This window comes from Heteronotia binoei, chromosome 1 (genome assembly GCF_032191835.1).
Source record: "Heteronotia binoei isolate CCM8104 ecotype False Entrance Well chromosome 1, APGP_CSIRO_Hbin_v1, whole genome shotgun sequence".
In the NCBI taxonomy this organism is placed as follows: domain Eukaryota; kingdom Metazoa; phylum Chordata; class Lepidosauria; order Squamata; family Gekkonidae; genus Heteronotia; species Heteronotia binoei.
The window spans coordinates 25,899,320-25,970,543 of NC_083223.1; the positions used below are offsets into that span (position 1 = coordinate 25,899,320).

The 71,224-nt window shown below is 45.5% G+C and overlaps 2 protein-coding genes across 4 annotated transcripts; one reads left to right on the forward strand and one right to left on the reverse strand.

Annotated features, from left to right (window-relative positions):
* Positions 1–538: 538 nt before the first annotated feature.
* NAPB (NSF attachment protein beta) lies at positions 539–37,439 on the forward strand. Of its 2 annotated transcripts, XM_060257940.1 has the most exons (11): positions 539–710; positions 9,389–9,468; positions 14,518–14,634; positions 15,318–15,364; positions 15,509–15,586; positions 24,064–24,119; positions 24,747–24,831; positions 27,646–27,750; positions 29,791–29,859; positions 30,815–30,865; positions 36,915–37,439. In XM_060257940.1, the coding sequence occupies exons 1-11, from the start codon at positions 604–606 to the stop codon at positions 37,017–37,019; spliced, it is 900 nt and encodes a 299-aa protein (XP_060113923.1). In that variant the 5' UTR covers positions 539–603; the 3' UTR covers positions 37,020–37,439. The 2 variants fall into 2 exon arrangements, with proteins under 2 accessions (XP_060113923.1, XP_060113931.1); XM_060257948.1 differs by lacking the exons at positions 539–710; positions 15,318–15,364 and having other exon boundaries at positions 9,461–9,468.
* A 5,521-nt stretch (positions 37,440–42,960) lies between these two features.
* On the reverse strand, positions 42,961–58,062 carry GZF1 (GDNF inducible zinc finger protein 1). Of its 2 annotated transcripts, XM_060232752.1 has the most exons (7): positions 57,923–58,062; positions 56,955–57,025; positions 54,172–55,545; positions 50,775–50,869; positions 48,962–49,129; positions 47,377–47,534; positions 42,961–46,289 (listed from the first exon to the last, which is right to left on the reverse strand). In XM_060232752.1, the coding sequence occupies exons 3-7, from the start codon at positions 55,521–55,523 to the stop codon at positions 45,942–45,944; spliced, it is 2,121 nt and encodes a 706-aa protein (XP_060088735.1). In that variant the 5' UTR covers positions 55,524–55,545; positions 56,955–57,025; positions 57,923–58,062; the 3' UTR covers positions 42,961–45,941. The 2 variants fall into 2 exon arrangements, with proteins under 2 accessions (XP_060088735.1, XP_060088727.1); XM_060232744.1 differs by lacking the exon at positions 56,955–57,025.
* Between the last annotated feature and the right edge of the window lie 13,162 nt (positions 58,063–71,224).

Consider the following 71,224-nt stretch of genomic DNA (forward strand, 5'->3'; position numbering starts at 1 on the left):
GCTTGGACTTTTATGTGCTGCTTGTCACTCCCCCCCATTCTCTTTTTAATTAAGCTTTTTATAAAAACAACAAGGATATACAAGTGCAGTCATATATTCACAAAATCCCTATCCCTTTAAATTCCCCCTCCACCCGGACAAAAACCTATAATAACACATCTATACCATTATCCTAGCATCGATTCAGACAGGCAAAGTTCAAGAAGTAGATACAATATCAACATAAAAAGCTGCAAAATAAACTCCCTACAAAGAGAATACATGCTGACACGTTCAAAAGGGTCACTTTTTAAAGGAAATCTGAGTAAAACAACCTTCCCGTGCTGTCAGAAGCCATTGCAAGCCGGGAGAAGGGGCTGCCAAAAATCCTAAATACCCCCATAAATCCTGAATGTCCTCTGACATTTGTTGTCTCTCTCCCCCGTTTAAGAATCATTGGCCTGTTTTGTGCCATAATTTCCTAGGGCTGGAGACCAGCCGGTCCCACTAGAAGCAGGAGGAAAAGGAAGAAGAGGCGGAGCTATGAAGGACAGCCTCCTCCTTCCAGCCTCCTCATACCGCCCCCTCACAGCAGACAGAGCACGGCCCGCTGCCACCGCCGCGATGGATGCCGCCACTGCGGGCAACAAGGAGCGGGAGGCTGTGCAACTCCTGGCCGAGGCCGAGAAGAGGGTGAAGTCCTCCCATTCGTTCCTCAGGGGGCTCTTCGGGTGAGCGAGCGGGAAGCGGGGTTGGGATAGACATGTAGGCGCTACCGCTGGAGAGCCGCCGCCAGTCCCAATAGGCGAGCCTGACCTCGATAGAGCAAGATGGGCTGACTGGGGAAAAGGCAGCTCCATGTGCATGCGTGCGTTTGCTTGTCTCCCCTCGTTACCGACACAGTCGCAGGCCCAGGCTGGCTGGGCAAGCGCCGCTCCGACGGGAGAGGCGTCGAAGAAGCGGGGTCTGCGCGGGCTGAGGAAGGATGCTGCGAACAGGCGTCTTTCCGGGGGTTGCTGCTTTTCATGTGGCCTTTGGGGACCGGTTTGTTGTAGCCTCCAGCTTCGTGGACTAGAAGACAAGCCATCAGATCAAGAGACACGAATATCTCCAGACCCGTTAGTCTTTTGCAGAAAAAAATAAACAGGACTTTCAAGGCTGACATTTTATTCCACATTATGCTGGAAAAAAATATTCTTTACCGAGCCCGTAGGCTGTTTTTATAGGGTTTTAAAAAGAAAAGCTAGGTTGGGGGAGAAAAGGAGGTGGACTGTTCTTGGAGGAAAGGGGATTTTGCTTGACTGACACGTTAAGTACATGGTTTATGTAATGGAGGGACATCACATTTTAATCCATGTTCTAGGATCTTCCGGTGCTGTTACTTGAAACGTGGGGCATAGAGTATTTGGGGAGGGAGGCATCCCTGTGTCAGATACCTGAAGTGGGTTTGGGCAATTAAGTTTCCACTAACAGAGACTGCTCAGTTGGGAGCAAGGTAGTGGTGGGAGGTCTACATGTGTGGATTTGAACTCTTTTACTTCCTCTCTGTTTGTACAATTTTAGACCAGCCCTTGACAAATTTTCTTTAGCTCTAGGATCTGTTCCCAAATAGTCTCTTTAGAGGCTTCAGGGTTTTGGATTTTGATTTTCTAATTCTAGGTGCCACAATGAAATTTTTAGACATCACAGCGAGCTGGCACCAGAGATTTGTTGAGCATTTGTTTTAGACCTACCGGCAGTTCTCACAGACAGCAGAGAAGGGCTGTACCACTGCAAACTGTAGGCGGAGGCGTATGTGATCTTGAAAAGTGGGATGCAAATATTTTAATAAAAATCAGATTTTTAAAAATCCTGCCCATAGACAACCAGAAGTCCAGGAGATAGGTTTATAGTCTAGATTTTTGTATGAAAACATTCACTTGTGACCACCCTTCAGCAGGGAAATTTACATTGATACACTCCTGACATAGTTTACTGTATTATTTCGGTTTGTGAAAATTAGGCCATAATGGATGAGAACTTTTTAATTACCTGTAAAATCTCTCTGGCCTGATCCACACATGCAGCAAAATGAGATGTCAGAATTCTGAGGCAATAGAATTCTCTATTCCATTTCAGACTGCCGGTGGAGAAATCACATTTATATGACCTCCCTCCCCTGGTAATAATTACCTACAAATACATCTGGGAGAAACCTGGATCTGGGAGAAAGGTTCTGTCATAGGCTAATTTTCCATTATTTAGTTATTTATTTATTTAGATTTATATCTTGCCCTTTCCTGCAAAGCAGGCTCAGGGTGGGTTCATAAGATGTAACAAGGAATTATTGATAGATTTACAGGGAATTATTGATAGGATTGAATTATTGATAGAATTATTGATAGGAAGGCCGAGCACAGAAGAATAGATGCTTCTGAGCTGTGGTGCTGGAGAAGAATCTTGAGAGTCCCTTGGACTGCAAGAAGATCAAATCAGTTAGTCCTAAGGGAAATCAACCCTGACTGTTCACTGGAAGGTCAGATGATGAAGCTCAAATACTTTGGTCACCAAATGAGAAGGGAGCACTCCCTGGAGAAGATCCTGATGCTGGGAAAGACAATAGGCAAAGGAAGAAGGGGATGGCAAAAAAGATGAGATGGCTGGACAGCGTTACTGATGTAACTAACACAAATTTGAGTAGACTTCGGAGGATGGTGGAAGACAGGAGGGCCTGGCGTGACTTGGTCCATGGGGTCATGAAGAATCAGACTCGACTGTGCGACTGAACAACAACAACAAAAATTGATAGGAACTTTTAAACATGTAATCCTTCTCTGTGCAGCCTGAATTGGTACACTCGATTCTGTCATCTCCACCTACTTCCACCTGGTTGTCACCTCACTGATGCATGTCAAACTCATGCATCAAACACAGGGTTCTGTCACTGGGATGTGCTGTGAAAATGAGACTTTTTCAGTGTTACTTGCAAATGTTACTGAGATGCTAATCTGATTATTAGTTAATGGCCTTTTCGGGATCTAATTCCACTAATCTGTTAATACCAATGAGCATTTGGTTTGGATCTTATAGAGATTACTGCTAACTCCATGACAGGTTTGTTAATATTATTCAGTTGTTGAGAGCAAGCTCGCAGGACTGCAGGTGTAGACTGCTAAGTTCTCCGGCATTCATTGAGTACACTTTAAAACCTGTAGCAGGAAGATGGGTTTGTGCTTGAATAGTGGTACTTTTAATAGGAGGGCTCCTCAAGAGTCTATATTAAAACAAATATTTTAAGATTGATGGGGTGTCACTTCTGAATCAGTAAATATGAAATATTTGCATGCTGACATTTTCTGGCTCTTCCATTGGCTGAGGTGTGTACCACATCTGCCATTGGCAGATCAGCTGCCAATGAACTAACCTCCCATTGGTTGAGTCTGCTCCTGTCTACTGGGCCGCAGGGGAAGATGTTAGACAGTGGCTGCTGCTATGCAACCAAGCATGCTTTGTCAGTAAAAACCAATCAAACTTGGTTTTGTCAGTAACAGGAGGAAGGAGGAGCTGCTTTCTAGGCCTGTTTTGGACTTTGAGGGAAAACTCATTGGGCCAGTCCTGACTACAGTTCCCAGCTCAAGGTTGGTGGGAAATTCCTGGAGATTTTTTGGTGGAGTCTAAGGAAACCAGAGTTTGAGGAGGGGAGAGCCCTCAGCTGAATATAATGCCTTGGAGTCCGCCCTCCAAGGCAGTTATTTCTCCAGGGGGAAAGAGATCTGTTGTCTGGAGTTCAGTTGTGATAACAGGAGATACTCAGGCTCCATCTGGAAGTTGGTTACCCTAGGCCTGGCAGCACCCTCTGGGTGACTTGATTCTTCTGACTGGCATGACTTAACTAGACCTGGCTGCTTGCTGCTAGTGTGACTTAGCAATTACCAACTACAGGTTGGAAAATTCCTTGAGATTTGAGGGGTGGAGCCTAGAGAGGGTGCAGTTTGAAGAGGGGTGGAACCTCAGACTACAGTGCCATAGACTCCACCCTCCAAACCAGCCATTTCTGCCTGAAGAACCACTGTTGCCAGTCTTCTGGTGAGGGCTGGAGGTCATGCAGAATGACAGCTGTTTTCCAGGTGGCAGAGATCATCTCCCTTGGCTGCTTTGCAGGGTGGACTCTGTGTCATTATACCACGTGGAGGACGCTTCCCTCTTGTTTTGGTCCACACTGTGGAGAAAGACTGTACTTTTCCTAGGTAGAGGCTGCAGGGAGGGGGGAGGAGATGGAAAGGTGATCAGTTCCCCTACAGAAAATGGCCATCTTGAGGCACATACTCTATGGTATACCATAATATAACTATGGCAGGCCAAAAAAAACCACAAACAGATCACACCACAAACACACATTGATACTAAATACTGCGAGGCTGAATAGGAAAGGAAAAGGTGGCAACAATGCACTGCAAACAAAAGGAATGCTCAGTTTCAGCATCTGTGTGACCATCGTCATGCCCCCCTGCACCCCCCATAATTATTTTTCCTCCTCTTCACTGTGGGCCTGTTTCAGGGCTTTGAGCCACCACAAATGTGAGGACATGCACACACACACTCATGCAGGGTGGGTGGGAAGACAGCAGGGGGTATGAGCGAAGGTGGGGGGGGGGGAAGACAGCAAGGGTGGAGAGTGAGTGAATGTAATGGGTGGGGAAAATAGTGGCGTGCCAGTAGTGCAGGGGTAGTTGAGAGGAAGAGGTGGTTGGGGGGTTAGTTGGAGAGCGGTGAGAAGTTGGGGGTGGGTGGATGGGAAACCAAGGGTGGGGGGAATGAATGCCTTTACTTGGGTGGGTGAGAAGACAGCACCCACTCCTCCACTTGCAGCTGCTGGAAAGGCCTCGGGTCAGTCATAGCTCTTGCATAGTTGTCCTTGAAAGAGCAGATTCTGGGAGAGCTTTCTCAGCCCCACCTATCTCACAAAGTGGGAGGGGATAGGTAAAGGAGATTGTGAGCTGCTCTGAGATTCGGAGACAGGGTATAAATCCAATATCTTCTTCAAGGGTGGGGCACTTGCCCAGACCCTCTTTCTAGAGCCCGTTGTATTTTTCCTCACAACGGGCCTTATTCCTAGTTGATTTATAATGGGCTTACAACAAGCCTTTCAAGTCCAGTAGCACCTTACAGGCCAACAAGATTTTTGGGGGGATATGAGCTTTCAAGAGTCAAAGCTCCCTTTGTCCACGTATCTGATGAAGAGAGCTTTGTTTCTTGAATGCTCATACCCCCCAAAATCCTGTTGGTCTGTAAGGTGTTGCTGGACTCAAATGTAGTTGTTCTGTTGTAGACTAACATGTATACCCTTTGAAACAATCTGCATAGGATTGCATTGTTAGGGCCAAACAAGGTTGCATTTTTAAATATATTTCACGCAAGGTTAATCATAATTTCATAAGCCATACAAAGACTTTTGCTTAGCAAGTGCTTCATGAATTTTTTAAAGCTAATTTTTGTGTGTTTGAATTTCTCACTGCTGGATTGGAAACTGTGATTGCTTTCTGTTAAATATAGCTTGTATTAACTTTTATGATTAGATTGGTCTATATTAATTCCTGCTGCCTTTAGGAGGTTCCCAGCCGGTTTCCAATGTCTGTGTGTGAAGCTACTTCTCAGAAAGTAACTGGGCAACAAAAGCAACATACTGATTAAGTAACCTTTTTGGCTGGAGTGGCAAAAAATCTGACCCCCTGTGAAGATGCCAGTGTGCTAACAAGCAAAAGTGGTTCCAAAATACTATATTGGTACTTAGCCAGACACAGTGGGAGCAAATTGAACTTCAGCAGTGCAACCAGTATGTCTAGGGGCTTGTCACAATCCTTTGAGAAGAGATCTGGTCCATCATTCATTGTGTTTGCTGGATGTTGCCTACTTCTGGGCTGAAGTTAAGACTATTTTCCCATTTATTGCAATAAACGTTGGCTCAAATAGTATATGGGGCTGGATCCCATGACTCCTTTCCATCTTCCTTCACAGTGGGAATTCCTTCCACAAAGAAAGCATTCTCTCCATCTTTTCTCTATCAAAAATGTTAGAGGAAGTCTTTGTCAGAACTGGAACGAACTTCAGACGATTCCAATACTTGTTACAAAGTTAGGATCTTTATTGAAGAACTACAGTGCTAGAGCAACGAGATAACAGTAATGCCGGTCCCTGGCATTTGGTTACATTTTATGCCATCAGTAAAGTACAATAAAGCTATCATTCACACGGTTACAGACAAGTGTCTCTATTCCCAGGCTTCGTTATCAGAAGGGAGGATGCCTCCCTGTGGTGAAGGCCAAACGGCCTGGCTTCAAAAGGGCACCTGTGGATGTTGAACAGAGACTATCTGTCGCCTGTCTCGGAGCCCTAAATATTTGGAATAGCTATAAGGGCAGGGTTAATTGCTCAGGCTGTGGACTCTGTGTTAGTGTTAGGTTACAGCATGGAGTCGGTTTGGCCAAAGCAGGCAGAGAGAAAGTTACAAGTTCTGACAGTCTTTCTCTATTGAAAAGACTGAGGCCAAACTAGATGTGATATGGGGCCAACTCATGGCCACTGATGCCATTTGAAGGGAGAATTCAGAATGGCAGAATGTGCCAGGCCCTGTTTTGCCTTGCCATCCTCTTGGGGTTCCAACTGTCAAGCATGCAGTTTTCAATGACGAGTCAAGTGGATAAAAAACTACGTTTATTGATAGACTGATATGCTCTGTTGGTACAGGTTCTTTAGAGTGATACCAAAAATACATTGATACAATACTTTTAAGACATACTTCAAAGGATTCACAAAGGTGGGGGCGAGGGATACGCTCTAATACATAAACGATCATAAATGTCTACATTCTCACAATGTTATCAATATCTTGTCCTTGCTTTCCCCAGACGTCTCACACTCCCAGACAGGAATGTATGGGAAGGTGTTGATTGTTCTTTCTCAAGTTAGTTTTGTTTCTTTCTACTCTACTTGGCAAGCAATAAAGCAAGAAGGGGGAAGGGGAAAGAATAACAGAGTTAACATACTTTGGTCCTCCATGATATTTCACAGACCAGCTTTATGGAGGACCCTAAAACGATTAATTACCAGTGGAATTCTACCATGCTTGACACCAACCTCTTTTGCTTTTCCTTCTCTCTAGGGTAGCACATCACCACCACCTGATCAGTACAGGGGTTTTCCACTGAAGAGATCCCAATAGAACACTGAGTCAAATGCAAGATTTTGATATTTACCTATAATGCCTTGAGTGGTCAGGGACCAACATATCTGTGGGACCATCTCCTCCATTATGTCCCCATAAGGCATTACATTTTTCCAGGGGCAGCCCTAGGGCGTCTGGCACCCTAGGCACCCCCCACCCCCACAGGCAAAGCTGAAGGGAGGGGAGGGCACCCACGGCAAAGAGGCTGTGTGCCCCCACTCACCATCGCTCCGCTTCTGGAAGCGGAGTAACGGCAGCCAGGCAGCACACAGCCTCCCTGTGCTTTGCCACACCAGCATGCATGCCCTTCCCACCCTCTGCCTTTGCCTGCAAGGGCAGTGGAAGGGGGCGGGAGGTGGGGTAGGGTGTGTGCCACAGAGGAGGCCATGTGGCGTATGGCCTCTTCTGGGCTCCCAGGAGCCTCTCTTCCCGGGTGATATCAATTGCCTTGGAGGCAGGGATGGGAGGGAGGGCAGCTTTTACCAGCCCGCACCCTAGGCAGCCTCTGCACTCTTCAGACAGTAATTTGTTGTTGGTCTCTGGCCCTAAAGTCATCCAACTGTCCTCAGTTAGGGCTAGGGCATTTTCAGTCCTGCCCCCAACCTTGTAGAACTTTCTGCCAAATTCCATCAGGACCTTGTGGGACCTTATGCAATTCTGCCGGGCCTGCAAGGCAGAGATGTTCCACCAGGCCTTTAGTTGAGGACAGCAATGGTACCATCCTCTGTTCTTCATGCTTTCTTTACCCATTCACCCTGTCTGCAGAGTGGCCAGTAGTCTGCAAATCTGGATAATTAATGTATTAGTATCCACCATCTGTTTTTATACTGTATTTCTATTTTGTTCTTTGTTTTATTTGGCAAATGTTTTTAATTCTTCTGTACATTGCCCAGAGCCCTGCAGTAGCAGGGATTGGGTGATTTATAAATCAAATCAATGATGATGATAACTACTACTACTACTACCACTACTATTAAAAAGGTAAAGCTGGTCGCCTGCGCATGCACCAGTCATTTCTGACTCTGGGGTGATCTCACATCATGACAGTTTCACTGCAGACTTTTTACGGGGTGGTTTGCCATTGCCTTTCCCAGTCATCTACACTTTACCCCCAGCAAGCTGGGGACTCATTTTACCAACCTCGGAAGGATGGAAGGCTGAGTCAACCTTGAGCCGGCTACCTGAACCCAGCTTCCGATGGGATTGAACTCAGGTTGTGAGCAGAGAGCTCGGACTGCAGTACTGCAGCTTTACCGCTCTGTGCCACAGGGCTCTTTCTACTACTACTTCTATCACCACCACCATTATTTTATTTTCTGCTCATCTATAGGATTCAATGCATGGAGCAGGGAGTTGGACTAGATGGTTTGTATGGCCCCTTCCAACTCTATGATTCTATGTAAGATGCCACTCAAGAACGGGGTGGTCTTTGATAGAAACCAGACCCCCACTCCCTTACTTGAGGGCATGACCTTCTAGCTCAACTATGAACTTTTGCCCAGATACGTTTTTTTAAAAATGTTGAAAAGCCCAAGATATTATGGTGCCTCACATACTAATCTCAAATGTTTAGGCTTGGAGCCTGGTACATGGAAGCCCTGAAAGACGTATGATTTTTGGCAAAGGTACATTTGAAGGGCAAGCCTGTGGCTTGCATGCACAGGCATTTAGTTTAGAGAGCAAAGGCTGATGGAACTTCAGAACCAAGAAACCAAAGTCAGTTATAGCATAAAATAAGAAAAGGCCCAGACTTAACCCCCAATTCTGCCACACAAATAAAAGGAGACATAAGGCTTTGCTATTTATGATTGCAGGAGCCAATAATTTGTTTAGAGTTCACATCATTAGACATGAAAGATTTTAAATTAAACTATATTGGTCGTTCCTCTCGTGGCTGCATTAATAACAAGGCACAAATTGGTAAAATGCTTGTGTGAATCAACAAGGGCTTCCAGTGATAACACAGCTGTATACTGGATGCTTTTTAAAAATTCTTGCTACTTTGGTAGGGCTTCATTCAGAGTATAGCAGAGTAAAGATTTCTTGGTCAAATGAAATTGTGAGGATAAAACAGGGGAAGGAGAGAACTGTGTTCATCAATTTTTGCTTATTAGAGGAACAGTGTAATAAAAATGCCTATATAATCATTAAGGATGAACATGGAACTTGACTCTCTCTAATCCCTTTGCTTTCATTCTCTTTTTCTAGAGGAAATACAAAGTTGGAAGAAGCATGTGAAATGTATACCAGAGCTGCAAATATGTTTAAGATTGCCAAAAACTGGAGTGGTATGTATGCAAATGTCTATTGTTCTTTGTAGTAGGAGTGGGGGGACAGGTACTTTGATTTATTTGATTATTTATAGCCTGCTTTTCTTCCCCTGAAACCAAAGTGGCTTACAATACAAAACCCCCCACAAAAGCAGAAACAAACAGAAGGTTTCTCTGCTTTTCCTTGTGCCAGATATTTCCATAATCTCTTGGCTACAACTCTTTGGCTCATGCTGCTGGGTCTGCCCTAGCCTTAATTACTTTTGAACAGAGGAGAAACAGACTCAGCCAGATCTCATTTAGTTGCTGCTAGCCAGCAGTGATGCTCTTCCCCCTTCTTCTGCTGCTAGAAATGCCTCTGAACATGCTCAGGTCTTAACTACAGAGAAGAAACAAACTCAGCCAGATCTTAGCTGTTGCTAGCCAGGCAGCAGGTTGTTCCCTACTTCATTCCTTCCCAGATCCCACAAAGCTTTCTGAAACCCTCTTTGATGCCTGCGGTTATTAATCCAAGGCCATTATCTTGAATCAACAGTCCTAAATTGCACTTGCAACAAGATGAGCAATGTGTAGCTGCCATTCTCATCTGTCTTACGGCCGAAGTCATGGTTTGCATTGAATTTTAAAATCCACTCATCTCTGCAGACTCTAGATCATGACTGTGCTGCAGATGATACAGCCTCTTCTCCCAGAATGAAATGGAAGTCAATCAGGAGCCTTTACTATAGAATCAGTTTTGCAGTTTCAGCTCACCTCTTGGATTTCTGGAAGTCAGTGGGGTGATAATTTCAGCACAACTTAAAAATTTAACTGGACTCTTAGAGGGAGGTAATTTGCAGATGTGCACAGCAGCAGAATAAAACAGGAGTCCAGTGGCACTTTAAAGACTAACACATTTTAATGCAGCCTAAGCTTTTGCAAGCCAGAGCTCAGTTCCTGAAGTGTATGAAGCGTGTGTGTATTGAGTAAGGGTGTGCAAAAAAAAAAATTCTGAATTAATCGGATTCGGAAATATACGGGGCCAAAATATTTGGAATACCGTATATTTCCAAATACCGGTACTCGGAATAGCTGTATATACGGGAGATATACGGCTATTTCCAAATATATGGCCCAATTATACCCTATGGGCTTTTGAAATCAGTGGCAAAATAGGGTATATTGGAAGCCGTCTGTAGGGGAGGGGTTTGAGGGAGAGCCCCCAAATTTGCAGGGGACCTGCAGGGGACTCTCCCCTTTGAACCCCCCAAGTCCCAACAAGATTGGGCCAGGGGTTCCCATTCCAGGGGCACCCAAAGAGGGTGTCCCTATCCCACCATTATACCCTATGGGCCATTGAAATCAATGGCAAAATAGGGTATATTGGAAGCTGCCTGGAAGGGAGGGAGTTTGAGGGAGAGCCCCCACATCTGCAGGGGACTCTCCCCTACGGACCCCCCAAGTCCCAAAAAGATTGGGCCAGGGGTTCCCATTCCACGGGAACCCAAAGAGAGTGCCCCTATCCCACCATTATACCCTATGGGCCATTGAACTCTATAGCAAAATAAGGTATAATCAGAGGCTACTGGGGGGCAGGGGATTTTAGAGAGAGCACCCAAAACTGCATGGAACCCTCAGACTCCAAAAATAGCTCTATAAAAACATGAAAGTGACCCACCCGACACAGCCCACACACCAACCCCCTCACACCAACCAGAGGTAATTAAAAAAACCCAAAATGTGACAGAAAGAAACTTAACTTTTAACACACGCCCTCCCCCCCCCCCAAAAAAAAGCACCAGGAAAAGGGACAACAGGACAGAATGCAAAACCAACAGCAACAGACCCAAACAAATCTGAGAAAAAGCCAACAAACTCAACAGTTAAAAAAACTGAACTTTTTAATAATAAAAATTAGGCCAAACAGCCGTCTCCCAAGAACCAGAACCAGAAGAGAAAAGGAACAACAGCAGCACAACATAGCAGCAACAAATCAAACACAGAATCCTTTTAAAACAGGAAAAAACATGACTTTTAACAATACAGGAACTTAACCAACCCCTCCCCCCCCCCCAAAAAAACTTCACCCTAACCCCAAGAAATCCAAGACACCCAAATCAGAAAAAGTAAAAGGACACTGCACTTTTAAAAGTCCTCTCAGTAAAGTAAGATATAGGCAAATTGGCAACCCCTGTCGGTGCGGGTGTTTGCAGAGAGAGCGGTGTGATGTGCTCAACGAAGAGCCCCAGTAAAGAAGTGAGCCAGACACCTGCAGCTAGTGCTAAAACAGTGTATTTACAATATATATACAGCGTGCTCACTAGTGCAGTAAAATACATTAAACACAGGACCAAAGTGCTCCGCCAGCATGTGAACTCTCGAAGAGAGACCTGTGCATTGCAAGCACAGTCCATATATAGTTCTATCAGCCAATCCTGGCAGTCCACAGTCAAGCTGACTCAGCAGGTCCTTTCCACCTGTCTTCTGCCGGCTAGAACCGGCTTGTAGATAAGGTCACTGTGACCTAGCATGCCAGCTAGATCACCTGCTGTCATAATAGAGCTGTCAAACTGCGTAAAGATAGATTCAACACTGACAACCCCGCCACCCCAGGTCTCCACCCCCAGCAGAACCTCCTAACCCTAACCCCAAATAAGCTACCCACGCACCCAAGACTGGATAAGTAAAGGGACTCTGAGTCTTAAAAAGTCCTTTTAGTTTTATCCTAACTAAAATAAAAACAAGAACCCAAAGACTGTCTTACCTTATATCTCTAGGCAGGTCAGGCAAGGCTGAGAGAGAGCAGCAGCAGCTGAGGCCAAGGGCCAGCGCAGCACAATCACTGTCTCACACCAACACAGCAGCAATGGAATGGAGTCCAGCGAGGCAGACTCCTTAAAAAGGTTCTCTGGCCCTACACAGAGCAGTTTCAAAAAATAGCACTGCTCTGTGATTGGCCAGAGAACACTGTTTACTTGGATAACCAAGTAAACAAAAGAACAATGTTGCTGATGGCTGGGGGATTAGCCCAGCCATCAGCTACACAACAGCCCTGCAAAGCATACATTTGCAATGCATTTTGCAAATGCATGCTTTGGATTGGCTGCTGGGGCTTCTCTCCCCCTCCCCCTCCTTCCCTGATCCCAGGGAGGCTATGGGAGAGGTGGGGAAAGGTTTCCAAAGGTGAGAAAGGAGGCAAGCAGCTTCCCTGATGCCGCAGAAGCTCTTTTCCCACCTTTTCTATGGATTTCCATATACTTCCGAATATTGATTCGGGAATATAGTATATGGGGATCCATATACAGCTCCCGTATAATGGCTTCTGATTGGATTTGGAAGTATACAACGCCGTATACTTCCGAACCAGGGAGTATTCGGCGGTCTATTTGGTTCAGCTGAACCAAATGCACACCCCTAGTATTGAGCTGATGTAGTGGTAGTGAAACGTGCATATAACACAAGAGCATGTGTGGGAGATGTTAGGAAGGCAGACCAATTTAAGTGAAGATCCAATCAAAAGAGTAATCAATCCCCATTCAAAGTAGGTGAAGTCCAGCACCTAACTGTTGATAGATGGGCAAAGTAAGATTAAAATAAAATCTGATCTATGAAAGTGCAGGATGAAATATGAAAAGTGGTTCCAATTAGAAAGTTATAGAGAGAAGTGATTAACGTCTGTCAAGATATTAGCACCTTTAGTTGGTGAGAAATCTGAAGTCCTTGTTAAGACATGGGGGCGGGAGATGGTGTTAAACTTCTTGATGAGTTATAAATCAACGGTTTCACATTGGATTATCTCACTGATGCTTGTATATAGGAGAGCAGAGAAGCTTTTAGAGGAGCAACAGAATGCCTTGGAGGATTAAAATGTTCATCCAAGGTTATTGAGTGCTGCAATTTTTCATGTCATGCTTTCCTTCCATTTTTTTTGCATAAATTTTGATGAATGTACTTAGTTCTGGATTGCCTCCATGTCTGGCAAACCTCTGGGCCCATTTCTAGTGAATCTAGCTAATCGTTCTACTTTCAGTGAGGGTCTGATGCAAGGAGTAGGAGAAATGTGTGCTAGGAGTGTTGAGAGACTGGAGGAGAAAAGGGATAGAGAAGGAGAAGGTGGAAAGCCACCTGGGAGAAGGGGTCCCAATCAGATTGGGATACCTGTGTACTCATACATGCTCTATAGATGCTTTGTGTCTGTCTCTGTGTGTAAAAAGAAAGGGAGAATGCAAGGGAGAGAAATGTTAATGTGCAATCAAGGTAACTGAGGAAATGCTGGTAAGCCCTAGTTGTGGGGAGGGTGGTAGCAGGAAAAATGATGAGAGGCTGAAAGAATCAGATATAATAAATATTTCTTAGAACAGTGGCCTCACCTTGAATGATTACTGAGTCATGATTTAAAGCTTTCCAAGTGTAATTTGTGAGAACCTCCTTAAATTTAGTTGGTGAGATCCACAATCTGCATATCCATCGTAAGGTCTACTTTAGGAATACTGTCCTCTTAAGAATTAGAATGAACTATAGGAGGGGCTGTGGCTCCATAACAAGAACATGTGCTTTTGCTGGTGGAAGATTACAGGTTCAATCCCTGGCATCCCCAGTTAAGGGCTCTCAGATGTTAGGAAATCCCTTTCTCTGTTAGACAAGGCCAACATTCGTACTTCGTTCCCAGTTCCTTATTTGCTAATCCAGCAATAAATAATATTTCAAAAGCTGTGCAGCACCAAATTATGCATTCTTTCACAGAGGGGTCCTTGCCATTCAAGGGGAACTATGCTGTTTTGCCTTCCAAAACCCAGCTAACTGCTCCAGAATGGAGTGCCCAGAGGAGAAATTAAGATTAAGGAACTTGGCAATGGTAGAGGGTTTCCACCACAGAGCAGGAAGTATTGAGGTCAATGGACCAGTGCTCTGACTTGCTTTAAATCAGCTTCACATGCTCATAGGTATATTAATAACTCTCTATTTTGCAGTGTGTGAAAACCATAAAGCAAAACATTTGTGTGTGAGAACTTGCTGTGCTTTTGTAATTCTTGCAATATTGTACTAACAATGATGAAATGTTGGGGCTGTTTCCCTCACCCCCTCCAGCTGCAGGAAATGCATTTTGCCAGGCAGCCAAGCTTCACATGCAGTTGCAGAGTAAACATGATTCGGCGACCTGTTTTGTGGATGCAGGAAATGCTTACAAAAAGGCAGATCCGCAAGGTGAGAGGCATTGCTGTTTAATTTTGTTAGGGAAGACACTTGGATGAGTATCTTTCTGCATGTGCTGATATGCGGAATGTTCTGTGTGGGGGAAAGAGGATGCATGAACCTGAGGCTTCTCTCACGCTGCATCTAGTGTATACCTTCCACACCAGGGTTGTGTGTAAACAAGCCCTAAGCCTCTACAATGCATGTGCTGCAGATGGGGAACTGCTGCATGTGTCTCCATTTGCATTGGTTGAAATGGCAGCTCTGTGTGTACCAAGCAGTCTCCTCCAGTAAAGTATATGGAGAAGCTTTTGCAAATGGAAGAGTTCCATTCACTCATTCATTTGCTGTATTTATAAAAGACTGTCACTCGACCATAATAGCTCACAAGGCAGTTTACAATCAAATCAATTTTAATTGAAAACAATACAGTATTTCATTTCATGTGTGTGTTGGAGCATTTTCTGGGTAAGGGAAATGGTATTTTCTGTGCATTTGTACTGAGGGGCCAAGAAGTTTTGTCTTGAATTCAGTGGCCAAAAAGTTGGCTGTTTAATCTGGAATCGGGTGCCATGTAATAAGAACCTCAGTTCTTTTTACTAGAGAGAGAAAATTCAAAGGGGGAAAAATAACCATCTTTGCATGACCAAGCTGATTTTATTCATTATTTCCTCCCCCAAATGCATACGATACAGAGGCTATCAACTGCTTAAATGCTGCCATCGATATTTACACAGATATGGTAAGAACCACTCAGTGCAAGGGTTGGGATCCTGGTGTGTGGCCTTGCTGATGTGTGTGTTAACTGCCTGATGAAATTGTCTTTTGGGTCAGATGTTTGCACTGTGTTCAGAAGAGTACTCACATCCAGTTCTTCTCTTCCTAGGGTCGATTTACTATTGCTGCCAAGCATCATATTACCATTGCAGAGGTCTATGAGTCTGAGCTGGTAGATATTGAAAAGGTAAGCTAATTTAATGACTGGAGAGCTTTCATCCTTCCTGTATGTGTTAATACAGTGGATTAAAGTCTTTTAATCTGCTGAGCTCAGGTGATTTCCTGATAATTTGCCATGCTACTTGAAGTTGCGGATAACAGCAAACACTGATGATTTCCATTTTTTGCAGGACTGTTGACAGCTGTTAATATGTTTAATTTCAGAAGCTGAGCTATCTTTAGAAAATGCGCAGACTACTATATGGCAGCTGTAGAAACAGGAGTGGTCTTGGTGATTCTGAGACTCTGCCAAAAAGTCCAGGATTGGCCCCCGCAATCACTGCTGCCCCTGCTCCCAAGCAAAGTAGATCATACTGACTTTGAGGGACCAGTGGTCTAGTTCATTATAAGACCATAATATAATAGTTACGGGATGGTTATGAATGGTTAAAGGATATTTATCACAGAGGCTAGATGGTCATCTGACAGCAATAAAGATCCTGTGAGTTTAGGGGGAGGTGTTTGTGAGTTTCCTGCATTGTGCAGGGGCTTGGACTAGATTACCCTGGAGGTTCCTTCTAACTATGATTCTGTTATTCTGATGTCTTGGTGAGGGCAGGAAATGCCTTCTGCATCTGCTGCCTATGCTGTTCCCAAGTGTTTCTTGACTTTCAGGACTAACTGGGAAAGGGGGAGCTCCACTGGGAAGGAGTAGATGATAAATATCCCTTAACCATAGGCTCCATGTTCAATTCACTTTGGGATCCAGTCCAATACTTGCCATGATATAGCAGACCAAGGACAGAATTCCCTCTTTCTCCTTCCCCAGATGAGTTTGCATTGGGTAGGAGAAGGTGCCAAAAAAATATTGCCAGATAGGCTGAGCAGCAAAGGGGCTGACTGAGGCAGGGAGCTCTGCTCTTTCTTCCACCACCCTAGCTGCTGCCACTTGGTGCAGTGATAGAGTGTCCTTGGCAGATGTCCTTGGATGGTGGAGGAACCAACGAAAGGCATCATCCAGCCCCCAGCCCTGTCTCATCTGTAACTGAAGGAAAACAACCCATAAGCCACTTGCTTCCCTTCAGTTGAATGGCCATCACAGCAGAACCTGGGCTTTGTGCCTGAGTTCTGCCCTCATGTTGTCATGATTCTGTGGCATGTTCTGTTCTAGGTACAGACCCCTTTCTATTTTGGGGTTGATTTTACCTGTCTTGGGAAAGTGAAGGAGTAAGAGCATGATTTTCTGCATGACAGCAGATTCCCCCTGTGAAACTGCTGTCTTGCTTGTTTCCTTTACCTCTCCACGTTGCTTTCTCTGGTGTTCCTGAGGGCACCGGCTGTGCAGCTGGGGGGACACAGGGAGGCTGGCCACCCCCTTGGTCCCCTAGGTGGTGCTGCGGGCTGCTCCAGGCTGCCAGACAGCACAACAGTATATGGTACCTCTGGATATGACCATGCCCCCGGAACAAAAATGCATCTGCACTTTACGGCTACTGCCCCAAGTATAAGAACAATTGCACTCTACGGACATCGGCACATCCCAAGAATAGGAACAAGAACACTCACACCTTACAGGCACCGACACTTTAAAAACAGCAGCACTTTTACTTAGTTTGTTTACATCCCCCTTCTAATCCCTTCAACTCCAGTTGATTTTAACTGCCAATTTTATTAGATTTGGATTGTAGAATTGATAATTATTGGTTATTTAAATAAGATTATTGGTTTATTGGTTTGTTAATTAGCTAAATTTAAGAATGATATTTGTGGCGAATTAATTGGGGAAGATAATTTGATTGGGAGGGTTTTATAATTAAGGAGCTTGTGGAGTTAATTAATTAGATTATATTTTAGCTAATGAGTAATGGGGTAGGGTTTCTAATTAAATAACTATTGGCTATTATTGGCAGGTTAGTTTCAATTGATAAATTGGCTAGAGAGGGGAGGGCTGAGGAGGGAGTAGGCTCAGCTGTCTCACCGGTCTGAAGTTCTGGTGACACTGGCAGGAGATGACTGGCCTGGGGATTCCAGTACTCCTGGGGAGGGGAAGGTATGACAGTGGGAACAGGCAGAATTACAAGGGAAGGAGGCCGAGACTTGACAAGGCTCGGCCCCCTTCCAGCCTGCGTCTCATCCCGACGGTGACAGGTAGCGGAGCCAGGTTAAAGTACTCGCCTCCATCACTGGTGTTATGCAATGCCAGGTCCATAAATAATAAAACCTTTACCCTTCGGGAGTTCCTGCTTGAACCTGGCAACTATGGACCTGGCATGCGTGACCAAGACCTGGGTGCGTGATGGGGAGACCATAGCTCTCTCCCAGATGCCCCCCCCCCAGGATACTCGGTCTTTCACCAGTCACGGACTAGCGGGCGGGGGGGAGGGGTGGCCCTATTCATATGAGAGGCTTACTCCTTCCGGGCTCTCCCGGTCCCGGAGATCAAGGGTATTGAATGTGCCGGTCTGGCGTGGGATGTTGGGGAGAGGTTGGCGATCTGGCTGGTGTACCGACCGCCTAACGCACCAGCTGGCGCCTTACCGTCCCTACTGGAGGCTGCAGCAGGCTGGGCATTGGAGCATCCAAGGCTTCTGATCCTGGGTGACTTCAATGTCCATGCCGATGACGGGACCTCCAGTCAGGCGATGGACCTAGTGTCATCCATGGCGACACTAGGACTCTCCCAAATTGTTACAACGCCCACTCACCAGGCGGGGCACATGTTGATCTTGATCTTCGCGGTGGGAGTTTTAGTGGACGATATTACTGCTGAAGCAGTGTCATGGTTGGACCACTATGCCCTCAAGGCTCGTGTGGATGTCCCACCCCAAGCCTGTTTAGGCGGCGAGCATATTTTAGCTCGCCCGCGGAGTCAGATGGATCCAGAACGGTTCCTGACGGCTCTATGGGATCCCTGGCTCCCTGGCGATTCCTTAGATGACCTGGTAGAGTCTTGGAATGATAGACTCTCCAGGGCCATCGATGAGATCGCACCTAGGCATCCTCTGCGCCCCCGCCTAAAGCTGGCACCTTGGTACAACCAGGAATTGCGGCAATTAAAGCATGGACTCAGACGACTAGAGAGGCAATGGCGGCGAACTCGAGACAAAGCGACTAGAACATCTTATAGAGAAGTTATGAAGTCCTATGAGATGGCAGTCAAGGCTACAAAGAAAACATACTTTGCGGCTGAGATTGCATCTGCAATTTCATGCCCAGCACAACTGTTCAATACAATTCGGACCCTGATAACTCTGCCACAAGGCAGACCAAATTTTAATGAATTGGAAATTAGCTGTGAGGCTTTTGCGAATTTTTTTGCAGATAAGGTTGCGTCGCTCCGCCACGACTTCCCCGCCATATTGGAGACGGTATGTGAACCTGAGGCTCCGTGCCTGTCTTCGGAGTGTGTCCTGGATGGTTTCAATGCGCTCAGCCTGGAGGAAGTTGACAGGATCCTCTTGTCTGCTCGCCCTACAACTTGTAATCTAGACCCCTGCCCCTCCTGGCTTATTAAAGCTTGCCAGAGGGAGCTTAGATATCCTGTACGGGATATCATAAATAGATCCCTGATGGAAGGGCATTTCCCAGCACCTCTTAAAGAGGCGGTGGTCTGCCCTCTATTGAAAAAAAGTTAGATCCGGCCGAATTGGCACACTATCGGCCGGTCTCGAATTTACCCTTTTTGGGTAAACTCATTGAGAGGGCAGTGGCGTTGCAGTTGCAGAGTTTTCTGGAGGATGCTTCCGTTCTTGACCCCCATCAGTCCGGCTTTCGTCCGGGTCATGGGACAGAGACAGCGCTGGTCGCCCTGATGGATGATCTCCAGCGGCATCTGGATCGAGGCAGCTCGGCGGTGCTGATGTTGTTAGACCTATCGGCAGCGTTCGATACGGTCGACCATCAGCTGCTGACTAGCCGCCTCGCCGATGCGGGGATTCAGGGGTTGGCCTTACAATGGCTCTCCTCGTTCCTCGATGGTCGGGGACAAAGGGTGGCGATTGGGGGTGAGCTGTCCCGGAGGCACACGCTTGATTGCGGGGTGCTCCAGGGGGCAGTTCTTTCCCCAATGTTGTTTAACATCTACATGCGCCCCCATGCCCAGATTGCCCGGAGGTATGGGCTGGGTTGTCACCAGTATGCTGATGACACCCAGCTCTATCTACTCATGGACGGCCAGCCTGACTGTGTCCCAGAAAACCTGGACCTGGCATTACAAGCCGTGGCTAGATGGCTCAGGCTGAGTAAGTTGAAACTAAATCCAGCGAAGACAGAGGTCCTTTGCTTGGGTCGCCGTGGTCCGGGAGGGGAAATTCCCCTACCAGCTCTTGACGGTGTGCCACTGACAATGGCGCACAGGGTCAGGAGCTTGGGGGTACTACTTGAGCCTATGGAGGCCCAGGTAGCAGCCACTGCTAAGTCCACATTTTTTTCATCTCAGGCGGGCAAGGCAGTTGGCTCCTTTCCTGGAGCAGGACGATCTGGCAACAGTTATCCATACAATGGTCACCTCAAGGTTAGATTACTGTAATGCTCTCTACATGGGGCTGCCCCTGTGCCGAACCCGGAAGTTGCAGCTAGTGCAGAACGCCGCCGTTCGGCTGTTATTAGGGCTCCCTAGACGGGAGCACATTCAGCCGGGCCTCCGGGGAATGCACTGGCTGCCAATAATATACCGAGTTCGGTACAAGGTGCTGGTTATTACCTTTAAAGCCCTATATGGCCTAGGACCTGCCTACCTTAGGGACTGTCTCTTCCCATATGCCCCCCAGAGAGTGCTGCGATCCGGCTCTAGAAATCTGCTTGTAATCCCCGGGCCAAAGGAGGCCTGGTTGAAGTCAACTAGGGACAAGGCCTTCTTGATCACAGCCCCTTGCTGGTGGAACCAGTTACCAGAGGAGGTCAGGGCCCTGCGGGACATTGGACAGTTCCGCAGGGCCTGTAAGACAGTCCTCTTCTGGTTGGCTTATAACTGACCGGTATTGAAACATCGAAATATTGAAATATTCTGACGGAAGACCACAAGATAGCACACTGAGACTGATTGATGTATTGATATTAGTTGTTTTAATTATGTAAATTATTATTATATTTTAATTCTTGTATTTTATTGTTAGAATTTTTATGTTGTGAGCCGCTCTGAGCCCGCTTTGGTGGGGTAGGGCGGGATATAAATGAAATGAAATGAAAATTTCATTAAACATATTGGCAGGGCTGGCTCGCCCACCAGGCAAATTAGGCATTTGCCTAGGGCACCAGGTGGAGGGGCACTGAATTGGGCTCCCCCCCCCCATGGCACCCAAGACAAATGCCTGATTGCCACAGGGCAGTTAAGCAGAGGGTGCGACGGGCAGGCCACCTCCCCCTCCGGCACACTCAGACGCCAGCCTCATGCTCACCCACTTCACTGGGCATCAGAAAAGTGCTCTCTCTTAATAGAGAGCAGAACAAGGCTTCACTTGTTCCGGAGGCCTGTTCCGGAAGAGAGGGGTGAGAGCGAAGCCTCTTCCTGCTTTCTATTAAGAGAAGGGTCTATCGTGATGCTGGTTGAAGTGGGTAAGCACAAGACTAGCATCACTACTCTGAGCGCATCGGGGGTGGGTGGGGGAGGTGGCCTGCTGGACAAATTTTCCCTCTTCAGAGTGCTGGATTCTACAACCAATGGTTTCTCTCTCCCTCCCTCCCTCTTCCAGAATTCCTTGGATTTCCATATCTTGAAAGTTCCAAAGAAAGGGTCTCTGTTGCTCTAGTGTCTCATTAGGCTTCCCTTTGGCTTGCACTTTGCAAACAACCAAACAAAACCGAGGCAGCTTTGGTATTGTGTGAACTGGTTGACTCATAAGGCCATTATTTTTGATGCATGATCCATAAGGAATCATAATCACAAAAAGCAAGTAGTGCTTGGGGTAGAGCTTTAATTTGGCAGCTGTTCTTTAATTGCCCATTAAAAGTGCTGGAGTGCTGGAGCCATTTTCTGTCTATAATCATTCCTTGCTGCTTGAGTCGGAGTTACTGCATCTTCATTATAATGTTCTCTGTGAGCTGGCCGCACTGTGTTGCCATAATATATTTTTTTGTCATAGATGAATTAGGTACTTTCCCTCTGAAAATTACATCGTCGTCCATAGGGAAGTGAGAGAGTACTCTTTTGCACTGCCTGCAGATTCAGGGTGTGGGGGTTGTCTTCAGTATTTATATACAAGATTTTTTTTCCTGGATAGTATTTAGTTTTATTATTTGCAAACAAAGAGATACCAAATGAAACAAATAATCAAATTTAACAGGTATTCATAAACCCTATAGGATTACACACTTAAACATATATACATTCAGAGGTAGGAGGTGAGTAAATTCCATAATTAACAGTAATCTGGTAGTTTTATACCTTTATCTCCAATACACTTAGTCATTAAATCCTAATTATGCAACAGTACAATTAGTTATAGAATCATAGAGCTGGAAGGTATCAAGTCGACAGATTCAAGAATGAGTCAAAGTTGATACTAAGTCTTCATTTATTGATAACCGGTACTCTGGCGCAAGCCTCTAGCTTGCTAAGAATGAAACCAATACATTGATACATGGGTTTTAAGGTACACTTCAAAAACATTCCTACGGGGGGGGGGTTATAGGAGGAAACATTCACATACAACTACTAGATACTTTCTCAGACGATAGCTAGCAAATGCTCTTGAATTGTTATGCAAGGCCTCCTCCCACCTCAGGCCCTGAGAAGGCGCCGGTTAGTTCCTTTACACCAGTTACAAATCAAAATAAGAAAAGGGGGGAAGGGGAGCAACTATGGTAGAACATTAGCAGCAGTGGATCCATTATGATTTTAACAGGGCCTATTGCTTAGGCCATGATCCCCCAGTCTTAAGTCGTTATTAGTCGATCTTGACAGAAGGGACCTCCAGGATCATCTAGTCCAACCCCCTGCACAATGCAGGAAGCTCACAAATACCTTCCCCCCAAGTCACAGGAGCCGCATCGCTGTCAGATGGCCATCTAGCCTCTGTTTAAAAACCTCCAAGGAAGGAGAGCCCACCACCTCCTGTGTGTTCTCAATTACTTCAATTACAACTAATCATATAATTTTTTCCATTTCTCAGAAGCTTCTTTGTCTAGACTTCCCATTTATTAAAGCTGTTAATACATCTAATTCCGCTATCTCTAAAATCTTAAATTAAAGTTAATCTATTATAGGTATCTTACTTTCCGTTCAGTATGATGCATAAAGAATTCTAGCTGCAGTGATCATATGTATCACTAGGGGTCGATTCTCTTTTATGTTCCTCTTTTCTGCCCTCACAAGGCCTACCAGGGCAACTTACAATTTAAAACATACATGATAAAATCACATTTTAAAGACATTAAATACATCCTTTGAAACAGTAAGCCCTGTTACTTACCCTGCAGTTGTGCTTTCTGCACTTTATACTTTTTTAAAGTGAGGGTCCCCTTTTTGAATATTGGGTGTGTTTCCCCTGTTGTTTCCACACATTGTATTAATTCATTATAAATTCCCCCCATTTGCGCTGCTGTACTGTGATAAGTCTTTCTTGCCCCCAGTGTGCTGTACAACCTAATCAAGCATTTTGCATGATTTCATGAACCCAACTTTGCTTTGGGTGGCATGGCGGGAGGCTGTTTTGTGTGTGGATGTTCCCACCCTGAAATAGTGTTAAGGGGGAGTTATTTCCACATTTGTGCAATTCCATGTGGAGTATTCTGTGCATGTGGAACATAGAATCATAGAGTTGGAAGGGACCTCCAGGGTCATCTAGTCCAACCCCCTGCACAATGCAGGAAACTCACAAATACTGTACCTTCCCCTAAATTCGTAGGCTCTGCATTGCTGTCAGATGGCCATCTAGCCTCTGATCAACAGCAAAAGCAAGGACATTGCATTGTTTCCCTGTGGGAAAAAGGCTTAAGAGGGAAGGCAGGAGCCCTTCCTCTCATTGTTGGTGGCATTCTAAGCCCACATAAACTCTGCCTTTAAAAAAAAATAGCCATTCTCTGCAGCTGCAGCGCTTTAAACATCCACCTTGGCTGCTAGATACTAATAAGGAAACATTTATTTTAATATAACTGGAGAGAGCTGTCTTCAGAAAGCTCCACCCCATCCTGACTGCTAGGAGCAGGATTCAGCAGGGTGCCACTTACTGGAGATAACCAAGCCCTTCTCTGAGTGCGGCAGAAAGGAGGGAGGATGGTTACCTGGCTAGCTGGGGACCAGTGGGATGGCCTAGCATTTTTGAGTGAATGATATCAGTGCCCAGCACCATGTAATTTATGGAATGGATGTTAAATACACATAAGACACATGTGAGAGCCTGACTTGGTTTGTGGAAGCAAGCCTATGATCTATCACCTCATTTTTAATTGAGGACATCTCTAAACTGTGATCTTATTCTGCACAATCTGTTCCTGGAACTTAAAATCTGAATGTATCATGCTGAAACGTATCATGCTGAAAACAAAATGTATTTAATTTTTTCTTAGGCTATTGCACATTATGAGCAAGCTGCAGATTATTACAAAGGTGAAGAATCCAACAGGTAAGTCTTTTAGTGTTGAGAGTATCAATCTGAACATATTTTCCATTTCCCTTCCTCACTAAAGAATGAAATACTTTCTCTTCTGAAATTCTTTCCCTTCTTGTAGAACCATCCAAATCCCTAATTAGTTTGGCATTTCCCTGACCTGTGTGTTCATTTTAGCATCATGAATGAGCCAAGAATTCTGGCCCTGGCTTAGGGCTGCCAGTTCTGGGTTGGGATATGCCTGGGGAGTGGAGCCTGGGGAGGGTGGGTTTGGGGAGGAGAGGGACCTTCAGCAACATAGAATACCATTGTGTCCATCCTCCAAAGCTGCAGTTTTCTCCAGGGGAAGTCATTTCTGTCATCTGGAGATAAGGCGTTATTCCAGATCTCCAGGCCATCTGGTGCTTGGCCACCCTAGTCTGGTTGTGTCAGAGGGGAGATGAATGCCAATCCTTTTTCATCTCTAAGAGGCAAAAGAGTTCATTGCATGCCATTGGAATGAGTGTTTTCTCTAGCAAACTTAGTATTTTAACATAGTTTGTAACAGGCTTTTTCACTGGGGGGTACATTTGAGCATTGGTACGTTTTTGCATTTGTTTTTCTTTCTGTACCATTCCCTAAGTTATACTTTTTTCCTTCTAGTTCTGCGAACAAATGTCTGCTGAAAGTAGCTGGATATGCGGCTCAGCTAGAGCAATATCAGAAGGCTATTGAAATTTTTGAACAGGTTGGTACCCAACCTTCCATTTTAGGTCACATGTATAAACCAGAGGCATACAGCCTAATTGTATATCTGTTCACTTACTTCATTTATACCCCACTTCCTTTCCCAGTGGTGACCCAAAATGGCTTACAATACTCTCCCCCTTTTCTGAGTTATCCTCACAATAACCCCATGGGGTGTGTAGGCTGAGAGTGTGTGATCATTCAGCAAGCTTCCGTGACAAAGTGGAAATCTGAACCTGTGGGAATTTGAACCTGTGTCTCCCCTATCCAAGTTTGATACTGTAACCGCTACACTACACTTTTCATGTGTGACTTGCCAGTGTGGAGCAATAGACTTGGGGTTGCATTGAACAGCAATCCTTCCTGCATGTCTGATTGTGATGCCACAATCCTTTAATAAAAGGGACCCTTTGTCCCCTTTCCAGGAATTAGCCATTCAAAGCCAGCAGCGTTTCCTTTTAGATGCACGTTGCAAAGATAGATCCTGGTTATTAGTTCCCAGTTATTTTAGCCAGATTGAAGTGCAGCCAACTCAGGTTATCTTTTTAATGAAATCCTGAATCTGCTTTTCAGTTCTACTGATACAAACATCTGTTATAAATGTTTTACCATCTGGTTTCCAAACAATCAGTGCCTGCATTACGGTTGTGATTTCCCGTTTTTCCTCTGAAACCATCAAGAGGGAGAGAATGCTGTTCTGTTCTAGAGCACCTGCTTCTTTTGCATTTCTGCTCCTTTTATTTTTACCCAGAGACTCTCAGCTGAACTGCCATCCTCAGATTCACATATTTCCTCACAAGTATATACCTTCTTTGCACATAATTCTATGCCTCTGCCCTTCCTTATATCTTTTAAATAAGCTGTACCCCTCAATCCTAATATTCCAATTGTGAGTGTCATCCCACCAAGTTACATGAATGCCTATTAGGTCATAGTCCCCTTCCTGTATTAGGACTTCCAGTTCCTCCTGCTTCAGAATCCATGTTTTATGTGCCTTGAAGTTTTCATTTTTACCTTTGAGTTGTTGTTAGTATTATTATTATTATTAGTTATTTATATTCTGCCCATTCCCCATAGGGGCTCTGGGTGGAGCACAACATAAAATGTTAATGTTAACGTTACCTAGCATATGTGCTACTCCCAGGTTTGCAAGGCTCTTACCAGATACCATTCTTCCTACCTTTGTGAGGTACAAACCCTCTCCAGTAGAAGAGCTTCATCTTGAAAGCTTAAGCCATGGCCCAAATATCCAAACTTTCCTGATGACACCATCTACATAGCCAGTATTTGCAGGATTCTTCTTTCCCATCCTAAGTTTTGGCCTTCAACAGGAAGAACTGACAAAAACACAACCTGCACTCCCAGCTCCTTCACCTTCTGACTCAGAGACACATAGTCTCTTTTAATACGGTCCAAGCCGTTCCATGCAGTATCATTTGCTCCCACATGGATCAGCAAGAAAGAATAATAATCCATGGGTTTGACGAGTCGCCCTACCCTTTCTCTCACATCCTGGATGTGTGCACCTGGTAGACAGCATACCTCTCGAGATGACGAGTCTAGTCAGCACACTTTGGGCTCTACCCCTCTGAGTGGGGAATCCCCAATTCCCAGCACCACTCCTCCTTTTATATTGGGGAGCAGAAGTTTGAGTCTTCTCATCCACAGTGTCCTGAGAAACTTCCTTCAAGCTTTGTTGAAGCTCAGGAAATAGCTCTTGTTCTTGTGGTTCAGAATCAGTATCTGCGGAGAGATCCTGGAACTGATTGCTTAGCATCAGAGGTTCAGAATGTCTCCTGATTTTCCTGTTCCCGTGGGTTACATTTTTCCACACACTTCCTCCCGTGTTCAGTTTTCCTCTATTCACTGCGATACCTTTTCCTCTTCCTCCTGTTGTCCACTCAAGAGTGCTATCCATGAAATCCTCACTTTCTCTTATACACTGCAGTATGGAAAAGTGTGCCTCAGGTCCCCATATCTTCTCCTCTAGTAGGGCTACCAACTTACACTTGCTGCAATTGTAATCGTTGTTACCCTCAGGTAAGAATACAAATATCTCAGACTTTACACGTCACTACCTCACCTCTCAGCAGCGATGCTGCTGCAATCCATAGCAAAGTTAGTTTTGTTTATCTTGACTTCCCTGAAAACTCCACTGCCAAACTGCCTCTTGAGACTATTTGAGCTACCCGCTTTTCTACAGGGCCTCTAGGCTAAGAGCCTTAGAGCAAGAGTCCTGGCAAGGAGGAGCCTTGCAATTTAAAGGCTTGGAGCCTCCACCTCTGACTCTGAGCAACAGTAGAGGGTGGGGCCAGCAACTACCCCCAGGCAAATAAGCCCTTATCTCTCAGCAACAAACCAGACAAAAGACACACAGAAGCAATCAGAAACCCCTCTCTGGCATCTCTAAGCACTCACAGTTCTCTCACACAGCAAATTCAGAAAGTAACCCTCACACAGTTCTCTCACACAGCAACCTCCATTAACGCTCCCCAGCAGTTTAGGCGAAGCAAAATTGAAATTGAGAAATGATCTTGATTATTAAGTTTGGGTTATTGTGGCAAATAATGCCGAAGATGAGGCACTCAACATGTATAAATATAGTCAAATGTGTTATAAAATGAAAATAGTATTGAAATAAGAAAATTCTTACAAGATTTTAATGAACAAAGAGTGATGTTTGGTGTTTTCTACCTGAAAGGCATTTCTTTTTGATACAAGGAGAGGCAGTCTCAAGGAACCAGTTGAAAAAAACTGACGTACAGAATGCAAAAATCTGTTTTTTACTGTAAATATTGTTTTTTTTTCCCTTTAGGTTGGAACAAGTACTATGGATAACCCTTTACTCAAGCATAGTGCAAAAGATTATTTCTTTAAAGCTGCCCTGTGTCACTTTTTGGTTGATGAATTGAATGCTAAGGTCAGTGCACTTATTATTTCATGTATTAAAAAGGTAAAGGTTACCACCATTCCCTGTGCAAACACCAGTTGTTTTCGACTCTGGGGTGACGTCACTTTCACAATGTTTTCGTGGCAGTGTTTTTATGGGGTGGTTTGCCATTGCCTTCTTCATCTTCACTTTCCCCCCAGCAAGCTGGGTACTCATTTTACCGACCTCAGAAGGATGGAAGACTGAGTCGACCTAGAGGCAGCTACCTGAAACAGCTTCCGCTGAAATTGAACTCAGGTTGTGAGCAGAGGACTCCGACTGCAGTATTGCAGCTTTTACCACTGCACCATGGGGCTCTTATTTCATGTATTATTATACCTTATATTGGATGGTGTACAAAAATATACAGTATCTATTGATAAAGATTGCAGTGACCCACTCGTTGCAGTTCTTTCTGCAAAGGAAAATACTTGCTATACTAGGTCTACCATTCAAGCTTGAGTTTCACTTCCTTGTAATTGGAGGGGGAACTAAGTTTTAATCCTGTCTTTGTCTATGGAGTTTGGAAGCAATCCACAGTTCCTGTAGGGTTGCCAACTCCAGCTTGAGAAACTCCTGGAGATTTGGGGGCAATGCTTCAGGAGGGCAGAGTTTGGGGAGGGGAGGGAGCTCAAAGGACATAAGATGCCATAGAGTCCACCCTCTGAAGTTGCCATTTCCTCCAGGGGAGAGGATCTCTTTAGTTTGGAGGTCAATTGTAATTCTGGAAGAAGAGAGCCAGTTTGGTGCAGTGGTTAAATGCGCAGACTCTTTTCAGGGAGATCTGGGTTTGATTCCCCACTCCTCCACTTGCACCTGCTGGAATGGCCTTGGGTCAGCCATAGCTCTGGCAGAGGTTGTCCTTGAAAGGGCAGCTTCTTGGAGAGCCCTCTCAGCCCCACAGGGTGTCTGTTGTGGGGGAGGAAGATAAAGGAGATTATAAGCCACTCTGAGTCTCTTTCAGAGAGAAGGGTGGGGTATAAATCTACAGTCTTCTTCTTTTTCCAGATCCCACATTAGTGGTAACCCTATACCCCCTTCACTTTCATGACAATCCTGCATGCTAAGTTGAGAGAGCAATCACTGAGCAACAAGCCCCCCTGTGGCATAGTGTGGCCTAGATGCAGCTATGCAAAAACCCCTGTAATACTATCTTCCTGTTTTTGTCCAGCCCCTTACACTGGAAATACTGAATTCTGTTTTTAGTTGTGCTATAAAACCAGAGTTTGGAGTACAGAAAAGACATATTTGCACATAGCGCAGGACCTATTTAAAGAAGTCCAATACCAAATCTTCTAATTTTAAATTTGTTGCTCCAAATTAGCTGTGCATCTCTGATTTTGTGCCTTGGATTGTGGTTCTATTTCTGAGAAAAACATTCCTGATAGGCCATTATGTGGGAGACAATATGTGGGAGAAGTGTGAACAGTGTCCTGCAGGTGGTCTGTTTTTACTGAAAATCAGCCTTGGATCTTAGAGTGGCCATCTGTGCATTCACACCTCCCACCCTCCTTCCCCACTACTGTTGGTACTCCTGCAGTTTTGGTCTGGAACTTGCAGTGGTCACCAGAAACTCCAGTGAGCATGCACAGTGGAGCTTCTGCGCATGACACTGGGAAGGGTGTAAAAATCCTTTCTAGCTTGATATATGTACTAATGGAGACTGGCACAGGCGCAGTATATCCCATGGGTGCAAATGCACAGATTTGAAGATCATCAGTTACAGGTGAGCAACCTGTTTTTCCAATGTACTTTAACGGCCTGTGAGAACATCTGAAACTTCCAGATACAAACCTATTCACATAAGGGAGTCACTAAAGATTGTCGATAACTGGAATAAGGAGTTCAGCTGTGCAAAGTATTATCTATCAGCTGGAGGTCAAAAGTAGTTAATCAAGAATAGGCTTTGGTTTTCCTCTTCAGAGGCATCGCTACCATGGCAATAGTTTTCCAGGAAAACATTTATAATGCGATCAAGTATGCTCAAGTTTGATTGAATGGTGAACTTTAGAAGTGGCTTCTGTCTTCCAGCTTGCTCTTGAGAAGTATGAGGAAATGTTCCCAGCATTCACGGATTCAAGGGAGTGTAAATTATTGAAAGTAAGTGACTCTTGCATGCTGGCCAATGTGCTGGAATTAGAAATGGTGCATGAGTTTTCTCAGGATTGTTGCATGGAGACTGAGAAATACAGAGGGCTAGGAATTGAAAGGAAGAGAGGAATGATAATCCCAGAGCACATTTTAAAACTATAATGTTTATTAGCTGGTTTTGAAGAATGACAGTATCACTGAATAAGATTTTAGGAACTGGCTTGGCTTGTGTGAGTGTGGGGGACCCTTATGACCATCCCAACCAGTTACTCAAGGTCTCAGAAGAAGGGAAGGGGGGGTCTACTGTGTGCCCCCTTATCATCTCTGGTTTCAAGAGAAGCTCCAAATATCCTTCCTATCTGGCTTCTTCTGAGCAGCCTTCCAAGGCACAGGCATTTCCTGGTCTCCCTCTACATTTAGCACTTATTATGCTCTTGTTTTTGTACTGGCTTGGTTCCCAGACAGGTTATGACCTTTTCTTCTGGCCTGGGAAGGATTTGAGGTGATGGCACTCAATAGCTTTATTCTCTGTTCTTTCGGGGTCAGCTTCAGGAAGGCATGGAGACCTATTCCCTCCACACTTCATGTCATGGGGCAGTCCTTGACTCTTCCATCCTTTCCCCTCTGCTGTGGATGTAACTTCTGCTTCCTGGGGCCATGTAGGGACCCCCTGAACTCTCCTTCCATATAAGGTCACAAACTAGGATGCTGGTTGTATTGGTTCTGTGTGTACATAATCTTGCATAGATAATGTTACAGGAGCATTATAACAAGAAGTTTTCCATATCTGTGTGTAATGTTGACTAAAAAGTAAATCTATCCTAAATCAATGTATAGGTTTTTTTTAAAAAAAAGTCTCTCCAAGTGTTGAAAGCCCTTGTTCTGCTGCAATGGTCCACCTTCCATGAGAGCAGTGGCCAAATTTTCAGTTCGGCAGTCTAATCTTTTGCTGTTTTTCTGCCAGAAGCTGCTGGAAGCTCATGAGGAACAAAACTGTGAGGCGTACACTGAAGCAGTAAGTAGACCTCTGTTTTACTTAGTATGCAGGCCAGGTCACATAGATATATAGTCTTCAGACAATACAGTCTTAGGCAATGGCTGTGAACTAGGATTGTGAATCTGCCAGGGTATGTGGGGGTGTGGAGTTCTCCCAGAATTACACCTGGTCTCCAGACTACAGAGATCTGTTTCCTTAGTCACATTCCTACTGAGCTTCCTTCACTCCCCAAACTCCCCCCTTCCCAGGCTCCATCCCCAAATCTCCAGGGATTTTGCAAGCCAGAATGGGCAACCCTACTGTGGTTCCTCAGGCGTGTCCCAGAGCTAACTGCTGGGTCATGAGCCCCTAGGTACTTTTATATGTTGCTTTTCTGGAACTAGTGGGCATGTGTAGAGAACAGGGACACCTCAACTCCTGCCTCTCTTTGCATCTACTCTGAGAGAAGTAGCAGGACAGTAAATTGAAATCCTGTGACGGAGATGATTCCTTCAATCTAATCCTTGGCTTATTCCTTACCTTAGTACACTTCCTGGAACCTGGCTTGTGTTTCCTTCCTCCATTTTTCTTAGTCTCTTGCCCACTGTCCTGCTTTAAAACCAGTGAGGTCATAACTGTGGCTCTGTCTCTCTTTCTGAACACGCCAGTGCCTCACATTTGCCATTCACTGCGCACTATCAGGAATTGCCTCTTTCTGTCCTTCTTCCAATATGCTTGTGTATCTCCAGAGGTTGGATGGATGGGGGGACCAGGTAGAAGTTTTATTGTAGATTGGGGTGGCCAAACTGTGGCTTGTGAGCCACATGCAGCCCTTAGAGCCCTCCCCTGCAGCTCCTGAGGCTTGCCACCCCCCCCCCCCCACACACACACTTTCCTCCAGCGCTGGTGATTCTTCTCTGGCAGGATGGTGGAGGGGGCATGTGAGCGAGCCTGGCCTTGGCCCTTCCTGGAAGCAGGATGCCAAGCCAGGTGGGCAGCAGACTTCAGGCACAGTGGCTGTGCTGCTTGTTGGATGTCCACTTTCTCCCACAGCCTCCTCCACCACTTTCTCAAGCCACACAAATGAACATTCTCCCCCATTGCTGACTATACAGGAAGGGAGCTGCTCCACTTGGCCACAGCCAGGCAGGATGGGAGTTGGGATGTGGCTTTCTGCTTGCTCCCCTGTGCTGGGCTGTGCCAGGAGGGGCTGGCTGGCAAGGTCGCAAGAGCTCAGCTGCTGCTGTTGTAGTTTTAAGCCTTGGCAGGAATCAGCTTTGTGCCCCCGATGGTTGGGCCATTGTGGACCGGCCTGACTTAGCTGCGCCTCCTCCCCAGCGAGTGGTGCTCTGAGATTTTGAGTCCTCCCCAGAGCTGCTTCTCCAGCAGGACAGCTGACTGGTGCAAGGCGTGTGTGTGCGGGGTGGGTGGGGCGTCTTTGCAGGCAGGTGCAAAAGGGAGAGGAAGGATCAGGGCTGGAGGGGGGGGGCTGCTCAGCCTTCCTTAGTGCACACATGGAGGGAAGCCTGGCTGCTCCTACTGGAGCCCTCTGTTGCCCAGCTGGCACTAGCCCCTCCCCCTACCATTTTCCTCTCTCTCACTCTGAATGCAGAGTGGAAACTGAGGGGACCCTCTCTTTTTTTTTTTTCACTCTTCTCTCCCCATGTATTTACTTTCTCTCTGTCTTTCTTTCTCTCCCTTTCTGTTGAGTTGTGTGGAAACTGGAAGCGAGGAGAGGACAGCCAGCCACTTCCCCCCATGACTTCAGGCTGCTTCTCTTGCAGCCTGACTTTGCTTTCTTTCCTTCTTTCCTTTCTGTCTTTCACTTTTCTCTCTCCATCTATTTGCTTTCTTTCCACCTCTTCCCTCCCCCCTCTCTAGTTAGTTAGGGTAGCCAGTCCCCCCACCATCCACCATGGTGGGGGAGGTGGCCAGATCCACAGAGACCACCCTCCAGGACATCCATTTCTCTCTAGGGGAACTGATCTCTGTAGTCTGGAAATGAGCTGTAATTCCAGGGGATCTGCAGGTCCCACCTTGAGCACATTTCTAGGCCCAGTGTTGAAACTGGAAGCTCTGGTTCTACTGTGTGAACTGGTACATACAAACAAATGACGTTGGCTTGCATTTGCTAAATCACCCTGCTTCGTGTAGGATGCACAACAACCAGATGGAGGAGTGGAAGGATGTCATTCTACCAACGATGAGAGTGGGTTTCTCTGTGAGTTTGAGGACAGGGACTGGCCCTGAAGGTAGATTCACTGCACCAAACCCCCATCTCTTTCTGTGAAGTCACTTTCAGGCCACACCCCAAACCCACCTCTTCCTCCAAAGTCATCTTGTGGCTTTTGAAGCATCTGACATTTAGTCTATGTGGCTCTTGCATGAAGCATGTTTGGCCACCCCTGTTTTAACAATACAGGAACTGTATGGAGTGAAGATACATAAATCAGGTGTGCTTCCTGTTTCCCTGATTCTGGGAATACACATGAACACATGAGGCTGCCTTATACTGAATCAGCCCATTGGTTCATCAGTCAGTGTTGTCTGCATAGATTCGCAGCAGCTCTCAAAGGTCTCAGGGTCTTGCCTATGACCTGATACTTAAGTGGAGATACCAAGGACTGAACTTGGGAGCTTCTGCATGCCAGGCAGATACTCTACTGCTGAGCTGCTGCCCCATCCCTTTCCAAAGCCACTTGGGCCAAAGGAGGAATTGAGAAATGTCTGTTTTTCAGTGGCTAGTATTGGAAAGGGTTGGTTCCTCAACTGCATGCCTTGTCTGCTTATGGTTTCATTACTCTTGAATTTTGATAGTCATGTTAGTTAGACAAAATAAGCAATATGCTGAATACAAAATAAAAATATTATGATCTTCTTCATGGTCTCTGTGCAGTCCCACATTTGGGTACTGTGCCTGCACAGGGCCCAACCTCTGAGAATGGAAAGCATTCTTCAGCCATTTAGGCATGCTTCCTCCTCATGCTCTGGGTAGCAGGCATGCCCTGTGCATGCCTGTAGCTGAGAAAAAGGCATCTCCCTGCCAGGTCCTTCCTGACTGCTGCATGATCCAGACCTTGCTGTGGCTTCCCCGTCATCTCTTCAATTCCTTGCTGTTTCTGTCTTTCTCTTTCCTCGTCTTTTCATCTATTTTTCTCCTCCTCGAAAAAAAATTATTCCTTCTTCAGTCTTTGTCTTCACCCTTGAGGGTGCTACTGGACTCTTTGCAGCAACAGACTAAAATGACCAACTCCTCTGGGTCTTCACCCTTTGTGAGTCTTTCCCCTTTCCTCCCTTTTCTCCTCCCCCTCCCCGCTGTTGAGGTTCTGAAAGGCAGCATATGGGAAGTTCAGATTTTTTCAAAAAGTGCCGCTATTGTGGAGCTAAGTTCCCCTCCACTGATGGCCACCAGCTTTGCATTCTCTGCCTTGGGGAAGTCCTGCCCACATTGTGCCAAATTCATAAAGCAGGCTAGACGGAACAGGGTGTTTTGCCTCCATATTCTTCCCTTTGAAGCCTCGTTCACCCCTCCAATGTCTTCTTTGGCTCCGTCTTTGTCTTTACTGTCTACCCTCTCAGAGGGGAGATTTAGTACTGAAGTGGCCTTCATCTGCACCCTCTGAAAAAGAAATTGGACAAGTCCTCCAAGCATTCCTCTGACACCTCTGTTTGTGGACCTTGTCAGAAGAACGAAACCAGCCCAGGTGCTGATGACTACTTCAGTTGAGCCCTTGGTCATATCTGGCCTCTCAACATCAACACTGACAGTTCAGCTTCAACCCTTTGTTCCAACCATCTCAACACTGAAGGTTGGCCTTGACATTGATCCTGTTCCTGGAATTTGGTCAGATTCACCAGTCGTCATGGCCACCACTCCAGATCACCTCGCTGCTGTCGAAGCCATGCTTGATACTTCTGGGGAGTTGAGAACAGTGCTTCACCAATACTCCCAGTCTTAGTGCCACTCCTGGAATCACACACTCAAGACCATTCAGTCTCTAGATCTTCTTGTCACTACTTTTATTCCTCCTAGAGATCCAGAAGACACCATCGTTCTCATCAGTCTCAATCTCATGGTTCCTCCAGGCATCCCATTCTTGCCCATCTTTCTGGAATTTCTCAGTGGCACCATTCCCAGAACCCTAGCCTTCAGTCCTACACCACGGTCAAGTCCACTTCAGCAGTACTCTCAGATCTGACCTTGGGTGCTCAATGTCTGACTACTCAGGCAGCTCCTTCTGTACCAATCACCATTACTCCATCTCTTTTGGACAATCTTGGCAATACATCACTTGAACCATCAGACATTGCCTCACAGGATTCAAGGCTGGAGACCTGCCCCACACATCCCCTGATTTGGAGGTGGCTCCTCAAGGATCCTGTTGCTCCAAGGCCTACCTAGAACTGATCCATCAGATGGTCCAAGTCCTGCAGGTGCAAAGGATGTCTGAGACCCACAAGTTGACAGACATTGTTCATAAATTGGTCCAATCAGATGTTCCTCCCAGGGTAGTCCTTCCTATGCTCCCTGTACCTTTGGAGGGTCTCAAGGAAGCCTGGGGAAGGCCAGCATCTGTTCTGCCCATGTCAAAAAGGTTTGAGGCACTTTAAAAGGTGCAGCAGATAGATGCCAAATTTCTATTTGCGCACCCACCTCCCAACTCTGTCATTATACATTCTTCATCCTCCTCTAAGCATGCTTGCCATCCTCCCCCAGATTGAGAGGGAAGGAAGATTGATACCCTTTCTCGAAAGATGTTTGCTTTGACTTCTCTGACAGCCAAGATACACAATTACCTTTCATACTTATTGGCTTATTTGTTCCACCTTGCAAATCATCTTTGTATCTTTCATCTACCATATTGCCAACTTTCTTTCCATGACCATCCGATGACAGCTGCAGAGCTCTTTTCTTTTACCTCTCCTGGATACAGCCCTTCTGTAAAGACCCTCACCTGTTCATTGCTTATGGCAACCCTAAGAGGGGTCTCAAGCTCTCCTCTCAGAGGCTAGAGAAGTGGATAATAGCAACAATTTCTCTTTGTTGCAAACTGGCTAAAAAGCCTGTACCTGCTCACCTGCGGGCTCTGTCCACTAGAGCCATCTCCACTTCTGCAGCTTTCCTCAGTGGCACATCAGTCAATGACAACTGTAGTATAGCAACCTGGTTCTCCCCATCAACCTTCGTGACCCACTACTCCCTGGACATCAGGGCCTGTCAAGATTCATCTTTCGCCCAGACTGTGCACGGTTGATATTCCAGTAGAGCCTCATGACCTTCGGGTCTTCCAGGTGAGCCAGTAGAATAATGGTATGTTGGTAACTAACTCTTCTCCTTCTGCAGTTACCAGCACCCACTATCCTGCCAAGTGTTAGCTTGTTAGTCACCCAAGTGTGGGACAGCACAGAGATCATGAAGAAGATAACAGGTTGCTTATCTTCCTTGTTTGAGCCAGTTTGGTGGTAGTGGTTAAATGCGTGGACTCTTATCTGGGAGAAATGGATTTGATTCCTGACTCCTCCACATGCAACTGCTGGAGTGACCTTGTGTCAGTCATAACTCTCTCAGAGCTGTTCTGCTCAAGATCAGTTCTTGGAGAGCTTTCTCAGCCCCACCTACCTCACAGGGTGTCTGTGGGGAGGGGGAGGGAAAGGAGATTGTAAACCACTCTGAGATTCCAAGGGAAGGGCTGGATATAAATCCAATCTCCTCCTCCTCTTCTTACCTGTAACTGATGATCTTTGAGTGGTCGTCTGTGCAGTCACACAAGCCCACCTGGCATTCCCCACTGCTGGCATCTCTTGCTCACTTTCCTTTCTGTTGACGGGATTTACTGGTGGTGATTGAAAGAATTGGGCAGGAAGCACCTTCTCCTCAACTCCAGGTGTGCATGCTCCCCAGAACATGAGGAGAATGTGCACCCAAATGGCTGAGGAAAGCTTTCCATTCTCTAGAGCTGGGTTCAGCGCAGGCACAACACCAAAGTGTGTGATGGCACAGATGACCACTTGAAGATCATCACTTACAGGTAAGCAACCTATTTTTGTCCTTTGTTTTCTAATAATTTGTGCTTATCTCTCACCATAGGTCAAAGAGTTTGATTCAATATCCCGCTTGGATCAGTGGCTCACCACCATGTTGCTGCGCATTAAAAAATCAATTCAAGGAGAGAGCGAGGGAGATTTGAAGTGATCTGTGTTATGTGACTCGTGCTGTGTCTGTTGAAGTTACTCTGTGTTGTGGCCCAGGACCATTATGGGATACTCGATAAATGCTTCTAGCTTCACTGACTGGTGTCTTGTTCAGTATTCTGTAGTGGCTCATGCTGTGGCACCTAAGAACATGAATTCTACATTTGTGAGTCGAATTCTGTCAAAAACTTCTAAATATAAAGATGCAGATCCTGATCTTTTTTCATGTTTATCTGGAAGTAAATCCCATGAAGTTCAATGGGATTTCATGTAATTATGCATAAGACTGCAGGTCATGTACACTCAGCTGAGGTGAAACTCTTATGAAATGATGCTCTCACAATATGAGAAGCCATGTTTCTTCACTCTCCCTGCCTCTGCCAAATTTGTTGTAGTTTTGAATAAATGTTGGTCTAGAGTTTATTTGGATTCTTTGTGATAACAACAACCACCTATGGGGTGTTCTGTTTTCACTGTTGTTGAAATGTATGTCCTTTTTTATGTGGGTTAGCATTTGTGCAATTATATGGTTGAGTCACAACACTACACTGAATTGAGCTGAGAGAGCACATAAAACATGCAATCTCCTTTAAAGTAAATCAGGCTCAAATGTAAAACCATTTCTGGTTGTTACATTTGTCCAGACGTTACATGAACTAGGGATGGAATGATATGTTGGTTCTGATCAAGTGGACAACTGAAAAATGTTTAATGCAGAAGTCAGAAATGTTAATTTTGAGGCTCCTGTTATGAAAAGGGGCCATATTTCTGAAGCATTCTCTCTCTGAAGACATTCTTTCCAACCCCAAAACTGCAGGGCATGAGGCAGAACTCCAAGGTTCACCACCTGATTCAGTACCGGGTTCAGAAATGTGAACGATACCTGTGTTTTTTTCAAAGAAACAAAATGCATTTCCCTTTTGGTAGATTTTCCAGTTCTGTGATGCCACTTTCTTCTTTCCTTGACCAGGATCCTTTAAGCCTTTGAAGCCCTGACCTGATAGCCAAAGCTAGACTGATTTCATCTGCTCTTGGAAGTTTAGCAGGATTGGCCCTGATCTGTATTTGGATGGGAGACCACCAAGGAAGCACCAAGGTTGTTGTGCAGATACAGGCAATAGCAAGCCACCTTTGTTTGTCTCTTGCTTTGAAAACCCAGGGTGATAGAGCTGTTCTACTGATACTGTGGAAAGTGTGTGATACTCATAGACAATAGACATGGGTTCTGAAGACAGGCAAGCTGTAATAGAAATGATGTAGGTATGAAGATGCAATCAATTTTTCACAGTATAGCAAACAAGCCACTCTTCTAAAATGCTAATTCAGGATTTGCCTGTTTGGCCAACAGAACAAGACTTCCATGCCCATTGTGGCATGGCAGAATGGGCTGTGGCCAATCTAGACTGTAGGTGGTGAGAGTGGGGGAGTTCCTATTTGCAAATGTCCCTCTGTATGCTAATTCCTTGCAAGCAGAAAACTTGCACAAAGGGGAACAGGTTGGTTGAAAGCCTTTCTCCAACACTAGCTTTTGCTTGCAAGGAGATTGGAACAGGAGATAATTATACACATGTTGTATACCTTTAAAGAGATACAGGGCACTTTCCCAGTTCAGGAATATGCTGCTTCTTTCTGCTAACTATGCAGATCTGACCTAGCTTTGTCACATCTTTTGTTCTCTGTGTTGTGTGTACACACATTAGTTTGTGGGAAATTTAGTGGTGGCCTACTTTGTTCAGTGCAAACTGAATCATCAATCTGCCTTCCACCAGCTATCCCCCTCCCCACTCACTTTTCCCTGTTGCTCTCACATACTATGGAGCAACAGCTACAGGCCATCTCTCAGCTGCAGCAGGGGGTTGAGTGAGTGAGAGAGAGGCTTATGCCCAGAGCTGGATGGAATTTCTGTACAAGGGATTCCAGTGGGAGCAGTTGGAATGGGCAGGGGGAGGCAAGAGCTGGCAGAGGATAGCAGAGGAGAGAAACTCAGGTGATTATGAAAATGTTTTTTAACAGCCTCTCTGTATGAAGTTTTTGCTTTAATTTCTCTTCTATTTTTGTTTGTTTAGGTATTTATGCCCTGCTTTGCTTCCCATTAAGAACCCAAAGTGGCTTGTAACATCATTCTTCCTTCTGCTGTTTTATCCTCATGTCAACCCTGTGAGGTAGGCTAGACTGAGTGTGTGACTGACCCTAGCTTCCCTGGCAGAGGGGGGATTCGAATTGGGGTGTCCCAGATCCTAGTGCAGTGTTCTAATTACTCCGCCACACTGGCTCTGATATTCATCTTTTCCTTTGTGGCACAGCCTTTTCTTTAGGTCCCTGAAATAATTCACAGTACCGTTGTTTGTTCTGACCATCCCAGTCGGCTGCAGGCCTTATATGCACATCCTATGCTCAGTTTTAACCAGTCATCTTTGTGGTGCTCGGCAGATTCCTTCTACTTCCTGATCCTCTTAGTAAGATCACTTTCTTCAGCTCTTTTGCAAAAATGTCCCTTTGAATTTGGTGGGTTTTCTTTTGAGCAATGGGTTCTCATCTAATGAGTGCAGAAATGGGCTTTTCCTGTGGGAGACTGATTTCCCACTAGCCTTACCTTGCTCTCACTCCCCTCTTCTCAGCGGGGCTTCCGGTGGGATTTTGCACAAGCTGCCCCGAGGCTGCAGCTCGCTCTGCCTCTTTCGCACAGCAAACAAGATCCTCTAAAAACTAGTTTCTGTTTGCGCATGAAAAAGGCGAAGCTTTTTGCAGCCCCGGGGCAGATAGTGTGAAATTCGATGGAAGCCCTGTGGAGAAGAGGAGCGTGAGAGTGGGAAATTGGTTTGAGATTTAAACTTCATGGCACGGAAAAGGTTGACCGAGGTCTTTTCTATTTGCTGTCCCAATTCTTTACTTGCAAGGAATTTGTTTTTAACATGGGGAGGGGAGGAAAGGACAAAGGTAGCCATGTTAGTCTGTCTTGGCAAAAGAAAACAAAAGTCCAGCTCACTTTTTCAGATAGGTGAAAAGGAGGCCATGCTGGGAATTTGTCTTATAGGGAAGTACTCTGAATGAGCACAATCCATCCCACTATCTCCAGTGTGCACCACCTCATTCTCTTGTAGGTGTAGACCAGGCCCTGCTCTTCAGAGTGGATCCTGTACTTGCAAAAGGAATCTATCTGTGATGAAATGCCCCACCAAACACATTTGCAGCATGTATTGTTCTACCTGCAGAACAAAGTTTGAGTCCAGGGGCACCTTTAAGACCAACACAATTTAATTCTGGGTATAAGCTTTTGTGTGTGTGCAGACTTCTGCCGGCAGTGCTCCATACTTCATTCCAACAGTGTATTCAGTGACCAAACAGATCCTTGGGAAAGTTAGATACACTGTATCCCAGTCACTCACTTGTGGGCGAGAAGACTACAGACTGCCCCCCCCTTCCCCATAGGTGATTTTGCTTGTCAAAACTCCATGTCAATTGTTTGTTTAATAGGCATCTAGGGACAGCGTGCTTCTGCTTGCATAGATCTTGTAGATCAGATTTGGTGTTGAGAATCACAGCTATGGGCCGACATTCACTTAAAATGATTCCAAACAGATGTACTCAATTCCTGAATTGCTCACAAACACCTGCCTTTTGAAGTGTCCTGTATCTGTAACCTAGAGACACCTACAATCCTTGTATAACAAATTGTGCTGGTATTGTGGCTTGGGAGTATGTGAAATGATAGTGACCATGAATAACTGACTCATTCCTCACTGAGGTTACATCTGATGGCAACACAGAGCTGCTTGTTTTGAAACAATATGCACAGAAAGGTAGCAAACCTTTTGTCAGCTCTCCTGTGCCTGTACGTGTCTTAACAGTAGGACAATTCTGAGCTAGATGTGAAGAATGCAACTGCTGGTGCGCTTTGGATATGATCCTGAACTGTGACTGGATGTGGGAAACATTTTTTTTTAATTCCTTCTGTTCTGTGCATCGCTGGTTTATCATGAAATTTGCCATTAAAGACTGTGCTGCTCACTGTGAAGATAACTTGGTGTTTCAATTAATCCTGCTAAACTTGTTGGCTTTTGCAGACCATTGTTGTGGTGGCATCAGAATGAGAAGGGGATAAATGTATCAGGTCACCTTCTGCCTGAATTGGAGGGATGCAATACAAGCACTGGCCTGACACAGCTGTTTGACAGGTACAGGCTCTTTCTCCCCCCCTCCCCCCCAGTACAACAGCCAAAGACTGTGGGTTAGATCCTACAGATAGAACAAAACTTTCCTACCTCCCCCTGCCTCACTGCTGCCCACAAAGTCTCCCAAAATGTCGCTCCTTGGGGACAGGGGACTCTCACAAACAGCAATGATGGGTGAGTTGGGGGCTGTGGTGAGAAGGATGAATTGGCAAAAATCATGATCCTTACTTCCTGTCGGAGGGGGGGGGGGGAGACTTTTGGATCCAATCCTGTGCTTTGCAAGTACTTGTAGGGCTGTCATAGAGAGGATGGTGTGGAATTGTTTTCTGTGGCCCCGGAAGGGGGAACCAGAACCAATGGGTTGAAATTAAATCAAAAGTTTCTGGCTCAACATTAGGAAGAACTTCCTGACCATTAGAGCGATTTCTCAGTGGAACAGGCTTCCTCGGGAGGTGGTGGGCTTGGAGGTTTTTAAACAGAGGCTAGATGGCCATCTGACAGTGGTGAAGGTCCTGTGAATTTGGAGTAGGTATTTGTGGGTTTCCTGCATTGTTCAGGGGGTTGGACTAGCTGGCCCTGGCTGGGTTGGACTAGCTGGCCCTTCCACCTCTATGTTTCTATGATAGCAAGTAAGTAGTCCTATCTGATTAGACAATGGTCTGCCTGACGCTTCTACTGCACAAACTCTGGAAATCAAGCCCCCAGCACTGATTCACCTATGCACATCACCGCAGCACTTCAGGGAGAAATGACAAATGAAGGTCTAGTTTCTATCAGCCGTTCCTGACTGCCATGAAAATGAATAGAGTCAGCATACTGTAGTGGTTTCTGGATCGTACTAGTTTAGGAGACTGCCAAGGAAGGCCTCTGGTTGACCTTAGGCTAGTCATTTTCTCCTTCAGCCTAAAGTCCCTCATAGGGGTGTAGTGAGGATAAAATAGAGGAGGGGGGAAATGATCTAAACTGCTTTTGAATCCCCACTGGGGAGAAAAGTAGGGTACAGCATTAACATAGGTTTAGCTTAAATAATATCTGCCAACTAGAGAAAGCCTCTTTCTCTGGCCTGGTTAGTATTTTGATGGGAGACTTCTAAGAAAGTCCAGGATTGCTATGCAGAAAGAGGCAGTGGCAAACCACCTCTGAATGTCTTTCCTTGAAAATCCTATAGGGTCGCCATAACTCGGTTGTGATTTAACAGAAGTTTTCACCACCACAGAAAACCTTCATTAGAAGGTTTAGCCATCCTTCTCTTGCAGATAGCATTATTCATGTTTCATTTGCAGTCCCCAAACTGGTTGAGCCTCTGTGCACTTTTGAAATTTTGAAAAACAGACGATGCTGTTAAAGTGATGCACTCATTATGTCAGCAAATCTGGAAAAGGTCAGTTTATATTCCAATCCCAAAGAAGGGTAATGCCAAGGAAGGTTCAAAGTGTCACACCATAGTCGGGCTCAACTGTGCAGCTGGACAACAAACAAAGCAAATACCTCCCAAAAGGGCTGCCCTAGGAATAGGAGAAATCACAAACTGGCAGGGTGTCCTATGCCAAAGATGCTTCTTTCAGGTAGGCACTGCTTCCAAATGCAATGGCCTCTGGGGTCATCCAAACTTCTTCCTGTTCCACTGAGTTAGAGGAAAACCAGGATGGGCCTTTTACAGAAGTAGTAAATGGGCATCATGAAATACACACTGGGGGATCACTGTGCTAAGAATACCTTCACAAAAAACCACCTTCAGGTACAAACAAACCAGTCCACTGACAAAAAGAATGGCACTGTTTAAGGTCTTTTAATAGGGTTTATCAGTTTATACAAGTCAACACACTTCCACGCCTTCATGGGTTACAAAAAAATTTCCCTATCTCAAAGTACTAACAATAAAAGATTTAAATATTCACTACAAATTCTTTACAATTGGTCATTATAATTTCATAGTCAAAAAAGGAGCACATGGCTTACAAAATAAATATTTTAAATATAACCTCTTGGAAGTCCACTTATTTTCTTAAAAGGTCCCTTTTAATAAATTGAACAAAAAGAGCAAAGAATAAAGGGGTTTATCCAAAAGCCAAACAAACCCTTATCCCATCAATCTTTTATTGCTTTGCCTTTCAGCAACTAAAAGAGCAGAATCCCAGATTATTGTGCTACTTGGGGTTGGCCAGTTTTCTAAGTGATTCCTGATTTAAGGGCTAGAGGTAATAAACTAGAGAAAACTAAGCCTGGTTAAACGAATCCAGAGCATAACAAGAACAACATTCAAGGCCCAGATCCTCTGGAGGGGCAACTGAACTCTGAATGATCCAAAGCACAAGGTACTAAACGAAACAAAACCCACAGTAGCCTTGAGAAACAACTTGGGTCTTCTATACTCTGACCACCCCTGTAAAAAGAATGCCTCTGGAAAACCACATTACTGTGTCAATAGTTTGTCTCTCTCACTTAGGAACACTCACAACTACCCATTCAAATCAGCCAGGGCAAGGAAAGGAAAGGCCTCGTGGTGATTTTTACAGGGGCTCCATTTAATTAAGCACGAGGTTATGATCAAAAGCATGTCTTCAACACAATACTGCATCAAAATACAAAGCACCCTTTTAAAAAAAATGAAAAACAAAGGATAATTGCAGCATTACAGAAAAAGCAGATAACTTAGGTCTCTGGTGTTGTAGCAAAGGCAGAAAGAAACAGAATGCTTAAAAGGGGCTACTTAACATTCTCTTTGTTTTAGCATTTCTCTTCCATGATAACACTGTCCAGCCAAAACATGGAGCTTCAATCACTGTGTTCCGATATTAAGAGTAACAAGTTGAAAGGCAGACCCCATGAGCTCTTATGAGCAATACTCACGTAATGTATATATTTCATAAGGAAGGAATTGCTCTTAATTGTATTAGCAAGTTGAAGTCTGGTTGGAATTCAATGGAAAGTCAGAATTTACCACTCTTTTGATTTGGCACTTCAACTTTTTAAATTTAAAAATTAAAAAGGCACAGTATTGTTACATTGAGAAGCAAATACAAAATAATTCTTCACTCCCATAATTGCTACAATGAAGGAAAACAATCTTTCAGAAGAGACTGGGGAATATGCTTAAATTTTGGAGGTTGGTTTGCCTTTGTTATATTACATGGCCTTGTTTTCCAGCTCAGCCACAGTTCAATGAAGAAACAAAGTTTTTACATGCCCACTTTGTGAAATTTAGCTGGAGGCATCCATCACTCTACATTCTTGGATGTTATATGGAATGTTAGTCATGGCTGCGATGTGACTTCTCCAAGAAGTTTTGTAGCCTTCAGTACAAACATTAACAAAGTATCCAGAAAAATTCAAGTTGCTGGGAGAAATCTGAATTGAGAATATTTGTATCGATTTTATAAAAACACCATTAACTTAGTTTTCTTTGAAACTGCAACAGACTTCTTCCAAGATGTGTTGTTGGTCTCTCAACTGAGTCTGAGTAGTTTATTCCAAACTCTACAGCTAGCCTGTCAACAAAATTACACAGAATGGTCTACCTCATGGCCATGTGCCTGACCTACAGAAGCGGAGGCACTGGAGGTTCAGAAGTACATTCATGGAGCAAAGAACAGTTCAGAAGCACACTGGGTTGGATCCAGACCAAACTGGCACTTTCCACTGACCACCACACACCCCCGGCCTCAGCAGCAGACCCCTACCTTACCTCCACTCCAGCTGCATTATGTGTCAATCAGTGGGGCAGGGGAGGCAGGAAAGCTCCGTTCCACTGACAGAAAATTTAAAATGGATCCAACCCATTGCCTGCGAATGTCCTTTTTGTTCAGGTACACAGCTAAGCGCCTACCTGGACAGTGGTGGGAAAGAGAGGATTGCTAACAAATCACAGAATAGTGTGGGCAAGAAGAAGCATGCAAAGGAGAGGAGCAGGGTTTGCAGCGAGCCAGGTACTTTGAAGGAATGCTCAATGAGGCAATTAAATGCTCAGAGAATTCCCCCAGCTGTTCTGAACTGAATTCAGTAGCAGAACTCTGAAATCCTCACCGAACTCATGGAATAGCCAGACCTAACAGCAGATTGTCTGTATGACCTTCACTGGAGCAATACAATGCCATCTTCTTGGCAACACCCCCCCCCAAAAAACAACAACAACAACAACAACAAAACCCCCTGTTCTTCAAAACGTTTCCCAGAAGTAGCCCTGTTTGGAAGAACTTTAGAAATCCCTACCACCATTTAATCAAGTGGGTTGATTCTTCCTTAATACAAAAATTACATTCAAATTGTGTTGAATTTTGGGGTGCAGAGAAAGACTGATATAGTATTTCACATTTTATTTGCATTTAAAGGCAGAACCAATTGTTAAACCAGACAAACAGAATTATTTTCCTTCTAGGGGATCACTGGAAGAAGAAAAAAACACCCTGCTTTTTCTCCAAATCCAAGAAACCACTATGCTAAGAGTAAGGAAGGAAGAAATATTAATTAGAACAACGGATAACCTCGTTGACTTTTCTCACAGCTTTGTGGGGGTATGATCTTGAGACCTCCTTCAACTTATATAGACAAGACAGACAAAATAACTGTCTCCTGAAGCATTAGAATGAGGAGATAGAACTCTTCGGTTTAGAGACAATTCCAGAAATTTGGTTTTGTTCCAGAATGTTTAGAGCACCCAGTTTAGAATGTTTTGCAGACCACGGGTGGTGAGCAGAGTCTACAAGATTTGACAGGCTCATCCTTGGCTGGGATCTTCTGCTGAGAAGATAGTGCTATTCCATGTTCACCAAAGTGTGAAGAGGTGGCTGAAGAGAGTCTGTTTGGGTGTGCAATACTGTGAGATCATGCAAAGTGGTACCTAATGGGGCTTCTTGGGGCCCTGATGATTTGCAGTCTGTTACTTCAGGTGACCCATTCTCATGCAGAGCAGTCACGTTTCCTTGGACAGCAGTCAGGTTGTGATAGTGGCCGTTTTCAGGAAAAGACAGCAACTTCTCCGATATTTTAGAATGAGCCACATCATATTCTTCATCAGGAAGCTCCATCTTCTGATACTCGTCATTCTTTGAGGCTCCGACGACAACAAGGAAAGACTTCCAGGGTGTGTTTTTATCATGAATCTGAACAACAACAAAACAGACCTAGAAAAACCACCACTGGCATTTGTTTTCAATAACACTTTCAAACTCCTTTGAAACTTTTGATTTTTAACTGCTGTCTAAGGCACTAGAAACAATTAGCTAAATGCTGCCCACTAGGGGGGGGAGGAGGGATTCTGGTCAAGCAAGCAACCAGCTCAGCTGTTCTCCATGCACCTCCCCCCCCCCAACAAGGTGGGATGGGAAGGGAATGTGTCCTAGAGTGGTAGCAATAAGCTTGATGACACCCTTTTGTAAAATTAAGAGTCCAGCAGTACCTTTAAAACCAACTAAGTTTTATTCAAGGTATGAACTTTCATGTGCACTAGAGTTTCCCACAACTATAGCCTGCCTCTCCCATAATGTGTGACAAAATGACCACCTTGGAAATTGCTGGGGGGGGGGGGAGGGGGGCGGAATCCCACCAAAAAGATGGTGGGGGAGAGAAGGCCAAGTTGCAGGGAAAGATGAAAGCCTACACATTCAAAAACAGAAGAAAGCCAAGGATGGTAATGCTGGATAATTACTGGATCTGAATCTATTCATTTGACTTAAATGTTAGGGCATTTTAGAAAACGAGGAGGAGATACCCACTGAAGCAGCTTATTGCACACATTGTGTCCTCATGAAAAAATGGTTGAAAACTGACTCTGGGTTCAAGAAGGCGCTTAACTGAGATACCGCTAAAGTCATCAAACAAAAACAAGGAAATGATTGTCTTGAGGTGAGAAACTAGTTTGTACAGCCTACTGCACTGCTTCCAAAATGGCCCACAGCCTAAGGAAACGTAAAATGCTACATCACTTGTGTGAAATCGCTGAGATGGTGGTGCATACCGAAGAACCTGGATAAATGCAATACTTCTTAAATGCTAAAAATACCCTCATTACCTATCATTCATGTCCTTTCCATATGCATAAAACCAGCCAGCCCTAATTCTATTTCTTCAGAAGGATGGTATGCAAGGGTCTACCATCTCTTGCCACTTAAAGTTATGTGGGCATCACTGCATTGCTAAGAAACATAAAATGAGGTGGCATTTCTTGAAAGAGTCTACCCCCTTCCTTACCGAGGTGTGTCGCCGAAGAGTAGATTTGTCTGTAAATGTCCGACCACAAGCATTGCACATGAATGGCTTCTCCCCCGTGTGAATGCGATGATGGCGTTGCAGGGCATTGAGCTGGGTGAACTGTTTGCCACACTGATCGCAACAGTAAGGACGCTCACCTGCAAGCCAGAGAGCATTGTTACTTTTCACTGCTCTTGCAGAAACCCCCAGTTACAACTTCAACAGCAATCAAGTACAGGAAAGCACAGCTGGAAGAACTTTTCCTCTGCAACTACAACAAATCAGTCTTATGGTCAAGCAATACAGCTGCATTATGTATAATTTGACCCATTTTTAACATGCCTGCCATTGCATTCAAGATGGTTTACAATTCAAAACATCACCAAAACACAAAATAAGAAAAGGGGACAGAAACGGAAGAAGAAAGCCACTGCTCCAGGCGCTGGCTCATCAATACAGTTGCAGAACAGTCAGATGGCTGTTGCAGCAGATGGTTCTCTTGGAGGGTAGGACCCAAATAAAAGCTGGTTCCAAGCAAGCCAATGGAGAGGGCCTTGCTGTATAACTTGACAATCAGAACCTTAGCTATTGGTTGCCATTGATTGCAATGGAGCCATGTCTATTCAGGGCCAACAACGAGGTTAAAATGCCATCATGCTTATGTCTGCATTCTTACATGACCCCTGATCCATGCCTGTCTACACCAAACAGATAATTTACACTGTTATTTTGCAAAACTGTACACAGCAGCCTTGCTATTTATCACATCAAGGTGGCACTAAAGGATTAAAAAGCTTATTAATAATGTTAAGGCACGTTTTTAAAAAAAAGCTAGGTCTTGTACAAGATGCACAGAAGACACTGAAAAACTGGAGGAGGAAACAAATATGTTTTGGCTGCATTCAGACATCATGTTAAGCTGCCATTATACCTGAACGTCTTGTTAATGCCTGCTTATCTTTCTTCTCTCTTCTTGTGAAAAAATCCTGCATTAAAACTAATTCCAGCTACCCATGATGTATGAAAGCAGGCACACAGGCTAACCATAGAATGAGAGAAGTGAAATATTCACAGGCCATCCTGGATACTAATACTTCCCTCTCACAGGGCTTAACTGGCAGGCCTTTCTTTACAGATAAGCACCTAACCTAGAAACAGCTTCATACCAACAACAGTCAGCTATTCAGCAGAGAAACGAAGCCCAGGACCAGATCCTACAAAGAACCAAGATGCCCATTTTGTCCGGATATACACCCAGACTACATTGTTACCAGACCTAATAACAACAGCCATATCATCTCTGGCTCATCCATTAATGTAATATTCGTCAACTAGGGATGAGCATGAATTGAAGCACAAATCACAATTTATGCCTGAAATAGCCAATTCATGGTTCATTCTGATTTGGTTCGGGTACTCACACTATGCATGATTCGCAAAATGAAGTGGCTTGCTTTTTGGGCAGTTCATCTGTGTTGTTATTGGCTGGGGATCCTCCTCACATGTTGTGACGTGCCCGGTGTGATGACATCACCTGGAAGTGACATCAGCTCTTTCATTCCTTACTTGTTTGCCTTCCTCTTACCTGTATGAACTTTAATGTGCTGATACAGTGAATTCCTCTGTGCAAATGTTCGGAAACAAATTTCACATTTAAAAGGCTTGGACCCAGTGTGGATTCGATTGTGGTGCTTCAAATACTCCTTTGAGGCAAAACTCTTCCCACACGTTTCACACATGAAAGGCCGTTCCCCTACAACATATGGGAATAGGAAAAGAGAAAAGGAGATATTTCCAGCCACTGTTGGTATGATTGACAGGTAAAAACAGAAGCAAGCCTCTGGATCTAGAGCCTCATGAAGTAAACTTTCAATTTTGTATAGTTTTACTATGAGCCACTGTTAAATGTCCATGGACAAGGAGTGCAGCTGTCACTGCCTTGCACCAATTCAAAAGGCCATCCCAGTGAACCGGCAATGGGCAGACAATGTTACATCACAAACAGATGACAAAACTAGCCAGTTTCACAAAGCTGTTGTGCAGCACAAAACAAGACAGCAGACTTTGTGGTTGGCAACAACTTAGCTTTTCAGCTTATCAAAGACCCATCCATTACCACAGAGGCAGAGCTCCCAAACTGGCCAATATGAACATAAGAGAAGCCATGTTGGATCAGGCCAGTGGCCCATCCAGTCCAACACTCTGTGTCGCATAGTTGCCAAAAAAACCCAGGTGCCATCAGGAGGTCCATCAGTGGGGCCAGGATACTAGAAGCCCTCCCACTGTCCCTCCCCACCAAGCACCAAGAATACAGAGCATCACTGCCCCAGACAGAGAGCTCCAACAATACACTGTGGCTAATAGCCACTGATGTACCTCTTTCGCATCAATATTTACAATGAGAATGCCACAAAGAAGCAACTTAGCAGGAGACTAGAGTGTCTCCATTGTTTCACATGGGAAACTACAGCAACTATCACAGCTCAAGTTCCCCAGTGTGTATTTCTAGACTAGGGTGACAGCACTTGATTTGCACTAATACAGTGTTTACATACTGTGCATCCCACTGGAATAAACCATCTGGATGGGTGGGGGGACAATAACACTGATGCTCCCAGAGATAAAACACCGTAAATAACAGCCCTCCAAAACTTTAATTTTATTTATTTATACCCTGCCTTTCTCCCCACTGGGCACTTAAAACAGCTTAAATCACTCTCCTTCATTTTATCTTCCCAGCGACCTTGTTAAGGAGATTAGGCTGAGAGTATATGATTGGCCCAAGATTGCCCAGCAAGCTTCTATGGCAGAATGTCATATTTCTAAGAATACCTACGTATCTGTATAGTACAGAAAGACACATTTTAAATTAAGAAAGCTGAGGTTCTCATAGTTTCAGAGAGGATGCATCATAAGGTATCAGGGGGCGGCGGGGGGGGGGGGGGGGAGAAGCAGAGTCTATCAATGCAATCCTAAACAGAATTACATCCTTGACTACTGAAAGGGGCTTAGAAGGGTGCAGCTCTGCTAAAAACTGGATTTTATGTCACCTGAATTGAACACATGGAACTGCCTTATACAGAATCAGACCTTCTATCCATCCAGGACAGTACTGTGTGAATAGCAGCAGCAATAATGCGGAATAGCAGTGGCTGTCCAGGGCTTCAGGTCTTTTCTCACCTGCTACAAATCGTTTTCACTAGGGATTGAACCTGGAATCTCTTGGGTGCCAAACAGATGCCCCACCACTGAGCCACAGCTCTTCCACAAATTATAACTTACAACATTTTAACACAAAAATGAAGATAACACTGGATCAAAATGGCCACAAACACTCAGGCTTATGGAAACATAAATGCTAAATTCCGTCGGCCTCCAAAGATGGCGCTCTCACCTACCTGTATGGCATCTTTTATGATATATAAGCATGTGATTCTGCGTGAACCTTGCTCCACAATCACTACAAACAAAAGGCTTTTCACCAGTGTGGATTCTGAAATGAGACAGATAATTCTATCAAAACAATACAACACATGCTCTTCCTCTTCCCAAAGCAACAACAAGCAATTGGCATAGTCAAGAATCGCATCAGCTGAAGTGGTTCTCATGACTCATGTTGATCTGTGAAGGGAACCTCTGCTCAGCCTCAAACCATATGTGAAGCATCTACTTGCACCTGGGAGTTCCCAATCCAGCAGCTGAGCAAGGGGACAGGGCCTGTATATGACTGAATTCAGACCAAGAGGACTTTGAGATGAGAGTTTTCAGGCACTGGGATGAAAGTTCAAAATACTCCCAGTTCTTAACTAACAGAAGTAGTTGGTCTAATAAAAGATCTCACTTCAACTATTTTCACACCCACATCCCTAGTCAAAAGCATCAACAGCCGGCACGGCTAAGCTACAAAACCAGAATTGACAAACGAGTTAGAAAAATGAGCTGCTTTATGATGGGAAGCACAAACAGACATGTCTTCAGACAACAGGTTTTTTCACACCTTTTCTGTGTAAAACACCCATCCCCTTTAGATTAACAAAAGTAGAACTGTGATTTCTGTGAATTATGAATTTCCCCCCAGAAAAAAAATATAGTATTTTCCCTCTCCAAAATGAAAAGTAGGGTGGGTACATTTCACATTTGGAAGCCATGAAACAGTTACTTTTTTCTTACTCTCTAACTTGAACTGGCTTCCAGTGGGGTACCAGATCAGATTCAAGGTCATGGTATTGGCCTTTAAGGCCCTTAAAGGACAGGGACCTGTGTACCTCTGGAAACGCCTCTCCTGGTATACCTCGCAGAGTGTTACACTCAAAGGATCAGAACTTTTTGGTGGTCCTCTGCCTGAGACACATCCAGCTGTTCTCAACCAGAGCCAGGGCCCTCTCTGCCCTGGCACCAACCTGGTGGAACTCTCTGCCAAATAATATCCATGCCATATGGGACATTTTACAGTTCCACAGAGCGTGCAAAGCACAGATGTTCTGCCAGGACCTTCATGCCATTCTTCAAAGGAAGACATCCCACCTCACCACTCCTTGGCCACTCTTACCTATACATTCTGCTACTATTCTGATGGGCTGACACTACCACCTCCTATATGTGGCTGCCATTATGGCACTGCAGTACTTGCTGCTCTAACTCCCAACACCAGATTGACCTTTTCCATCTGGTAGCTTCAAGGTCTCGTTCCTGAGAGTTAGTTGGTTTAGACTTAATTAGCTGATATGCAGAGCTCTTTTGGTCTCAACAGGACAGCTGCTGCATTTGCATAATCTTAAAATGAATCTCATTCAATTTTTGGAGAAAAAACAAGCCACAGTTTATTTGAGACTCTTACTTTCCCCCCGATTTCCACTTGAGCTGTTGTATGACCAGTGCTCTATAGTCCTTCCCAGCCTAGCATCTGAGCACATCCTATTTTTGATTTTACATACAGATCAATAAAGCTTGACTCATACTCAAGATTGCTGTGGTCCCAAATACAGCATTATATTGTTACTGTTTTGAAGCATGTAGGGGGAGCTGCTGGAAATAGAGTAGGGCCTTCTCTTGGTGAGCTTCTCTTAGTGAGCTATGGCTGTTTAGACCGTGAAACACATCATTGGAGTTTTTTTAGGCAAAGATGCCTGAATCGTACCACAGAGCACAGTATGTGACTTTGGTTATTTCGTTTTGCTGTTTAGCTTTTCATATACACAGTGTTTGCATCTGTCCATTGGAGAGCAGAAATAGTACTGTTAGCATAACATCCACCCTAAGTCCTACTGCAAGCAACCATGCACTGAACGAGTGGCAGAAATGGAGCTAGACTTCCTTCAACAAGGTGCCAGGAAGGGTTCAGCTGATTTAGAGATCAACACTCCCTAAATCTGGAGTGTGCTGGCCCACATTTTTCAGATACCACTACACAGCCGAAAGCTTCAAACCTCACTCCCTTTTTATGAAACACAGTAATGCTTTGTCCCTTTTAGATTAACAAAATGTCAAGATGCATGGGATGAGTAATGCAGCAAAAACACCAACGATGTAAAGCTCGGGGTGGGGGGTGAGGAGTGGGATAAATATTGGTGTCATCCTCTGGCCAAGATATCCAAATTGGCTCGTGAGCATGTGTAGGGCTTGCAGCAATGCTCTGCATAGTGCACTGCCACAAGAATTTCTACCCTCAAAACATGCCCCCTCCCACTTAATTTGAAGAATGCTGGTAGGACTCCCAACAGCTCCTGTCTTTACACACTGTAATATTTTTTATCTACATTAGTAAAGTCAGACTAAACTATTTCAGGCCATCTATAGTTTTACCCACATCTCCAGAACTCTGATACGGTTGTGTGAAAATCAGGACTCATGCTTGATTGGTTCTTTAACAAAGGCATACACTTATTCCCAATTATTTAAAGTCACGAGAGTGAACATAAGACAGCTCACTAGTCCACCTAAGGTCAGTCCTATATTCTTCAAAGATCTTTCCTAATATTTGTTCCTCCATATCCTCAAAAATAAACAAACACCACCACCCCCACACCAAACACCTGCCAGGGATCAAACTCGGAACCCTCTACATGCAAAGCATCTACCGTAGTGCCTGGCCTTTGCCCTAACAGAAGGCATTCCTGGGCTTTAATACCAATCTCTCACCAAGATGCCGCTCACTAGGGCCCTGTTCCACGACCCTCCCACAGTTGAGGGCCTGCAAGGCCTCAAACTGGATAGGAGAGGAGAATGTACCACCTGATTCCTCCTCACATTTTGCCTTAGCAGGGATACACCATCCTCCCCAGCTTGCTGCAGACCCTTCTTAAACAGGCCACCCTTCCAATGCCTGCCCAGGGTTGGCTCCTGCCACCACCCATTCAGCCAATCAGTACGTGTTGTTCCTGCTCCCCAGCTGGGGCCTGGCAATGCAAAAGGCTTCCTTTGGCTGCCAAACTGCAGCCTGGCCTTGTCCGTTTGGGGCATGTCCTAGCTGGGCCAAGCCAGTTGAATACAGCTTGCTTTTTAGCCCAGGTGAGTTGGACCTACACACCCATGACAGGCCCCATCATTGGATGCAACAGCTGCTAAATCAAAATGTACATTTCAGCTACAATCTACATGGCAGCACCACTCTCTTCCATCCCCAAACCCCACAGTGCAAATCTAATAGAAATTTCTGAAATTTTTTCACAAGGAGTCTCCAGCCCTTCTCAACTACTTTGAAGGTTGGTAAGCTGCTTTAGAGAACTTTGTCTTTTCTGAATTTTATTTTGCCCAGAGATTTTTAACTACCAAGGCCCCAGTTAAGTCTGTCCATACCTCATGTGTGTTTTAAGTGCCGAGGGCTGAGAAAACTTAGCCTCACACTCTGTGCACCCATAAGGCTTGTCGCCAGTGTGCGTCCTTTCATGGAGCCTGAGGGCTGTTTTGGAGCTCAGCCCCTTTCCACACTGGAGGCAGTGATGACGTTCCCCACCACCCTCATGAACCTGCAGCATGTGCCTCTTGACGTCCTTCTTCCTCTTGAACTTCTTACCACAGAGCTCGCAAGGGAAGTGGCGCTCGCTGCTGTGGACGTGGCGCTGGTGGCTTTTGAGGTTGCAGCGGTTGGCAAAAGTCTGGCCACAGGTCTCACAGCGGTAAATGATTTCAGCTGCGATGCCGTGGCTGTGTCGTATGTGCTTCAGGAAGCTCTTCTCGTACAGGAACTCCCTCTTGCAGGTGCTGCACGTGAAGTTGCTACCGCGATTCTTTTTGTCCTTCTCGGATTTGTTTGAGCTGGCCTCCAGTTCATCAGGGCAGCTGAACCCTTTGTTTTCAGGCTTTGTGCTGCCTGCTCCTCTCTCTTCTTCTTCCTCCTCCTCTTCCCCCACTTCCTTGTGTGTGCCATGGTCTTTGTGCAGTTGGCTTGCCTCTGCAGCAGCTGCTTCATACTTCTGCTGTTCCCGCAGGCGCCGGGTGTATTTTTTCTTGGGTATTTCCACAAACACTTTCCTGCCGGCCAGCCTTCCGCTAGCTCTTCTGATTTTGGCACAGGGAGTCTTCAGGACTTCTTTCTTCTGGTCTAATTTCTCCTTGAGTTTCTCAGCAGGTGTGACAAGGCCTTCTACGTCCCTAGGCCTTCCATGGGGTGGGCTTGCAAAACAGTCCATGCCATCGCCTTGAGCTTCGAGAATCGCTTTGGGTTCAAGTAAACTGTTTGGTTGGGCTCCGCTGTACTCTTCTGCATCCTGTGACTCAGAAAAGTTCTGCAGCTCCAATAACACTGATTCGAGCATCTGCTTCTTGAGCTGAAAGCATGTCTCAGACAAATCCAAGCACTTGAGCTTCTCAGCTATTTCCAGCATCCGCTGCACCCGATCTTCTTCGACTTCCACCCTGGCAGTATAGACAAACTCAAGAAAAGACGCAAAGTCAGCTACCTGGACCTCATCCAAGAAGACATTTGTCTTTGGACCATCCATGCTCTTTTCATTCAGAAATACCTCTTTGAAAAACTTGCTGGTGGCGGCTAGCACTGCCTTGTGAGCCACAAACTCAGCCCTGACACCTTGATACTCCACACTCACAGTCACATCACAGAGGTGGCCCAGGAGACGCAGCTGGTGCATTTCATTCAGAAGGTTGATGGGTGAAGATTTCGATTCCAAAAGAACAGCATTACTTTCCATCTTCCTCCTTTCTTAAAAAAGACTGTAAATAACAGTACACATATTAGTTTTGAGGCTCAGAAAATATCAAGACTCAAGCAATTACTGTCCCATTTTAATAATGGGACAATCTTGTCCTGAAAATTGTAACGTGCTCAGAGCTTGAGCCCTGAATGGGTGCTAGCCTCTGTAGTCCCAAGGTTATAACAGGATTCAACAAATTTTGGCTTGGCTTAGTATAGCCACCAGTAGAACAAAGCAAGAGTCCAGTTACACCTTTAAGACCAACAAAGTTTTATTCACCACCACCAGTGATGAACTTGGGGGATGGAGGTCTACCTGGTGGGATTTGGGTTGAGTTCAACAATCCATCAGTGGAAGGAACTGATCATAACATATCTTTCCCATATTCCCCAGGGTTGTAGAACCCACATGGAGCAACAGCCTTGCAAATCAAGAGGCTGCTGTAGGGAAGGAGGCAAAATTGCCCTTACTGCCTCTTCCATCAATGCAGCTTTCTAATGGAAGAAAACACAATTTTGCCCCCACTGCAGTCTCCCAACCCACAAAACTATTTGTCTACAAAGGTCTTGCAGCCTCAGCAATAAACTCTCACAGAGTCAGAATGGGACTCTGGGGGAACGCTGGAAGTATCTGCAAATCTTCATGTTTGCAGACTATCTTTTATGGCTGCCTTATGTGGATCCTAGAGACACTCTCGCATTCTCCAAAACTGTGAGACAACCCCTTGTCTGGAAGATGCTGCTTCTCCATGACAGAAGCTGGAATCAAAGCCACACCCAGTCCAGGTTTAAATGAACATGACATCTGGGCTTTTGGGCTCTTCAAACTTTTATGATTTTTTTATGTGGGTGGCAGCTCATAAGAAGCTCATGCTATGGGCAGCTTGCTTTTCTCAGATCCTACAGCTCCTTTATTTCCCTCCTTTTCAGATTCTGACATTTACTAAAACTGCTCAGTGCAATCTACAGAAAAAACATGCTTGATTGAAGTGAACGGGACTGCACTGCATTTCCATAACTTTCCATAACTGAGCTGACAGCCCACTGTTATGATAAAAAAGCTCATTTGGGCCAAAGAGTCCAATACATTCCCTAGAACTCCAGAGATATTCAGCTTTCTCAACCTACAACTGTTCTGTAAGTCGATGTCTAACCTGCCCCTTGAGGATGTCAGTTGGTTCTGTACCTTCCTACTCTATCTGCTTATCTGGCATTTGAGTTTGCATTCATTGTTCTTTGCCTGCCCCCATCCACTCTTGAGTGAACTGCTGGCTTTTTTAATGGAATCTTGTTGTAAAGCAGCTTCTTTTTGTAACATTTCCTTCAGCTGTTTAGATTAGGAATATGTGTTGAGCTAAAAGATGTGCACAATTATGTATCTGAAGCAGTGGGCTCCAGGTCACAAAAGCCTATGTTGGAACACACTTACTTAAACTTTATGTTCTTGTTTTCTTATGCTGTTGCTCTTGCTGCTACATCTATCCATTTGGAACTGCCAATCTATTTTAAAAGAACAGAGCACATGTGATGTCTGAATAATTTAAAGAACAAATACACTGTGCTGTTACTCATATGGAGAAGTCTTGTTGGATCAGACCAATGGTCACTTTTGAAAGAACTTCAAGATGGCCAATGATTACAGTGGGCTACTGTCTGCTGTGCCCAGCACAAACACCCTAAAAGGGGAAAAGACTCACCAACTGGACTAGATGAACCTGGAGAAATTATTATACTTTTTTAAAAAGTATAAGAAACATATATGAGGAAGAGGAAATAAAGTAACTCTTCACAGTTTTGAGCACAACCTTTGAAAGCCAGTTTTTTAAAAATATACACGTGCACAGACACATATTAAAGTAATTAAAACTAACCTAAATTCACAACACTTTAAATTATGATTTTTACAAGAGCAAGATATAAACATTTCAAGTAATATTTTCAATTTCATATCCCAACTGAGCGGACAGCATCTTTCCCACCAACTATCTTTTATTCCTTGTTGTCCCCTTTCTGCCATCTATTTATCCCTGGCACTCCCCTCCTCCGTGTGCAGAGGAGACTGGCCCATTGCAAACTCCACGGGGCAGGGGCCTGTCTTTTTTTTTTTTGCTAACCACTCTATGAAATGCTCGCAGTATAAAGTCCTCGTGGGCAGAACATTAAGGGTGTGGGGAGGGGACCACCTTGGACAGTTCCGTGGCAGGGATCACTAATTTGTGCCCCACTCTCACGCAGGCTTCTGCTTCCCAAGTATGAGGAGGGGGCGCCCGCAGTAGTTGCAGCGGCGGCACTTCCACTCCCATCGCGGAGCGGGGGGGAGGGGAGGGGTGGAAAGCAGCCTGGCTCCCCTCCCCTCCCCTCTCCCGGCCACTTGCCGCCTTCCCCCTTCCCACTCACCGGGCAGCCCCACGTCCAGCCAGCCGCGCAGCCTCAGGGCGGAAGACCCTCCTGACGCTGTCATATCCGGCAACGGCCTCACGAGTCCCGCCCCCTCCCTCCTTCGGTGATGTCAAAGGATGACGTGACGACGCGCATCTGTCGTGCTCAGCGCCTACTAGCCCCTACTGGAAAGAGGTAACCCTTTCTAGAGTCTGCTCCTGCAGGGCGCCGCTTACCTTCTTCGTGTTGACGTCCGGGAGGTTGCCTTGGCAACGAGGAACCTGCTAGGCGTCACAGCCCGGCGCGCCCCTGCGCGCTCACCTGCCGTCCCGCCTCAGCTACGTCATGGAGCATCCCCGCTCCGCCGGTCATCTGAAGAGAAGTATGACCCTTGGCGGCCGCCGTAGCATCGGGAACTGTTGGGAGATTCTTTATAATGTTCATTCATCTTTCCCGCAGGAAGCCGCGGAATCGACAGCAGTCGGGAAAGGCTGTAGGAGCCATCTTTAAGACTGGCTGTTGGCAGTTTCAGCGTTCTGTTTTGAAGCGGCTGTCGCCACCTGGTGGGCGAGGCGGGGAAGATTTCTGTTTAGTTTCTAAATTAAACAATACCCTAGATCTGCAATTCAAAGGAGCGCATTTTGCTTCGGCCTCCTTAGGCTGCAGTCCACCGAAGCCTTTGCTGGAATAAAATTGGTTTGGTTCTTAAAGTGCCACCGGACTCCGGTGGGTTTTTTTTCCTGCTCCTCCTCTCGAATTCTACTTGTTCGAATTCTACAAGCTGCCAACTGGTTTGGCTTGGAGAAGGGACTTAAAGAGACAAATGCCTTCTCCAAGCCAGCCAGCTGGTGTGACAATGGGGCAGGACTTGGAGAACACATTTAGTTTAGAGGGGGAGGCAGCGAGAGACAGAGAGAGATGAAGAAACGTTAACTTTAAATGCATTCTTCAAGCTCCCCATGCCAGCTGCCTTGGCTTGGAGATTGCATATAAAGAGACAAACACCTTTTCCCAAGCGGGATGTACTAAAACGAATGACAAGATTGCCCATACGAAACAATGGATTGCCCATTGGATATTATGGGAGAGAGGACTGCCAAATGACTTGCTTCGGCTCCATTGAAATACATTGAAGCACAGAAACGACTGCAATAAAAATCTGGAATGGATTATCCAGGAAAGTCAAAACAATTTGCAAGTGTCCTGGAATGGGATTGGGGGGGAGGGCACATTTCTCACCCCGGGACTGGCACAGGTGTTCTGGGTTTGAACTACCAGGAGGGAGGGTGGGTTGCCACCCTCTGGACTCAATTACAAGAGGACAGGACACAATGCCAGTCTCTGGGACTGGATTGCAGAGTGGATGAGTGGATTACTACCCTCTGGGACAAGATAACCAAGGAAAACGTTGCCAGCCCCTAACACTGGATCACCAGGGGAAAAGGTACTTTGCCAGCCTCCAGGACTGGATTGCCAGGGCCAAAGTTAGTCTGCCAGCCTCTGGCACTGGATTGCCAAAGGAAAAGGTACTTTGCCAGCCTCTAGGACTGAATTGCCAGGGGGAGAGGTACTTTACCATCTTCCAGGACTCGATTGCCAGGGGAAAAGCTAGTTTCCCTGCCTCTGGCACTGGATTGTCAAAGGAAAAGGTACTTTGCCAGACTCTGGGATTGGATTGCCAGGGCAAAAGCTAGTCTGCCAGCCTCTGGCACTGGATTGCCTAGGGACAAGGTACTTTGCCAGCCTCCGGGACTGGATTGCTAGGGAAAAAGGTACTTTGCCAGCTTCCAGAAATGGATTGCCACAGGACAAAGTACCTTTTCCCCTGGCAATCCAGCCCTGGAGACTGGCAGACTATTTTTTCCCATGGCATTCCAGTCCTGGAGGCTGGTGAAGTACCTTTGCATTTGGCAATCCAGTGCCAGAGGTTTTGGTCTGGCAATCCATAAGAACATAAGAGAAGCCATGTTGGATCAGGCCAATGGCCCATCCAGTCCAACACTCTGTGTCACACAGTGGCCAAAATTTTTTTATATATATATATATACACACACACACAGAGACTCTGTGGCTAATAGCCACTGATGGACCTCTGCTCCATATTTTTATCTAAACCCCTCTTGAAGGTGGCCATGCTTGTGGCTGCCACCACCTCCTGTGGCAGTGAATTCCACATGTTAATCACCCTTTGGGTGAAGAAGTACTTCCTTTTATCCATTTTAACCTGTCTGCTCAGCAATTTCATGGAATGCCCATGAGTTCTTGTATTGTGAGAAAGGGAGAAAAGTACTTCTTTCTCTACTTTCTCAATCCCATGCATTATCTTGTAAAACTCTATCATGTCACCCCGCAGTCAACGTTTCTCCAAGCTAAAGAGTCCCAAGCGTTTCAACCTTTCTTCATAGGGAAAGTGTTCCAGCCCTTTAATCATTCTAGTTGCCCTTTTCTGGACTTTCTCCAATGCTATAATATCCTTTTTAAGCTGCGGCGACCAGAACTGCACACAGTACTCCAAATGAGACCGCACCATCGATTTATACAGGGGCATTATGATACTGGCTGATTTGTTTTCAATTCCCTTCCAAATAATTCCCAGCATGGCGTTGGCCTTTTTTATTGCAAACGCACACTGTCTTGACATTTTCAGTGAGTTATCTACCAGGACCCCAAGATCTTTATCTTGGTCAGCCTCTGCCAGTTCACACCCCATCAACACACCCCATTTGTAGCTGGGATTCTTGGCCCCAATGTGCATTACTTTGCACTTGGCCACACTGAACTGCATCTGCCACGTTGATGCCCACTCAGCCAGCCTCAACAGGTCCCTTTGGAGTTCCTCACAATCCCCTCTGGTTCTCACTACCCTGAACAATTTAGTGCCATCCACAAACTTGGCCACTTCACTGCTCACTCCCAACTCTAAATCATGTATGAACAAGTTAAAGAGCATGGGACCCAGTACCGAGCCCTGCGGCACCCCACTGCTTACCGTCCTACATTGCGAAGACTGCCCATTTATACTCACTCTCTGCTTCCTGTTACGCAGCCAGTTTTTGATCCACAAGAGGACCTGTCCTTTTACTCTATGACTCTCAAGCTTTCTAAGGAGCCTTTGATCAGGAACTTTATCAAAAGCTTTCTGGAAGTCAAGGTAAACAACATCTATTTGGTCTTCTTTGTCCACATGTTTGTTCACCCCCTCAAAGAAATGTAACAGGTTAGTGAGGCAAGATCTTCCCTTACAGAACCCATGCTGACTTTTCCTCAATAACCCGTGTCCATCAATGTGCCTACTCATTCTGTCCTTGATAATGGTTTCTACCAACTTTCCCGGTATTGAAGTCAGACTGACAGGCCTGTAATTTCCTGGATCTCCTCTGGAACCCTTTTTAAAGATGGGGGTGACATTTGCTACCTTCCAGTCCTCAGGAATGGAGGCAGATTTCAATGAAAGATTACAGATTTTTGTCAAAAGATCCACAAGTTCAACTTTGAGTTCTTTCAGAACTCTCGGATGTATGCCATCCAGAACTGGTGATTTATTAGATTTTAATTCGTCTATCAGTTTTAGGACCTCCTCTCTTGTTACCTCAATCTGACTCAGGTCTTTCAACACCCCTTTGGGCAGATAGTCGTACATGTGACAATCAGTGGAAAACACTGGAAAGCCCCCACCCCCCTGCTGGCATTCCATCTTCATGATATCTCTCTCTCTCTCTCTCGGCTTGGCTTCGCGAACGAAGATTTAAGAAGGGTGCAATAGTCCACGTCTGCTGCAGGCTCGCTGGTGGCTGACAAGACCAATGTGGGACAGGCAGGTCCAGCCACAGCGGCTGCAGGGAAAAGTCTGATTTAGGGTTGGTGCTGTAGCAGTGCGATTCTTCCTCAATCTTCTTTTGTCCTCAAGACCAGCTATGCGTGCGTTCTCAAAGGAAGAGACAGCCTGGTGGATGGTGTGCCTCCATGCTTTGCGATCTGAGGCTAGGTCAGACTACTGGTGATGGTTGATGTGACAGGTGCTAAGGGATTTCTTCAAGGAGTCCTTGTACCTCTTCTTTGGTGCCCCTCTATTTCGATGGCCGGTGGAGAGTTCGCCATACAGGGCAATCTTGGGAAGGCGGTGGTTTTCCATCCTAGAAATATGCCCTGCCCAGCGCAGCTGCGTCTTCAACAGCAGTGCCTCGATGCTGGTAACCTCCGCCCACTTGAGGACTTCAGTGTTGGTCACAAAGTCACTCCAGTGGATGTTGAGGATGGTGCGAAGGCAGCGCTGATGAAAGCGCTCGAGGAGTCGCAGGTGATGACGGTATAAAACCCACGATTCGGAGCCGTAGATGAGGGTTGTCATCACAACCGCTTTGTAAACATTGATCTTTGTGCCTTTTTTCAGATGCTTGTTGCTCCACACTCTTTTGTGCAGTCGGCCAAATGCACGGTTTGCCTTTGCCAGCCTGTTGTCAATCTCCTTGTCGATCTTGGCATCTGAGGAGATGATGCACCCCAGGTAGCTGAACTGCTGGACTGTCTTCAGAACTGATTCACCCACAGTGATGCAGGGAGGGTGATAATCTTCCTGGGGTGCAGGCTGGTGGAGAACTTCTGTCTTCTTCAGACTAACTTCTAGGCCGAATAGCTTGGCAGCCTCTGCAAAGCAGGACGTCATATGCTGCAGAGCTGATACCGAGTGGGAGACAAGTGCAGCATCATCAGCAAACAGTAGCTCTCGGATGAGTTTTTCCATTGTCTTGGAGTGGGCCTTTAGTTGCCTCAGGTTGAACAGGCTGCCATCGGTGCGATAGCGGATGTAGACACCATCGTCATGATCTAGATCTACTGCGGCTCTTTGAAGCATCATGCTAAAGAAGATCGTAAAGAGAGTTGGCGCGAGAACGCAGCCTTGCTTTACACCTGTGCCTATTGGGAAGGGCTCCGAGAGGTCGTTGCAGTGTCTGACTTGGCCTCGCTGGTCTTCGTGTAGCTGGATGATCATGCTGAGGAACCTTGGGGGACATCCTAAACGTTCCAAGATTTGCCACAGGCCTTTCCTGCTAACGGTATCGAAAGCTTTGGTAAGGTCGACAAAAGTCACATACAGAGCCTTGTCTGTTCCCTGCATTTCTCTTGGAGCTGCCTGAGAACAAATACCATGTCGGTGGTGCTCCTGTTAGCTCTGAAGCCGCACTGGCTCTCTGGGAGGAGTTCTTCTGCAATGGTGGGCACCAGTCTGTTCAGGAGTATTCTGGCAAGGATTTTGCCTGCGATGGAGAGCAGGGTTATCCCCCGGTAGTTGGAGCAGTCTGACTTTTCCCCTTTGTTCTTGTATAGGGTGATGATGATTGCATCGCGAAAGTCCTGTGGTAATTTGCCTTGTTCCCAGCAGGTGACAAGTACTTTGTGAAGTGAGCTATGTAGTACTGTGCCCCCATGCTTCCAGATCTCTGGTGGAATTCCATCAACTCCTGCTGCCTTGCCACTTTTCAGTTGCTTGATGGCTTTAACAGTCTCTTCTAGGGTGGGGATCTCATCCAACTCTGTTTTCACCGGTTGAAGTGGGGTGAGGTAGATTGCTGAATCTTGAACTACGCGGTTGGCACTGAAGAGAACCTGAAAATACTCCGACCACCGGTTCAGTATGGATGCCTTGTCTGTGAGGAGCACTTGGCCGTCTGCACTATGCAAGGGACTCTGAGCCTGATATGATGGACCATATACTGCCTTCAGGGCTTCGTAGAACCCTCTTAAATCACCAGTGTCTGCACACAGCTGGGTTCTCTCTGCAAGCTTGGTCCACCACTCGTTCTGAATGTCTCGAAGCTTGCGCTGGAGGTTGCTACATGCAGCGCGAAAGGTTGCTTTTTTCCCAGGACAGGAGGGCTGAGCAAGATGTGCTTGGTAGGCAGATCTCTTTTTTGCCAGTAATTCTTGGATCTCTTGATTGTTCTCATCAAACCAGTCCTTGTTCTTCCTTGTGGAGAACCTGAGGACTTCTTCAGAGATCTGCAGGACGGTGGTTTTTAGGTGTTCTCAGAGTGCTTCTGGAGAAGGGTCTGTGGGGCAACTGGGGTCCTCAATTCTTGATTGGAGTTTTGCCTGGAAGGCAGCTTTAACTTCGGCTGACTGGAGGCTGCCAACCTGAAACTTCCTCTGAGGGATACCTCCTCTCCTGGGTGTGGGTTTAAAGTGAAGACGGAGATTGCAGCGTACAAGACAATGATTCGTATGACATTCTGCACTGGGCATTACTCGGGTGTGTAAGACATCTCGAAGGTCTCTCTGGTGCACCAGAATGTAGTCGATAAGGTGCCAATGCTTGGGCCGTGGGTGCATCCAGGTTGTCTTCAGACTGTTCTTCTGCTGGAAGATAGTGTTGGTGATGGTGAGCTGGTGCTACATGCAGAATTCTAGCAGGAGGCGCCCGTTGTCATTGCAGTTGCCAATGCCGTGTTTGCCAAGTACTCCTTTCCAGGCTTCTGAGTCTTTACCTACTCTGGCATTGAAGTCGCCAAGGATGATCACCTTGTCCTCTGTAGGGGTCTTCCGTACGAGGTTGCGTAGATCAGCATAGAACTTGTTCTTTTCTGCAGGATCTGCTTGAAGGGTTGGGGCATACACACTGAAGAGTTTTGCATGCTGCTTGTTTTGAAGTGGGAGGCGCATGGACATGATGCGATCTGAGTGACCTGTTGGCAGGTTTTCGAGTTTGGAGGCAATGGAGTTCCTGACCATGAAGCCAACGCCAGAAAGGCGGCTCTCAGCCTTTGACTTACCCGACCAGTAGAGGGTATAGCCAGCACCGTGTTCTTGAAGACTGCCTTCCTCAGGGAAACGGACCTCACTGAGAGCTGCTATGTCGATATTCAACCTGAGAAGTTCGTGGGCAACTAGAGCAGAGCGTCATTCAGGGCGACCACTGCCTACTGTGTCAAGCATGGTTCTGATGTTCCAACATGCAAGCTTTAGTCTTTGCACACTTTGTGAGGCAGGTGCATGCCTTTTCTTTGTTGTTATTTTTCGACCGCAAGTAAGGATGCCTGTTGACCGCGGCTAGCCAACTGGGGTGGGGGAGACGAGCTTTGTTTAGGCCACCTTTTCTAGGCCCCTCTCCGTGTGGAGCAAGCAGTGCTGTCCCTAGATAAGGCTGCTTGGTCGTTCAGGGTGCTGCCGAAAAATGCTTTCGTCTCCGGGTTAGCATCAGGCGACCAATACCCTGAACCGCCTACATGCAGGATTGGGACTGCGGCTTCCAGTGGCACCTTCCACCTGCCGTTTCGCCCCTTGCCCATCGCTGCAGGACTTGATGCGTTGTGGGTTGTGTATGTGGATATGCCCTTCAGGCCTGCGCAGAGGAATTTTTTAGGTGAAGCGCAGTGTGCGCGGTACTGGCTCCACCCTTTCACCTGGGGGTCATCTGCCATGGCCCAGTAAGCCGGGACGCCGGCAGCGAGTCCTCCAGGTGGTAGGTGTTACATTAACGAGCTCTATCTGCCCGGGTTTGATGTTAGAGTTTTCCTTCTCTTAGGCTGGCGAGGTTGATGGGCCCAGCCTGCCCATCCGGTTATACCGCCGGACAATTCGGTCGCACCATGACGTAGCAAACTCTGTGAAAACGGGGGGGGACCAGCGAGAAGGTGTTGCTACGGATGCAGTAATGCAGGAGAGGCCATTGCAGTGACCATTGCAGTGACCATCTGCCAGGCATAGCCAGACAGTGACCACGCGGCGTTCACTACACCGGGAGAGGAGAGGCTATGTATTGCGCATACACTTTCCCTGGGGGGGTAGGATTCCCAGAGGGAGCCCACCCCCCACGATATATATATATATATATTTAATATAATATATATTATAATATAATATATTATATATATAATATAATATATATATATATTATATATTATATAATATAATATTATATATATATAATATTATATTATATAATATAATATCATGATATATATATATATTTAAAGAGGATTGTATATTTTAAAATATGATATATATATATATATTTTAAAATATACAATCCTCTTTAAATGCTGTTTGTTTAAGTGGCTCCCCTTCTGGAGGGTCAACTTACCTTATTGGGAGAACAAGGAAATCAGGGATCTGGGTTCCTGGTCCTTAGAGAGCCCCTAGGCGAAGAGCCACAGGCCAAGAGCCCTTTAGCTCTCGCCCTTTAGCTCTCGTCTTTGGCAAGGTGCAGCTTAAAATGCAAAGAGGGTGGACCAGAGGCACTCCTAAGCAATCAGCAGCAATCACTCTCAATCTCTTTCACCTTTAGCCCACTCAACCAAACAAAGAGTAGTTCCCCAGCTATCACAACTCAGAATTTTAGGCAGTCCCACAAACCTCAGAATGAAGTCTTTCAAAACTCATATTCTCAGCAACTTCTCCAGCTGTCTCAGCTATGAGAGCTGCTGTGCTCTGTTCCGCTCCTCTCAGACCTCTGTGAGATGTGCTCAGCCTTTGGCAAGGCGCAGCTTAAAATGCAAAGAGGGTGGACCAGAGGCACTCCTAAGCAATCAGCAACAATCACTCTCAATCTCTTTCACCTTTAGCCCACTCAACCAAACAAAGAGCAGTTCCCCAGCTATCACAACTCAGAATTTTAGGCAGTCCCACAAACCTCAGAATGAAATCTTTCAAAACTCAAATTCTCAGCAACTTCTCCAGCTGTCTCAGCTATGAGAGCTGCTGTGCTCTGTTCCGCTCCTCTCAGACCTCTGTGAGATCCAGTCTTGGAGGCTGGCAAAGTACCTTTTCCCCTGGAAATCCAGTGCCATAGGTTGGCAGACTACCTTTTCCCCCAGCTATCCAGTACCAGAGGCTGGCAGACTAGCTTTTGCCCTGGCAATCCAGTCCTAGAGGCAGGCAGAGTACCTTTACCCCTGGCAATCCAGTGCCAGAGGCTGACATACTTGTTTTTCCCCTAGCAATTCAGTCCTGGAGGCTGGCAAAGTAACTTTTTCCCTGGCGATCCAGTGTTAGAAGCTGGCAATGTTTTCCCTGGCAATCTGGTCCCAGAGGGTAGTAATCTACTCATGCACCCTGCAATCCAGTCCCAGTGGCTAGTATTCTGCCCTGTCCTCTTGTAATTGAGTCCCAGAGGGTGGCAACCCACCCTCCCCCCTGGAAATTCAAACCCAGAACACCTGTGCCAGTCCTGGGGCTAGAAATGTGCCCCTCCCCAATCCCATTCCAGGACACTTGTAAATTGTTTTTACATTCCTGGAAAATCCATTCCAGATTTTTATTGCAGCCATTTCTGTGCTTCAATGTATTTCAATGGAGCCCATGCAATTAAATCTGCAATCTTCTCTCCCATTATATCCAATGGGCAATCTAGGCTCTCCCATTATTTCTTATGGGCAATCTTGTCATTCATTTTAGTACACCTTTCCAAGCTGGCTGATTGGATGACAGGGGGTTTGAGAGCCACACAATATGTGTGAAAGAGCCACTTGTTTGGCCACAGTTTGGCCACCACTGTTTTAGAGGATGTATTGCTGTGGAGTTCTCTTATCAGAGGCAGAAAATATTTGTCAATGTTAGTACTTGCCTGTTTAGATCAAAGTCTTTCTCTACTCACTGTGTCAAAAGCAGCTACAAGATCAACAAAAGTTGTATAAAGATGTCTAGTGAGGTCTTTGATGCACTCTGTGGAAAGGCAGTGCAATATCAGGTAATGGTTGATGGTGCGTTGACTGTTTCTGAAACCAGCTTGTTCAGGGGAAATGACTTCCTCCCATTCTTCCAGTGTTCTCAATAGACATTTACTATAGAGGTTGGAGGCAATATCAGGCAAGCTGATAGGCTGATAATTGTGTGGGTCTTGTTTGTTGTCCCATTTAATTATTGGGGAAATTATGCTTTGTTTCCAGCCAGCAGGCAGAACTCTGGAACGGTTTATCTGAGTGAAGACCTTGGCCAACACTGGAGTCCATCAGGTGGGAGATTGCCTTACAAGCTGAGGGGGAAAGAGGTCTACCTCGGAGGCCTGACCAAATGAAGGAGAAGCAAGGAGTCCTTTTACCTCTGAAGCTGTGACTGGGGGCCACTGAGGCACATCAACAAGACTGAATGGAAGTGTCTGTCAAGCAGCACTGTTGACCAGAGGGGTGGGACCCTCCGAAATGTGGTGTAGTGATCAGATTGTCAAAATTAGGATTTGGGAGATGCAGCTTTGAATCCTCACTCTGCCATCGAAGCTTGCCAGATGACCCTGTGCCTAACTTACCTCACAGGATTGTTGTTGTGAGGATAAAATGGAGAAGAAGAGAATGCACCTTGGAGCTGTAAGTGCAGAGTGCGTACGAAAGAATCATACCTTTTCCTCCCTGACTTTGGAAAAGCAGCAAGCTGATGTCAGACATTGAAAAAAGGCTCATTCTCTTCTGCAAGTAACTAGATAGGCTGTAGATAAATGGTTACACCTAAAACAGGACTACCACACATCCTGCATGCCAACTAACAATTCCAGAGGTGTAACTGTGGGAGTGAGTTGCAACAAAAACAAGCAGCAGCGTGGTGGAACATTTTATTCCTACATTGATTTTGGTGCACTAGAGAGCCCCCAGATACAATGAATGGGCTCACTATCATTGTATATAAGAGCTATGGGGAGAAATTAGGACACTGATGCCATTTCTGTTTCTGTCCTTCAGGGACTGATGTTCAGTGCTCTCAGTGTCTTCTGCTGATGGATTGTTCAAGCTGACCCAAATTTCTACCTTCATCTCTCCCTCTTCCCCCAAGTTCTCTGCACATCATTAGTGACTATACGAAGCCAAGCCAAAATCTATTATCATGAAACTCTGAGACCACAAACTCTTGAATGTTTCACAGTTTATGGAACAGGATTGTTTTGCTATTAGAGCCAGTTTGGTGTAGTGGCTAAGTGACTCTTATCTGGGAGAACCGGGTTTGATTCTCCACTCCTCCACTTGCACCTGCTGGAATTGTCAAGTCTGCAGATTCAATAACGAGTTGGTCATAGCCTGCATCTCGTCCTTCAGGCCCTTGATCGCCCCATCCACTTCTTTTCGGACCATAGCCCAAAACATGCGGGCATCATGCTTGTGCATGTCCTTCGGCAGTGGTTCCTCTCCCCCTCTCTCCTCTCCCTCGGGGTTTTCCTCCTGCTCTTGGATGTCGAGGGCGGCTTCTGCTTCGCCCGACTCCAGGGAACCCGGGTTGGTGGATTCCGTCTTGGCTAGCCGTACCCTCATGTGGCGGGTCAGGATCACGTCCCTTCGGGCAGGGGCCTCGTCCATTGTGGTGGTTGAGGTCCACGGCCGGTACTGCTGGGGTGTGATCACCAGTTGGAAGTGTGGAGGGGAAACCGCGGCTCACCTGGCGTTTAGTACATGCCAGGGTGCCGCCGGCTCTTCCTCCAAATAGGGGAGTTCCCTGTCTCCTGGAATCTTTTCGGCCATCAGGTTACAAAGTTGCCAGGGTGGATGAATTCCAAAGGGAGTCTCTTCAAAATGTCAAGTCTGCAGATTCAATAACGAGTCGATGTAGATACAAAGAAACTAGTTTATTGATACTGGATGCTCACGGCCTAAGCCGGGGCTTGAAGAGACTGAAACCATACAGTAAATACATTGCATATAAAGAGTACTTCAAAAGCATTCCTACGGGCAGGGAAATTGTGCAGGGGACATTCACACATAGATGTTACTAATACGTTCTCATGTTGATTAGGCGTAGTGGCCTTGATGTTTTACCAGGCTCCTAGGACTCCCCCGGGCCTGAGCTGAGAAGGTTCAGATAAGACTTTTCACACATCACCATTTCAAAGCAGGGAGAGTTTCTAAGAAAGGGAGGGGGGAACAGCAGAGAGGCACTAGCCGCATTTGGTTCTACTTTGGTTCTACCCAGCATGCTCTTTGGTTGAGCCAGAGTTATATTCAGACTTGACAGGAATGGCCTTGGGTCAGCCATAGCTCTGGCAAGGTTGTCCTTGAAAGGGCAGCTGCTGTGAGAGCACTCTCAGCCCCACGCACCTCACAGGGTGTCTGTTGTGGGGGAGCAAGATAAAGGAGATTGTGAGCTACTCTGAGATTTGGAGTGGAGGGCGGGATATAAATCCAATATCTTTTTCAATATATTCTATTAAAATGGAGCAATAATTACTTGAATCTTGATCTTTTCTGAGCCACAAAACTAACAGCTGTGCTGTTGTTTAGTCATTTTTTTTAAGAGAATTTTACTTTTATTTGAAAAAAGAAAAGATTACAAACATTACATACACAATAGAAAAGAAAAAGAAAAATAAACACATACAAAATACATACATCGTCCTCCCACACAGTCACCACAAGTACACAGCCAAAACACACTGGGAGGCGGAGAGGTTTCAATAAAGTGAAAAACATTTCGTTGTGAGTTCACAGTTATTCCGTTCATGTAATAGTATAAAACACAATGCTAATGTTAATGTCAAAGCCTTTACTTCTTAAACTAGAAGCAATCATTCTCACTAATCAATAATTATATCATATTTCAATATAGTTACTCCAAATCAAATCCTTTACTCTTAACCCATTTGTAAACAGGGTTCCATTCCTCCTGACACTTTTGCACATTTCCATTTCTTAATCTTGTGGACATTAAATCGGCCTCTGCAGTTTCTAATAATCTGTTTATAAATTCCTCTCTATTCGGGGTTTTGTCACTTTTCCAGTACTTAGCATACAATATTCTGGCTATTGTGATGATATACATCAACAGTTTCAGTTTTGTTATGGGCATTTTCTGCCTACAGATATTTAAGAGATATAATTCTGGCACATGAGAGACTTGTAGTTCCAAAATTTTTTGAGTCCAGATGTTAATTTGTGTCCAATACTTTCTAGCGGTCTTACATTGCCACCATATATGGTATAAAGATCCTTTAACTTCTCGGCATTTCCAACACTTATTGGAGTACGTAGGGTAAATTTTGGCCAATCTATCCGGTGTAAGATACCACCTATAAACCATTTTGTATAGATTTTCTTTGAGCTCTGCTGGTTTTATCAACTTTAAGTTCTGTTTCCATAATTTTTCCCATTCCTCCAAATCCATATTATGGCCAAAATCTTTAAGCCAACGAATCCATGCTTCCTTCACCGTTTCATCGGACATCTTAATTTGAAGCAACCAGTCATAGACTCTTGAAATTATCTTCTGCTTGGATTCTAAGATAAGGTCTAGCTCAATTTGTGTGTTCACGAAGCCTTTTTCTTTATCTGCTCGAAATCTTGATCTCAATTGGCATTGAAGCCACCAGTTTAACTTAACAACCTCTTCTTCAATCAATTCGTTTTTATCGTT

Excerpts from the sequence above, each read along its gene's own strand:
- NAPB (XM_060257940.1), top strand. The coding sequence starts at position 604 with ATGGATGCCGCCACTGCGGGCAACAAGGAGCGGGAGGCTGTGCAACTC. Across the intron at positions 9,469-14,517 it reads GATTGCCAAAAACTGGAGTG|CTGCAGGAAATGCATTTTGC; the intron begins GTATGTATGCAA and ends CACCCCCTCCAG. Across the intron at positions 29,860-30,814 it reads GGGAGTGTAAATTATTGAAA|AAGCTGCTGGAAGCTCATGA; the intron begins GTAAGTGACTCT and ends TTTTTCTGCCAG.
- GZF1 (XM_060232744.1), bottom strand. The coding sequence starts at position 55,523 with ATGGAAAGTAATGCTGTTCTTTTGGAATCGAAATCTTCACCCATCAAC. Across the intron at positions 47,535-48,961 it reads GCACATTAAAGTTCATACAG|GTGAGCGTCCTTACTGTTGC; the intron begins GTAAGAGGAAGG and ends TCTGGCTTGCAG. Across the intron at positions 46,290-47,376 it reads CTCTTCGGCGACACACCTCG|ATTCATGATAAAAACACACC; the intron begins GTAAGGAAGGGG and ends GTTGTTGTTCAG.